The sequence below is a fragment of the Triticum aestivum genome, chromosome 5A (genome assembly GCF_018294505.1).
Source record: "Triticum aestivum cultivar Chinese Spring chromosome 5A, IWGSC CS RefSeq v2.1, whole genome shotgun sequence".
NCBI classification, from domain to species: domain Eukaryota; kingdom Viridiplantae; phylum Streptophyta; class Magnoliopsida; order Poales; family Poaceae; genus Triticum; species Triticum aestivum.
This window is the reverse complement of record NC_057806.1, coordinates 577,696,229-577,767,885: the sequence shown is the minus strand read 5'-3', so window position 1 is coordinate 577,767,885 and position 71,657 is coordinate 577,696,229. Positions and strand designations below refer to the sequence as shown.

General features: G+C 44.9%; 4 protein-coding genes across 12 annotated transcripts in view; 2 read left to right on the top strand and 2 right to left on the bottom strand.

Moving 5' to 3' along the window:
- The window catches only part of LOC123104945 (E3 ubiquitin protein ligase DRIP2), a 5,207-nt gene extending 433 nt beyond the window's left edge, over positions 1-4,774 (bottom strand). The window contains exons 1-8 of one of the 2 annotated variants that reach the window (XM_044526897.1): positions 4,296-4,774; positions 3,317-3,416; positions 1,984-2,311; positions 1,391-1,818; positions 1,228-1,278; positions 890-962; positions 733-770; positions 1-223 (exon numbers count right to left, since the gene is read on the bottom strand). The exon at positions 1-223 is cut by the window's left edge and continues 69 nt beyond it. In XM_044526897.1, coding sequence (XP_044382832.1) covers positions 214-223; positions 733-770; positions 890-962; positions 1,228-1,278; positions 1,391-1,818; positions 1,984-2,311; positions 3,317-3,416; positions 4,296-4,656 — 1,389 coding nt within the window. In that variant the 5' untranslated portion in view covers positions 4,657-4,774 and the 3' untranslated portion in view covers positions 1-213. The remainder of the gene's footprint in view (positions 224-732; positions 771-889; positions 963-1,227; positions 1,279-1,390; positions 1,819-1,983; positions 2,312-3,316; positions 3,417-4,295) is intronic. The other variant, XM_044526896.1, reaches the window with a different exon arrangement.
- Positions 4,775-18,262: 13,488 nt separating this feature from the next.
- LOC123107786 (elongation factor 1-beta) lies at positions 18,263-19,223 on the top strand. Its single transcript, XM_044529705.1, has 4 exons — positions 18,263-18,339; positions 18,554-18,681; positions 18,794-18,955; positions 19,043-19,223. Coding segments are annotated over exons 2-4 (285 nt in total). The 5' UTR covers positions 18,263-18,339; positions 18,554-18,560; the 3' UTR covers positions 19,045-19,223.
- Positions 19,224-24,704: 5,481 nt separating this feature from the next.
- Positions 24,705-31,507, top strand: LOC123104944 (F-box/LRR-repeat protein 17). Of its 7 annotated transcripts, XR_006450609.1 has the most exons (13): positions 24,706-25,304; positions 26,794-26,895; positions 27,374-27,518; positions 27,600-27,784; positions 28,072-28,176; positions 28,310-28,407; positions 28,518-28,753; positions 28,835-28,901; positions 28,979-29,064; positions 29,500-29,590; positions 30,254-30,318; positions 31,005-31,103; positions 31,183-31,507. XR_006450609.1 is itself a non-coding variant. In XM_044526894.1 (11 exons), the coding sequence occupies exons 1-10, from the start codon at positions 24,793-24,795 to the stop codon at positions 31,054-31,056; spliced, it is 1,566 nt and encodes a 521-aa protein (XP_044382829.1). In that variant the 5' UTR covers positions 24,705-24,792; the 3' UTR covers positions 31,057-31,103; positions 31,183-31,507. The 7 variants fall into 7 exon arrangements, 2 of the variants coding, with proteins under 2 accessions (XP_044382829.1, XP_044382828.1); XR_006450612.1 differs by lacking the exon at positions 29,500-29,590 and having other exon boundaries at positions 24,705-25,304; positions 31,027-31,103; XR_006450611.1 differs by lacking the exon at positions 29,500-29,590 and having other exon boundaries at positions 24,705-25,304.
- A 1,257-nt stretch (positions 31,508-32,764) lies between these two features.
- On the bottom strand, positions 32,765-34,776 carry LOC123104942 (auxin-responsive protein IAA30). Of its 2 annotated transcripts, XM_044526892.1 has the most exons (4): positions 34,280-34,770; positions 33,302-33,601; positions 33,144-33,205; positions 32,765-33,061 (listed from the first exon to the last, which is right to left on the bottom strand). In XM_044526892.1, the coding sequence occupies exons 1-4, from the start codon at positions 34,600-34,602 to the stop codon at positions 33,024-33,026; spliced, it is 723 nt and encodes a 240-aa protein (XP_044382827.1). In that variant the 5' UTR covers positions 34,603-34,770; the 3' UTR covers positions 32,765-33,023. The 2 variants fall into 2 exon arrangements, with proteins under 2 accessions (XP_044382827.1, XP_044382826.1); XM_044526891.1 differs by having other exon boundaries at positions 32,765-33,205; positions 34,280-34,776.
- Between the last annotated feature and the right edge of the window lie 36,881 nt (positions 34,777-71,657).

The following is a 71,657-nucleotide window of genomic DNA, read 5'->3' as shown; positions in this document are numbered from 1 at the left end:
AAAGACCCCACCTTTCAAAAGGAAATGGGTTGAATCATTACTGTGCACTCAAAGGTTCCATGGGCTTTGGCCGTCCATAATTTAGCACCATCACAAACTCTTCCGCGGGGGAGCCTACAATGGCCTGTGTTGCCTGTGCTGATCGCCCCCTCAGCCACAACTCTACTAAATTGCGCAGAGGTTGTGTAGGGTTCACTGGCTGCCCGCAGCAATTTATTTCCACCTGTAAATATGAAGATTAAGTACTATTCATATGAGCGAACATGACCAGTTGTGCTTACAGGGGCATGGCTTGTTCAAAAAAATTGGCCTGATATATCCTTGTGCAAAATGTTCTTGAGAGCCAGATGTTACATATATTTCTTATGAAAAAGATATAAGCAGCATGTAGGAGGAACTACATGTTCTTTTAGTAATTAAGCACATGCCGCGAATTCAAACTATTAGGTGGTGGGACTCTACATCCACTAACTGAGCTAGGCTTGGTTTACTATTATGAGAGTGAAAAATATAATATGCAGTGAAACTATTGCATGGTAATGTGTGATGAGCATATGAAAGCCGACAGTTTCAAAAAAAGTTCAAGCAAAGTTTCAAGTTTTATTATTGCTCGGCATATTTCATCAAAACACCTAGACGGCAGACTCAAGCTATATGAATTTTACTCCCCGTTATCAATATAACATGAATTTTGATAAGTGTGCTTTACTGTTCAAATGGCAAGAAGCGAACCATATTGGAGAACAGATAGCAGAAATGAGATCACTCTCCTACATCCAGACAAGAAAAGAATCTTATATTTCAAATCCCAGTCATTTATACAAAAAATATCCAGCTGTGCATAAAACAGTAATTTATGCATCATATATGGCACAGATGTTGCTCTTACCTCGGACTCACTTGGGAGACTGAGTTTCTGCACAAGGTACTTTTGGATAGATGAAGCAGGTATATTTGCATCTCTGATGTAAAACAGTTAGTGCATTAGCCACAGGGAACTCTCACAGGGATATAGTTGAGAAATAACACAAACGCATGCTTATGGTGCTGTTTAAAAGGTTAACATCTGATTTCAATGTGAAGCGATCAACATTTCAAGACATGGCGAAAAAAGGTTACTGAGGTTTGTCTTATTTATCATTTATCTACTGATAACCCAGCTTGTAAATTTAAACAAGACTTGTTAACGTCAGATTTACAAAAAACAGGGTAGAAATACAAGCTTACTTTATTCGCAAATAGTGTGAAGGTATCTGTGGTAGAGGCGAGTCTCCTTTCCTGACAAATATAGTGGCACAGGAAGATAAGATACAAACATGTACGAGTTGTTGCTTCTTCTGAATTTAAACAAAGTGATGCTATGACAGTGTGATAAACTGATTATGCTTACTGTTCGAGTGAGGCAACCAACGAAAACCATATGCAGTTGAATCTCTTTTCGTTCTGCATAAGTGCCCCATCAGGGTCCCCATCGGCTGCAGCTCGAAGTCCACTCCTTCTCCGCCCAGCCCCTTTAAATTTCCTTTTTAGCTTCACTGGTGGAACTGGAGCATCTTTCTTATCATCCTCAGTTTTGGGTCTCTTCGGATGCTCTTTTGGGTTTTTTATACCATTTGTGCTACTGGGAGAACCATTAAGCTGCTCTCTTTTAACACCTGAACCTTGTAAACTCGACCTAAAGGATTTTGTCCTGTTTGCAGCTTCGACCAAACAATTTAAAGGTCTCCAGAGCTCAGCATTATCTGCCATGTCCTTACTATCATCTTCAGTATCTTTATTGCTGGAATAGTTAGATGCCTCCTCCGCATTTGACAATATCTGGACAAAAAAGGTTCAAGTTACTGCAGAGGTGTACAGTCTTCTAGCTAATACCAATTGTTGTTTTGAGAACACGGTGCACATTCCACAGCTAACTCCAATGCAACTATTTTCTAAAAAAACTAACGCAACTAGCATGAAGATGCTAATGTGTCGTTTGTTTACCTGTCTCTTTGTTTTTGGCACTTTGCCCAAATTAGCAGGCAAGCTTGAGCTATGAGCACTCTTGTCACTGTTTTCCTTTTTCACAGGATTGTCAACGGTAGGACCAAGGCTGTGCAAGGCAGCAGCAGCTTTCCTGGTAACTACCTTTGTCCGCCGTCCAGTCGATCCTGTCGGTGTTAATCTAGGTGTATGGACCACTAATGAAGAGATGGATCTCTCTTTCCTTTTATTAGGAGGTGAATCAGGAGATGCAACATCTTCAGCCTTAATCTTCTTTCTTTTGAAGGGGAAGATTTTGGATCTTACATCTTGCAGACTGTGGTCAGCTCTGAATACAGGAAATGTGCAAATACAAGTATAAGGAATACATATATTAGAAGAAAAAAAATACTGTTAGGGTCTTTTTTAGAAACACTAAGTACAATGTAAGCACCCACACGCACACCACCACACACTCCCACAGCGGGTACTGCAGACTGGAATCACGGAACATCAAGATTGGCATACTATTAGGGTCTTTGCAAAACTATTTAGGTGTATATTATGGTAAATATAACAGCTTGTTTTAACAGGAAAACTATGAGTATGACAAACGGACTGTTTTCGCAGGCCATGAATGAACTTGACATCAACCAACACTTTCACAGGCTACCAATAGTCCAATATAGTCAAGTGAGAGGGAGAAAATCGGCATCAAAGCACTGAAAAAGACACCGCAGCAAAACAAGAAACAGAGCACGCTTTCTTTTAGAGTATTATGACAAGTGGGAATCTCTGTTTCAAATTACTTATCCCGAAGGGCCCAAGACCCAATCTTTATTCAGGTTGGAAGAGTTTAGGCACAAAAACCCTAGTCTGTATAAAAGGCAACAAGTGTAGCCAATCAGAAACACAACAGCCTACCGCTGAAATAGGCCCTTATGATTTCAAATTGCAGTATCATCAGCGTAGAAACTAGATAGCATACAACTGAAGCAAACAGTATTGGTGTATTACAGCATTCATATAAAGTTGTGGCTGTGTTGCCGACAATTCTAAGATGTGAGGGGCCTTAAAAATCTATGTGTTCACCGCATTTACGCAGATCGTTACTAAGTTCCAGGGCAGGTTGCAACATTTGTACACTTTATTCCAGTGTGTTACCTCCTATTGTGTTCAAACTTTGGTAGCAAAAAATTGAACTGAGCTAATGAGTTCTACATGTAGTACTAACTACTGCAAAGTTATTTTACGATAACAAAAATATCCAGAAAAGCTAACAATAAGGTGAAAACTGACAGTACCGCGCACAAAGTGGAAACAATGGAGTACATAGTCGTAAGCATAAGCATACCTGAGCTTCTCGACTGGAGTGCAGCCAAGATCAATGTCACATACTGGGCAGGACTCTACCTCCTCGTCATTAAACTTCTTGTATATACACTTTCTACAAACTGCATCAAATACAAAATTAGAGCTCTGAAATAATGAACAGAGTAAGATAAATTCAGTAACAAGTGAAGTAAATAGAGGAAACATAGCTTCCCACTACTGTTGTACACTCAGCTCAACAGTTAATGATAGGGTCAGACACCTATCTGTAGAACATACTCCCTCTGTAAAGAAATATAAGAGCGTTTATATTTCTTTACGGAGGAAGTACCGTGGAATAAACAATGAAAAGAAGCATCACGGTTACCCAGGAAAGAAGAAACAACAGAAATGCTGCAGAAGCAACTCCGAGATCGAGATCGAGATCGTATGGGGTGACAGTGTGATAACTTCCATGCTGAGTAGGCGTCAGTTATTTCTAGTTAGCCCCAGAATAGGCAGAGACGTAAGGTAATGAAACAGAGAGTCTAGATGGACGAATAGCAGAAGCATTTCAGGAGTGTCGACAATAAATAATGGCTAATCAAGTCTTGGTCATGAATGAGGCATCATGGCAAGCACTCAAACTGGGTGAAGGAGTGGCAGCGATCCTGGGCGCGGCAGGTTTAGGATTGGCATAGCATCCATGCAGATCGATGACCGACGAACAGAAGCAGAGGCCACGTAAAACAGAGCGGGCGACGACGACGACTCATGCGACGTGGGGTGGGAGGCAGGCCCTGCAAGCTGTAGTAAATTAAGCGAAATCCCAGCGCGCGCGAGGCGTCAACGCGCCGGAGCGGACGAGCGCCCACGTCCAGGGGCGACGGCCAGATCAGGGACGTACGCGCTGGATGCGCCGTACGCGCTGGCCAGATCAGGGACGTCGGGGAGAATCGTGGCGCGGCGGAGGCAGAGGAGGAGGGAGGGAGGCGGAAGGGGAGGAGAATTTGGTGGCTCACATGTGTGGAGGCACTCGGAGACGGTGGTGGCGTCGCGGAGGAGGCGGTTGCAGAGCGGGCACGTCATGCAGCGGGCGAGCAGCTCCCGCTTCACCATGACGAGGCCCCTGGGCGCGCCGGGCCGCCTCCCTCGCTTCCGCCCCCTGCCCCTCCTCTCCCCCTCCTCCTGCTCGTGCCCGTCCTTGGCCTCCTCCTCCTCCTCCTCCCGGTCCACCGCCTCCTCCACCTCCGCGGGCGCGTCCTTGGCCTCCTCCGCATCCTCCGTGGGCATGGGATCCGGCGGGGGCGGCGGGGTGTCGTCCTCGTCGTCCTGGCGCGGGCGCGGGGGCGGGGGCGGGGCGGGGTCCGGGTGTGGCTGCATGGCTGGCTAGCGGCGCATGGGTCGTCGATGGTCGTTGCGGGATGGTGGAACGGAGGGGAGGAGAGATCGAGGGGGGCTGAGGGAGGCGGAGAAAGGATGCGTGGTGCGGTGCGAGGCCGAGAGCGACCAAGACAGGCAAAAGGGAGGGAGAAAAAGGGAAAAAAGAAAGCGGGGTTCGTTAACGTGTCGTCCCAGCTGGGCTGGCGCGTCGTCTATCGTTCGTGCTGCTCTCCTCGCCTCCGATTGTTCCGTCTTGCTGCTGAAGATTGGTGATAGTATGCGCTTTTTGTGCGGCCGATGTGGATGCGGATGCGATCTCGGTTCATGGTTGGTCTCTTTACGTACGCGCGTGCAAAAAACAGTGGGCAGCAGCGTGGTTTCTGTTCCGGGAAGGCTGAAGAAGGACATGTTTTCCACACCTGACAAGTGCTCTCTGTTCTCTATCGACAGATAATCAGAGCTCTCTTTTTGGTCAGAGATTTGAGATGGGTTTGTTGGCTGGGTTTGGTGCTAATCACGCATGGCCTGGCCCACTGGGCACTGGTAGCGCCCCGCATGTTCGGGCTGCATGTTTTTTTTTTTTTGAGGGTTCGGGCTGCATGTTTAGAGTAGTAGTACTTTGTTCGCTGCTTTGCTTTAAGCCGGCTCTTAACTAGCCCCGAGAATTACATGCCAGATCGGGCAAAGAACCCTGGCTCTACTAGTAGTATCTATACATCCCTGGTTGAGTGGAGTATTTAACAAAAAACTACCACAATTCACGAAACCGTGCCTATAAACTACCACTTTAAAAATTTGTGCGAAAAACTACCACTTTTGTTCTAATCTTTGCCTAAAAACTACCAAGTCAGAAAAGTGGCCGATTCGACTCGTTTAAACGTGATTATGACAGGATTGGCCCACACATAAGCATTAACATGATAATAATAGTCAACCCCGCTAGATTGACCGTTATGACAGATGGGACCCACGTGTTCACTCGGACATTTCTACAAACACTTTGTATGCGTAGTGTCGCCGGGCCGGCTGTGGGCGAGCTGCCGCCCACCGCCGAGCAAGCTAGCCGCCGCGCTAGCTGGACTCCGCGTCGCCGGGCGAGCTCGCCGGCGACCGCCGCGCTCGAAGCTAGTCTCCGCGCGAGCTTCCATTCCGGGCGAGTTGGCCATGGCTGCGTGCTGGCCTCCGCGACCTGGCCATGGCTGCCGCCGCGCGAGCTTCCATTCCAGGCGAGCTGGCCATGGCTGCGCGTTGGCCTCCGCGACTTGGCCATGGCTGCTGCCGCGCTCGAAGCTGGCATTCGCGCCTCCGGCCGAGCTGTCCTGGGTCGTGCCGGCGGATGGGTCCGTGGTCAACACATCTGCATGTTCAGCCACGATTTTACATCAAGGAAACTGGAGCTAGCTAGCAAGTCGATTGGAGTCTGGCTATTAGCTCAATTCGTCTTCCATTGAAAGCCACCGGAGATCTTCATGGGGAATTTTAGAAGAAGATAGGGAATTTTAGAGGAAGAAGGAAGAACTGACGTGTGGGCCTCATATGTTAACGGTCAAAGTAACGGGGTTGACTTTTTCAGCTCCAACGGATGGGCCCAGCATGTTATAATCGCACTTAAACGAGTCGAATCGGCCACTTTTCTGACTTGGTAGTTTTTAGGCAAAGATTAGAACAAAAGTGGTCGTTTTCCTCACAAATTTGTAAAATGGTAGCTTTTAGACACGATTCCATGAATTGTGGTAGTTTTTTGTTAAATACTCGGTTGAGTGGTTGTGGCTGGCGCAGTTCCGTTGCAAAACGTACGTACCCGCCTGTAGAAGATGGTATGGTCTGGCGGTGCCAGGCGCATTGTGCTCTGCTATTCCTGAGAACCTGCTGCTGCTGAATGCTGGTCGCCGAGAGAGAGGGCGAGAGGGCGACGGGGAGGGACGACTAGTCGTGCACTGCAATCTTATCACGAAAGCGTGAGGCGAACCTGCCACCCGGGTGGAACGGAACACGCGTGCCGTACGTATGCTGCCGGCCATGTACACTCGGTCGTGCTTCTGCTTTGTGAGAGTGAGCTACGTGAGCTGGCGCATAAGAGCGTCTATCAAATTCGGCCCTCAAACGTCCACGGAGACCGAAGCGGACAATCCTCGATTTATGTCCTTCGTATTTGTTTATCTCATATCTGATACACTATGTTCATACCAAGCATGCAAAGTGAATAAAAAGTACGTAGATCATCACGCCGACGCCGACGCCGGCCGCATTATGCCCTGCTATTCTGAGAACACACTGCTTGATCCGAGAGAGAGGAGAGGGAGAGGGCGACGGGGAGGGAGGAGCAGGAAATGGTGCAATCTTATCACCAAGGGAAAGCGCAACCTGCTGCCCCACCCCGGGTGGAACGGAACACGCGTGTCGTATGCTGCCGGCCATATACCTACCTAGTAGCACACTCGTGCTTCTGCTCTTTGTCTTTGTGGTGAGTGAGGGACGATTAGCAGAGCAGAGTAGCGGAGGAGGAAGCCGGCGTCGCGCGCGTAGATTGACATGCCGGTGTTTGTTTCCTGGGAGGTCGCGCCTGCGGGCGGGTGTTTGGATGGTCGTGTGGGATGGGACGACGATTCGCGATGTGACCTGCGTTCTTGCGCGGAGAGGCTAAAATTTCGTGTTTTGATCATTTTCTCCAACCTATTTGAGATCTGACTCTAGTTTAAATTTTTTTTTTCGAGATTTGACCTTTTTACTACCGTCAGGGACCATGGCGGTATGGTATAACAGGCTACCGTCAAGGACACTGGCGGTAGGATTATATGCCCTACCGTCAAAAATCTTTTAAGTATTGAACACAGTGCGTGCTCGTGCCTACCGCCAAGCACTTTGGCAGTAGGGTTGTGCAGGCTACCGCCAGCCCGTTTGGCGGTAGCGATGTTTTCAACCGCCAAAGAATTCCAAGAAATTTTCAATTTATTCATTTTCAATCGTGATAGTAAAAAAACAACAAAGGTAATAAAATTTACAACCGTGTCCGTGGAGTACCTAGCGACGACTACAAGCACTGAAGCGAGCCGAAGGTGCGCCGCCGTCATCGTCCCTCTCTTATCGGAGCCAGACAAAATTTGTTATGGTAGATGGTAGGGAATTTATCATGCTAAGCCCCATAGGACCAATGCACCAGAGCAGCAACCATCACAGATGAAGAAAGTCGTAGACCAGAAAGATCAAACTTGTAAACACTCAAACAAAGACGGACGAAAACCGGATCCAAACAGTGTTGGGGTTTCGTAGTAATTTCAAAAAAATTCCTACGCACACGCAAGATCATGGTGATGCATAGCAACGAGAGGGGGAGTATGATCTACATACCTAGTAGATCGACAACGGAAGCGTTTGGTTGATGTAGTCGTATGTCTCCACGGCCCGACCGATCAAGCACGAAACTACGGCACCTCCGAGTTTTAGCACACGTTCAGCTCGATGACGATCCCCGGACTCCGATCCAGCAAAGTGTCGGGGAAGAGTTCCGTCAGCACGACGGCGTGGTGACGATCTTGATGTACTACTGCTGCAGGGCTTCGCCTAAGCACCACTACAATATTATCAAGGACTATGGTGGCTGGGGGCGCCGCACACGGCTAAGGAATAGATCACGTGGATCAACTTGTGTGTCTCTGGGGTGCCCCTGCCTCCGTATATAAAGGACTAAAGGGGGAGGCTGGCCGGCCAAGGAGGGCGCGCCAGGAGAGTCCTACTCCCTCTGGGAGTAGGATTCCCCCCCCTCCCAATCCTAGTTGGAATAAGATTCGCGGAGGGGGAAAAGAGAGAGGGGGGCCGGCCACCTCTCCTTGTCCTAATAGGACTAGGGGAGGGGGGAGGCGCGCGGCCCATCTTGGGCTGCCCCTTCTCTTTTCCACTAAAGCCCACTAAGGCCCATATAGCTCCCGGGGGGGTCCGGTAACCTCCCGGTACTCCGGTAAAATCCCGATTTCACCCGGAACACTTTCGATATTCAAACATATGCTTCCAATATATCAATCTTTATGTCTCGATCATTTCGAGACTCCTCGTCATGTCCGTGATCACATCCGGGACTCCGAACAACCTTCGGTACATCAAAATGCATAAACTCATAATGTAACTGTCATCGTAACCTTAAGCGTGCGGACCCTACGGGTTCGAGAACAATGTAGACATGACCGAGACATGTCTCCGGTCAATAACCAACAGCGGGACCTGGATGCCCATATTGGCTCCTACATATTCACGAAGATCTTTATTGGTCAGACCGCATGACAACATACGTTGTTCCCTTTGTCATCAATATGTTACTTGCCCGAGATTCGATCGTCGGTATTCCAAATACCTAGTTCAATCTCATTACTGGCAAGTCTCTTTACTCGTTCTGTAATACATCATTCCGCAACTAACTCATTAGTTGCAATGCTTGCAAGGCTTAAGTGATGTGCATTACCGAGAGGGCCCAGAGATACCTCTCCGACAATCGGAGTGACAAAACCTAATCTCGAAATACGACAACCCAACATGTACCTTTGGAGACACCTGTAGTACTCCTTTATAATCACCCAGTTACGTTGTGACATTTGGTAGCACCCAAAGTGTTCCTCCGGTAAACGGGAGTTGCATAATCTCATAGTTATAGGAACATGTATAAGTCATGAAGAAAGCAATAGCAACATACTAATCGATCGGGTGCTGAGCTAATGGAATGGGTCATGTCAATCAGATCATTCACTTAATGATGTGATCCCGTTAATCAAATAACAACTCATTGTTCATGGTCAGGAAACATAACCATTTTTGACGAGCTAGTCAAGTAGAGGCATACTAGTGACACTTTGTTTGTCTATGTATTCACACATGTATTATGTTTCCGGTTAATACAATTCTAGCATGAATAATAAACATTTATCATGATATAAGGAAATAAATAATAACTTTATTATTGCCTCTAGGGCATTTTTCCTTCAGTCTCCCACTTGCACTAGAGTCAATAATCTAGATTACACAGTAATGATTCTCACACCCATGGAGCCTTGGTGTTAATCATGTTTTGCTCGTGGAAGAGGCTTAGTCAACGGGTCTGCAACATTCAGATCCGTATGTATCTTGCAAATCTCTATGTCTCCCACCTGGAATAGATCCCGGATAGAATTGAAGCGTCTCTTGATGTGCTTGGTTCTCTTGTGAAATCTGGATTCCTTTGCCAAGACAATTGCACCAGTATTGTCACAAAAGATTTTCATTGGACCCGATGCACTAGGTATGACACCTAGATCGGATATGAACTCCTTCATCCAGACTCCTTCATTTGCTGCTTCCGAAGCAGCTATGTACTCCGCTTCACATGTAGATCCCGCTACAACGCTTTGTTTAGAACTGCGCCAACTTACAACCCCACCGTTTAATGTAAACACGTATCCGGTTTGCGATTTAGAATCGTCCGGATCAGTGTCAAAGCTTGCATCAACGTAACCTTTTACGATGAGCTCTTTGTCACCTCCATATACGAGAAACATATCCTTAGTCCTTTTCAGGTATTTCAGAATGTTCTTGACCGCTGTCCAGTGATCCACTCCTGGATTACTTTGGTACCTCTCTGCTAGACTTATAGCAAGGCACACATCAGGTCTGGTACACAACATTGCATACATGATAGATCCTATGGCTGATGCATAGGGAACATCTTTCATATTCTCTCTATCTTCTGCAGTGGTCAGGCATTGAGTCTTACTCAACTTCACTCCTTGTAATACAGGCAAGAACTCTTTCTTTGCTTGATCCATTTTGAACTTCTTCAAAACTTTGTCAAGGTATGTGGTTTGTGAAAGTCCAATTAAGCGTCTTGATCTATCTCTATAGATCTTAATGCCTAATATGTAAGCAGCTTCACCGAGGTCTTTCATTGAAAAACTTTTATTCAAGTATCCCTTTATGCTATCCAGAAATTCTACATCATTTCCAATTAGTAATATGTCATCCACATATAATATCAGAAATGCTACAGAGCTCCCACTCACTTTTTTGTAAATACAGACTTCTTCAAAAGTCTGTATAAAACCAAATGCTTTGATCACACTATCAAAACGTTTATTCCAACTCCGAGAGGCTTGCACCAGTCCATAAATGGATCGCTGGAGCTTGCACACTTTGTTAGCTCCCTTTGGATCGACAAAACCTTCTGGTTGCATCATATACAACTCTTCTTCCAGAAATCCATTTCGGAATGCAGTTTTGACATCCATCTGCCAAATTTCATAATCATAAAATGCGGCAATTGCTAACATGATTCGGACAGACTTAAGCATCGCTACGGGTGAGAAGGTCTCATCGTAGTCAATCCCTTGAACTTGCCGAAAACCTTTTGCGACAAGTCGAGCTTTGTAGACAGTAATATTACCGTCAGCGTCAGTCTTCTTCTTGAAGATCCATTTATTCTCAATTGCTCGCCGATCATCGGGCAAGTCAACCAAAGTCCATACTTTGTTCTCATACATGGATCCCATCTCAGATTTCATGGCTTCGAGCCACTTTGCGGAATCTGGGCTCACCATCGCTTCTTCATAGTTCATAGGTTCATCATGATCTAGTAGCATGACTTCCAGAACGGGATTACCGTACCACTCTGGTGCGGATCTTACTCCGGTTGATCTACGAGGTTCAGTAGTATCTTGTTCTGAAGTTTCATGATCATCATCATTAGCTTCCTCACTAACTGGTGTAGGTGTCACAGAAACAGTTTTTTGTGATGTACTACTTTCCAATAAGGGAGTAGGTACAGTTACCTCGTCAAGTTCTACTTTCCTCCCACTCACTTCTTTCGAGAGAAACTCCTTCTCTAGAAAGTTTCCGAATTTAGCAACAAAAGTCTTGCCTTCGGATCTGTGATAGAAGGTGTATCCAATAGTCTCCTTTGGATATCCTATGAAGACACAATTCTCCGATTTGGGTTCGAGCTTATCAGGTTGAAGCTTTTTCACATAAGCATCGCAGCCCCAAACTTTCAGAAACGACAACTTTGGTTTCTTGCCAAACCACAGTTCATAAGACGTCGTCTCAACGGATTTTGATGGTGCCCTATTTAACGTGAATGCGGCCGTCTCTAGAGCGTACCCCCAAAATGATAGCGGTAAATCAGTAAGAGACATCATAGATCGCACCATATCTAGTAAAGTACGATTACGACGTTCGGACACACCATTACGCTGTGGTGTTCCGGGTGGCGTGAGTTGCGAAACTATTCCACAATTTTTCAAATGTACACCAAACTCGTAACTCAAATATTCTCCTCCACGATCAGATCATAGAAACTTTATTTTCTTGTTATGATGATTTTCAACTTCACTCTGAAATTCTTTGAACTTTTCAAATGTTTCAGACTTATGTTTCATTAAGTAGATATACCCATATCTGTTCAAATCATCTGTGAAGGTGAGAAAATAACGATATCCGCCATGAGCCTCAATATTCATCGGACCACATATATCTGTATGTATGATTTCCAACAAATCTGTTGCTCTCTCCATAGTACCGGAGAATGGCGTTTTGGTCATCTTGCCCATGAGGCACGGTTCGCAAGTACCAAATGATTCATAATCAAGTGGTTCCAAAAGTCCATCAGTATGGAGTATCTTCATGCGCTTTACACCGATATGACCTAAACGGCAGTGTCACAAATAAGTTGCACTATCATTATCAACTCTGCATCTTTTGGCTTCAACATTATGAATATGTGTGTTACTACTATCGAGATTCAACAAGAATAGACCACTTTTCAAGGGTGCATGACCATAAAAGATATTACTCATATAAATAGAACAACCATTATTCTCTGATTTAAATGAATGACCGTCTCGCATCAAACAAGATCCAGATATAATGTTCATGCTTAACGCTGGCACCAAATAACAATTATTTAGGTCTAATATTAATCCCGAAGGTAGATGTAGAGGTAGCGTGCCGACTGCGATCACATCGATTTTGGAACCGTTTCCCACGCGCATCGTCACCTCATCCTTAGCCAATCTTCGCTTAATCCGTAGTCCCTATTTCGAGTTGCAAATACTAGCAACAGAACCAGTATCAAATACCCAGGTGCTACTGCAAGCATTAGTAAGGTACACATCAATAACATGTATATCACATATACCTTTGTTCACCTTGCCATCCTTCTTATCCGCCAAATACTTGGGGCAGTTCCGCTTCCAGTGACCAGTCTGCTTGCAATAGAAGCACTCAGTTTCAGGCTTAGGTTCAGGTTTGGGTTTCTTCTCTTGAGTAGCAACTTGCTTGCCGTTCTTTTTTAAGTTCCCCTTCTTCTTTCCTTTGCCCTTTTTCTTGAAACTAGTGGTCTTGTTGATCATCAACACTTGATGCTCCTTCTTGATTTCTACCTTCGCAGCTTTCAGCATCGCGAAGAGCTCGGGAATAGTCTTATTCATCCCTTGCATATTATAGTTCATCACGAAGCTCTTGTAGCTTAGTGCCAGTGATTGGAGAATTCTGTTGATGACGCAATCATCTGGAAGATTAACTCCCAATTGAATCAAGTGATTATTATACCCAGACATTTTGAGTATATGCTCACTAACAGAACTGTTCTCCTCCATCTTGCAGCTATAGAACTTATTGGAGACTTCATATCTCTCAATCCGGGCATTTGCTTGAAATATTAACTTCAACTCCTGGAACATCTCATATGCTCCATGACGTTCAAAACGTCGTTGAAGTCCCGATTCTAAGCCGTAAAGCATGGCACACTGAACTATCGAGTAGTCATCATCTTTGCTCTGCCAGACGTTCATAACATCCGGTGTTGCTCCTGTAGCAGGCCTGGCACCCAGCGGTGCTTCCAGGACGTAATTCTTCTGTGCAGCAATGAGGATAATCCTCAAGTTACGGACCCAGTCCGTGTAATTGCTACCATCATCTTTCAACTTTGCTTTCTCAAGGAACGCATTAAAATTCAACGGAACAATAGCACGAGCCATCTATCTACAAACAAGCATAAACAAGCAAGATACTTATCAGGTACTAAGTTTCATGATAAATTTAAGTTCAGTTAATTTACTTAAAGAACTCCCACTTAGACAGACATCCCTCTAATCCTCTAAGTGATTACGTGATCCAAATCAACTAAACCATGTCCGATCATCACGTGAGATGGAGTAGTTTCATTGGTGAACATCACTATGTTGATCATATCTACTATATGATTCACGCTCAACCTTTCGGTCTCCGTGTTCCGAGGCCATATCTGTATATGCTTGGCTCATCAAGTATAACCTGAGTATTCCGCGTGTGCAACTGTTTTGCACCCGTTGTATTTGAACGTAGAGCCTATCACACCCGATCATCACGTGGTGTCTCAGCACGAAGAACTTTCGCAACGGTGCATACTCAGGGAGAACACTTCTTGATAATTAGTGAGAGATCATCTTATAATGCTACCGTCAATCAAAGCAAGATAAGATGCATAAAAGATAAACATCACATGCAATCAATATAAGTGATATGATATGGCCATCATCATCTTGTGCTTGTGATCTCCATCTCCGAAGCACCGTCGTGATCACCATCGTCACCGGCACGACACCTTGATCTCCATCGTAGCATCGTTGTCGTCTCGCCAATCTTATGCTTCCACGACTATCGCTACCGCTTAGTGATAAAGTAAAACATTACAGCGTGATTGAATTGCATACAATAAAGCGACAACCATATGGCTCCTGCCAGTTATCGATAACTCGGTTACAAAACATGATCATCTTATACAATAAAATTTAGCATCATGCCTTGACCATATCACATCACAACATGCCCTGCAAAAACAAGTTAGACGTCATCTACTTTGTTGTTGCAAGTTTTACGTGGCTGGTACGGGCTTAAGTAAGAACCAATCTCACCTACGCATCAAAACCACAACGATAGTTTGTCAATTTGACTCTGTTTTAACCTTCGCAAGGACCGGACGTAGCCACACTCGATTCAACTAAAGTTGGAGAGACTGTCGCCCGCAAGCCACCTATGTGCAAAGCACGTCGGGAGAACCGGTCTCGCGTAAGCGTACGCGTAATGTCAGTCCAGGTCGTCTCGTCCAACAATACCGCCGAACCAAAGTATGACATGCTGGTAGGCAGTATGACTTATATCGCCCACAACTCACTTGTGTTCTACTCGTGCATATAACATCAAACCATAAAACCTAGGCTCTGATGCCACTGTTGGGGTTTCGTAGTAATTTCAAAATTTTCCTACGCAGACGCAAGATCATGGTGATGCATAGCAACGAGAGGGGGAGTATGATCTACATACCTAGTAGATCGACAACGGAAGCGTTTGGTTGATGTAGTCGTACGTCTCCACGGCCCGACCGATCAAGCACCGAAACTACGGCACCTCCGAGTTTTAGCACACGTTCAGCTCGATGACGATCCCCGGACTCCGATCCAGCAAAGTGTCGGGGAAGAGTTCCGTCAGCACGACGGCGTGGTGACGATCTTGATGTACTACTGCTGCAGGGCTTCGCCTAAGCACCACTACAATATTATCGAGGATTATGGTGGCTGGGGGCGCCGCACACGGCTAAGGAATAGATCACGTGGATCAACTTGTGTGTCTCTGGGGTGCCCCTGCCTCCGTATATAAAGGACTAAAGGGGGGAGGCTGGCCGGCCAAGGAGGGCACGCCAGGAGAGTCCTACTCCCTCTGGGAGTAGGATCCCCCCCCCCCCAATCCTAGTTGGAATAGGATTCGCGGAGGGGGAAAAGAGAGAGGGGGGCCGACCACTTCTCCTTGTCCTAATAGGACTAGGGGAGGGGGGAGGCGCGCGGCGCATCTTGGGCTGCCCCTTCTCTTTTCCACTAAAGCCCACTAAGGCCAATATAGCTCCCGGGGGGTTCCGGTAATCTCCCGGTACTCCGTTAAAATCCCGATTTCACCCGGAACACTTCCGATATCCAAACATAGGCTTCCAATATATCAATCTTTATGTATCGACCATTTCGAGACTCATCGTCATGTCTGTGATCACATCCGGGACTCCAAACAACCTTCGGTACATCAAAATGCATAAACTCATAATATAACTGTCATCGTAACCTTAAGCGTGCGGACCCTACGGGTTCGAGAACAATGTAGACATGACCGAGACATGTCTCCGGTCAATAACCAACAGCGGGACCTGGATGCCCATATTGGCTCCTACATATTCTACGAAGATCTTTATCGGTCAGACCGCATAACAACATACGTTGTTCCCTTTGTCATCGGTATGTTACTTGCCCGAGATTCGATCGTCGGTATTCCAAATACCTAGTTCAATCTCGTTACTGGCTAGTCTCTTTACTCGTTCTATAATACATCATTCCGCAACTAACTCATTAGTTGCAATGCTTGCATGGCTTAAGTGATGTGCATTACCGAGAAGGCCCAGAGATACCTCTCCGACAATCGGAGTGACAAACCTAATCTCGAAATACGCCAACCCAACATGTACCTTTGGAGACACCTGCAGTACTCCTTTATAATCACCCAGTTACGTTGTGACGTTTGGTAGCACCCAAAGTGTTCCTCCGGTAAACGGGAGTTGCATAATCTCATAGTTATAGGAACATGTATAAGTCATGAAGAAAGCAATAGCAACATACTAATCGATCGGGTGCTAAGCTAATGGAATGGGTCATGTCAATCAGATCATTCACTTAATGATGTGATCTCGTTAATCAAATAACAACTCATTGTTCATGGTCAGGAAACATAACCATCTTTGATTAATGAGCTAGTCAAGTAGAGGCATACTAGTGACACTTTGTTTGTCTATGTATTCACACATGTATTGTGTTTCCGGTTAATACAATTCTAGCATGAATAATAAACATTTATCATGATATAAGGAAATAAATAATAACTTTCTTATTGCCTCTAGGGCATATTTCCTTCAAACAGATCCACCGAAGACCGAACGAATCCCGCGAGATCCGACAAAGACACACCTCCACGTGTTTGACGATGCTAGATGCACCGTCGAGACAAGAGAACGTGGGAGACATTATTCCTACTAAGGGACATTATCGTCGTCACACAACGTCAACCAAGACACTGCACCTAACAAGAACAAGAACGGGGTCCCTCCCATCTGCGGCCGGGGGGGCGGCGGGGGGGGGGGGGGTGAGACCCTCCACACCTCCATGGCCCGGAGGACACCAGAGATGAGGCGGACTGGCGATGGCGCCGACGAGAGTAGAAGGAGCTTTTCTTGTTGAGGAGTAAAGAGATACGGGTCCTCCCCGACTTTACATTCTTCTTGACACAATCTTAACTAATCTTAGGCGTACGTGTGAATCCCTCTAGTTTTCCTCCCATGATCCTTGGCCGCTACGACAAACTCTCCCCTGCAGACTTCATCGACAGGTCCGTGGATTCGCCGCCCTTTTGCCTGCCGCTTTGACGGCCGGCGGCAAGGAGGATAAATCTGATGCGTCCGCTCCGGTGAGTAGTTTAAGTTAGGATTTTTTTTAGACTTTGGAGGTGCAGTACTCGGACAGATGACAGTGTTTCTTCTTCAACTTTGTCTTCTGGGCTCCGGTCCTTCTCGAGTTCGTCCGTCTAGACGTAGTCGACGGAGCTCCAGCGCAGATTTTTGTTGTCTCCTTCGGGCGGTGAGGTAAGGATTTATCGTCATGTGGTGAAATTTTGTGCCAGGTGTTTCAGATCTATGCAAGGGTTCAACAACGACGACTACAGCTCCAGGGCGCTCGTCCTTAGGGACACCTGCACAAAGACTTCTCAGTTGTCATCGACTAGGTCAAACCGGCTTAGGTAGGGGAACGGCGACAACATCGCGTTGGCGGCTCGTTCTGGCGGCAACAGTGGTCGTCCGGTGGTCTCGGAATCTGGACGTGATTTTCATTATGTTTGAGATGATTTGTACTTTCAGTGAACTTTTAGAATAATACTCCTCCGTCCTGTAATATAAAAGCATTTTGACACTAATCTCAGTCCTCTAAAAAAAACTCTGAACTAAGCTCAAAGGTTTTCGTTTTGTTTTGAAAGGAACTAGTCTCTGAGGTTTGAAAAGCGAGGACACGTCGCTGGCAAGGCAAGCCGTTGACTCGTTCCATCTTCACCGGGCTGTACCAAGCAGAAGACCGTGATGACATCCACACGCACACAAAAAAAGATAGACCGTGACGACGATGTGATCAAATGGGAGCAACCAAAACACCGCTACTTTCCGGACATCGTCAGCAAAGACCACGCTAGGATGGAAATATACGGAACGTTTGAATCGTCGAAAGTTGGTTTGGTATTTTCACAGAACGTTTTGACTCCCGAGAGCAATTTTCATTGTTTTTTAGTTTGGAGGATTGCGTGCCGAACGTGGAAGTTGCCTTGCATCAACCTCGACGCGGCCGTACGCCTTTCCGTCCAACCCGGGCGTGCAGTGCAGTGCACGCACCGTGGATCGATCGTCCACGAGGCGGGACCTGTCCGGATTCGAGTTAGGCACGCCCGATCGACGCACGCACGGAGCCCTCCCGAGCCGTGACGCCGTCGGCCTTCTCGATCGGTTGCATGCCTATTTAATTTGATCACGTCACGTACGCCAAACGCTCCAAACCCTAGCCGGAACCGAGCTCCGTCGCCTTCGTCGTAGTCGGTCGATTCGCGGCGGCTCCACCGGTGAGTCTCCTCCCCTGGAGTAGTCTTCCAAGAAGTCTCCATCCGTAGCGTACTAGCGTTTGCTTTGCGTCACGTCGCCTTTACCTTGTCGACACCCAAGTCCACCACCAAACCGCCGCCATCGCCTGCCCACGTATTTTTGGAGATAAACAATGTCGCCGTTGTAGTTTGCTTTATTTTCTGACACTTGTGTAACCCTACTCACTATCTACAGAGAATCGATGGCGGGCGCGAAGTCGTCGGTTCTGCTCGACGTGAAGCCGTGGGACGACGAGACCGACATGGCCAAGCTCGAGGAAGCCGTACGGAGCGTCGCCATGGAAGGACTGACATGGGGTGCATGTATGTTTGACTTCCTTCTTTCTTTCGAAGCTATGTTTGACTTCCTTGCTACCTCTTAATCAACAACTTGATTTTGGTTAAGTATCTGAACTATGCCACCTTGTTCTCGCAGCCAAGCTTGTTCCGGTTGGGTACGGGATGAGCAAGATGCAGATCATGCTGACGATCGTCGACGATCTCGTGTCCGTCGACGACCTCATCGAGGACCGTCTCTGCGCCGAGCCAGTCGACGAGTTCGTGCAGAGCTGCGACATTGCCAGCTTCAACAAAATATGTGCGTGCCTAATCCGGTCGTTCAGAATATTTTAGCTAGCTGCATCTTTCTGCTTTCCCTTCGACTAAACCTGTCTTATTGTCGCAGGAAATTACTCGTCGGATGCGAAGAAGCAGAATGTGATTTCGCAGCACAAGATTTACTAGCTAGTTGATTTTCTGGTTACCGAGTTATTCTTAGTTAGAGTAATACTTTGTTATTGTTTCGTCAGTCGTCATGTGCTTCCTTGTATTCGTTGTTTCGAGGAAGCCCTCTTTCCTCTGTGCAAGACTCTGTTTTTTTTTTTTGCTTCTATGAAAGGTATTTAATGTGGATGGTCAACTCGTTCCTGAGCACGATGAGAATATACGGCATGTCATTGTCAAACATACGAATCCGCGGCTGCGAGATGGCTTGACGAGAGTCAAATAATCAGCATCGAAGTGCCAAAAGGTCACCAGCTTACATTTGCGCGTTCATCAGTTTGTTTTTCTCGCCAAAGGGAAAACAAAGTTTGTCTACGACACCGCGGAGGGGGGATGCTTTGCGGCTGTCCACTCAAATCCCCACTTTTCTTTCATTTCATCTTTGTGTCCTTCCTTACTTTTCATTCATACCCTCCTCGTCCAATGTCCTCGACATCGTAGGATGTTTGCGGCCCGCAAATGCGCCTCCACTCCTTGGACTATAACGCCGTCACAACCATCCCTCCGTAGGCAGGTACCCCCCCCCCCCTCCTCCTACCAACGACGTCATGGCCGACACCACAATCGATCAATTGACATTGAGCTTTTTCTTTAACTTATCGTTGTTTTCTGGAGTACATGGCGGGGTACTTGATGATCGAGGATGAGTTGATGTGCGAAGCGTGGTTGGTCATAGATGCGGAGTTTATACGGCATCCATCAACGCAATGTGAAGTCGATATCGCATCAATGATATGCCATCTGCAACTCGGTCATGAAGTTTCACACTTGTCAAGGAGGAGTCCAAACACAAGAGTACGGCTACACAACCCACCAGGGAAGTTGAAGCGGAAACGAAAGAAAGGTGAAGAAGATAAGGTTGTCCATTCACCGAGGGTGGGCATTTGGACCAAATCCGGATATTCGGGCTAAGGCCTGACAAAAGGGCTCCCTGCATAGCTTTCTAGACCTGCTTTTTCGGATCTAGCTTGGGCATCTGGACTTCGGTCCGGACATCCGGCACCTGGAGCACCTGTGGAGCCCGAGCCATGGAGCATCTATGGTCTTTTGTATAACTCCATCATTGTTTTCATTGAAATTCGGGGAGCTTTATTAAAACTAGAAGACATTAGAGCATCTACAAGTGCGGTCACTAAATTCGGCCCCTCAAACGCTCACGGACATAGGAGGGCGCGTCCACGGGCACTTCAAATCTTGTCGTCCACATTCGTGTATCTCATATTCGTTACCCTGTACCCATACTAAATCATGCAACGTAGATCATCAAATGGACATAAAATTGGACATGGAAATGCACATTTCGATCACTAAAGGATCACCAGGATCTCCAAAATATCGCCAAAGTTCACACAATCCATTTAAACGACGGGCAAGTATAAACTAGATTAATACAAATTTTAAAGTAAAGACGAAGACGTGAGGAGCTTCACCACTTCCTCACCAGCCCTTTGCCCTTCCGGCCGCCGTCGCTGTTGTAGGCGTCCGTGACAAGAGGCGGGTCATCGGAGTTGATGTCGTCGTCGGAAGAAGAGGAGATGATGATGCAACCCTTCAAACGTCGGACAACCTGCTCCTGCTTGTGCTTGAGCTTGGCCATCCTCGCCACCTCTGCCTCCGCCGCTCCCGCTCGGACTGCTCAATGGCTAGCCGGGGTGCCTTGGCGTTCTTCCTTTGGAGCCGGCGAGGTTCCGTCTCCGCGGTCGTAAGTGACCGGCAGTAGACTCGCGCGAGAAGCCGCTTCTTCTTATCGGGCACCGCCGGCAACCCGCAGCGGCAGCGAATAGGTTGTTCGACCGCCTCCCTCTCCCTTGCCCATTGCCTCTCGCGGCGGGTGGCGCACACCTTCGATTCCAACATGCGCGCTCGCGGCGTCGGCGGAGCGGGCACAAGAACGCACTGCTGCCCTTGCGGAGCAACAACTGGCGGGGGTGGGGCCAGCTCCGACAGGCGAGCTGTGATGAAGCAGATCCGGAACAGCCCCCCTGTGTGCACTCGGGACTGCTCCATGGTAGTGCAGAGGGCCAGCTCGTCCGCGTCATCGACGGAGCCGTCCGAGCGGCTGCCAGGGTTCAACATGTTCGCCAGCTTGCTGGAGATGGGCTTGGGTGATCAAATCGGATAAGGGGAGAAGACGTGACGGAGCGGAGCAGACTGAAGTGAGTGTAGGTTTTCCGGATTGGGATTTTTGGTGGGGACTTTTTTTGGTCGACAGTTGGTTGTGCTAACGTGGCGGGCGCGTCCGGCCGCCCCGTATCCGCCCTACATTTGGGCTGGATATGAAGGGGACAACCCGGACTTTTGAGGCCGGATCTTTTTTTTGACGCGTCAGTGACCGGTCCGCTCGTCCGGGTGTTTGAGACCGGTTTGAGACGCCCGGCTATAGATGCTCTTACAATCACAAAATTATTGAAATACCGTCCCACTCACATGCTGAAATTATTGGAATACCATCCCACTCACATGTTGAGTCAGATGAAACTGCTGGCTCTCTTCCCTTTTTCTTAAGATTAGGCGTGACAATTGAACGAGATTAATCGCGATGACCAAAGATTAAAGGTCTCTAAACAATCCCTTTTCTTAACGACATGAGAGTATTACAAGAGAACTGAGCAAAAGATTGAAAATTCACAAACAACCAGCAGCTCAGCCAAAGAGAATCCCCGACTCAGGCCAAAGGCTTCATGCCGTCTAAATATGCTAGATGATACCTAGCATCTCCACCACTAACCAATGACGATTCACTTACATAGTGTCATTGCTTGGTGTAGCACCCGCGCTTGTAAGGGCGTTTTTAACGCCGGCTCTCAAAACAGTCACACTGTAGACTGGTCCGTACCAGCCCATGAAATCAAATACGGAAGCCGGCCATCCAACCCTGCCCTCTGATTGTTTTTTTCTTAGGTCCACAACACTCAAAAAAATAGCAAGTGAGGGAAGAGACGAAGACGCAGGCTTTGGGTGGGGTTTTGGATGGTCCGGGGGTGTCAGAGTCCTGCATGGGGGAGGGTCGGATGCCCGCAAAGCTCCCACAACTTTGCTTCCGGTTTGCGAGATTTCGGACAGTCGGATGATTCCATGGACGTCTGCGGGCTGTTTGAGAGTTCGCATTAGAGATGCCCTAACGATACAACTATTTTGTGCCAAAAAAGCTCAAGTCTTGCTTTTGAAAAAAACCATAACTCAAGTTTTGCTTTTGAAAATCCTTTCTACTAGTAGTTTCAATTTGAGTATTCTATCTCCACCAAGGTGACATTGCCAACATAAAAGAGAACTATCACCTTTTGTTAAGTTGTGCCCCTGTGTGCAACATGATCACATCCACTTATGTCTTTGCTATCTCTCAACCCAAAAAATTGTGGCAGTGTCCTTTATAAAAAATATGACAGTGTCCTTTATAAAAATTGTGGCAGTGTCCTTTATAAATTGTGGCAGTGTCCTTTATAAAAAATATGACAGTGTCGCAACCGTGTGATCTAATCTCTGGCCTATTGACATTCACTAGTCGAGGATCAACTTGTGCCTTTTTCAAACCGCGGTGAACATCCTCGATGTTAACCCTCGATTCCAACTGAGGTCTCCTCAGTGGGCTCTACCTTCGTTGCTGCTTGTAGTGGTTCTGTCTTGGGACCCTGACTACTCTAGTGCGATCTCCCTTGTCTCCTCCATCACATTGGTGTGTCGATGACCACCGTGGCTCGCGCCAACCATGTACCCACCCCCATTTTTACTTGGACCATTGACAATGGCTACACTGCATCGAGACATACATATCAGTCTGTATATAATGTTTTTAGTTATGTCGATTGAGACTTAGTTAATTTCCTTTTTATCATTGTCATTTGAGTATTTAACCAAAAACTACCACATTTCACGGAAACGTGACAAAAAACTATCACTTTTATGATTTTATGCGGAAAACTACCACTTTTGTCCTAATTCGTGGCAAAAAACTATCAAGTCTCGAAGCCGGTCGCTTCGCCCGCGCTAAGCACCAAACTGACCAACCGGTCCCACGTTTCAGGTGCCACGGTGGCCAACCGACGCCCGCCGCGTGTTAACGGCGCGTCCGCGGTCGGAAACGGCGGTTGTCTGTTTGCGTTCAATGCACCAAAACGTGGGACCGGCCATTTGATGTTGATCCTCTGACGACGTCGTTTTCGACTGCGGACGCGCCGTTAACGTGCGGCGGGCATCGGTTGGCCACCGTGGCGCCTGAAACGTAAGACCGGCTGGTTAGTTTGGTGTTTAGCGCGGGTGAAGCGTCCAGTTTCGAGACTTGGTAGTTTTTTGCCACTGATTAGGATAAAAGTGGTAGTTTTCCGCACAAAATCGTAAAGTGGTAGTTTTCTATCACGTTTTTTCGTGAAGTGTGATAGATTTTGGTTAAATACTCTTCTCATCTAGACTCTTGGTGGATATCAATGTTTTCCTTTGAAACGGTTGAAAGGACATTGCAACTTGGATGTATGATTTTATTTTTTTTGAATAATTTCATTTTTAGAAGATGCCAAACCCACATAACACCAATAGCAAGTAGATGAAAACTCCATGTCATCAGCAATATCCAAGCACGGTGCATTTATTCACATAAAGCCAAAGCTTGCGTGCATTGAACCATGGCACAAAGCCATTCACCACCAATGCTACAAAACACAAATGCTATACAACTCTGGATATTTCAATGTTAGTTTTCGAAGTTCCCTGGCATTTATTTTTCCACATCGACATACTCCTAGTAGCAAGTTTCCAAGCAACCCCTTTCAATTTTGGATGAGGATGGTCATACCAAGCATATGCTCCCTGTTTTCTAAAACCAACCGATGATGAACGAACATGGTTCCAAGACATTTTTTCTTTCACATGACCAAATGGCTTGATGGACCAAAAAATACTTGTCGTGATCCCATCTCTGCACAAACACCAAACAACTTGTTTATTGTACCACCAATTGACACCATCTGTAAGATTTTAAAACGGATTGGTTCCATTGCTTACGGTAGATTATGCTTCCCCCTCCCAATAAAATCTTGATCCTCGATATGGAAAGGCGAAGGATAAGAAGACAAAGGCGGTGGTCAACAAAGGTGCAACCTACAGTAGATTATATAAGAAAAAAGAGGCCGCAACGAGAAAATGAAGAGAGAAAATGCGCGAGGCATGTTCCTTTTGCTTGCTAGCTCGAGTGTTGCTACATGCAATACATTTCCAAATTTCGAAAACGCCGATTTTGCCCGGTCAACCGATTCAAGGAAGTAGGGCCGAAACAGGCGCAACCGCACCGAACCCGAACTTGTCTCTCAACCAAACCAAAAGAGGGAAGAAAAAAGCCGCACCAGTTCCCGTCGGAAAGCACGTGCCGTTTTTTGCATCATCCTCGGTCGTTCGTTCAACTAACAAAACAAAAGAAAAGAAAAAGAAAATCAATCTCGAGCGAGCCAGCCAGCCGTGGGTTGCAGGTTGCACCGCACGTCGACGTGGGCGGGCGCTCGCGGCGGGGCTGGGCTCATCTCCGCCACACCCTCCCATCCGGGTCTCCTCCTGCGGTGCCCCAAAAAATGGCGCCAATCCCTCCCCAATCTCCCGCCCCACCCCTCCCCCGCTATTCCCCCTCCGCGCCCCAGCCCTAGCCGCGGCGGGGCAAACCCTAACCCCATGTCCTCCTCCTCCTCGCTGCCCGCCAAGCCGCCCCCGCCGCCGCGCCCCAAGACGCGGGGCAGCTACAACTGCGGCCGATGCGGCCAGCCCAAGAAGGGCCACGTCTGCAACCTCCCCTCCCCGGCCGCCGCCGACGGCGCCGCGCCCCCCTCCCCGTCGCCCTCCTCCTCCGCCGGGGACACCCGCCTCCGCCGCGCCCTCTCCTTCGACGACACCCCCGCGCCCTCCTCCCCCGAGAAGAAGCCCAGGCCCGACCATGACTTTGCCGGCCGCACCATGGAGCTGGGCGGCCGGGCCGTGCCGGTCGACCTCGTCGTCGAGGTCCTGCGCCGGCTCGGCCCCAGGGGGGTACTGGACGCCGCCGCCGTCAGCCGCGCCTGGCGCGACTGCGCCGACCGGGTCTGGCGCGTCGCCGAGGAGCTCCGCCTCCGCCCGGCCGCCGCCGGCCTCCTCGGCGCGCTGCTCCCCCGGTGCGCCGCGCTCTCGCGCCTAGTCCTCCACATGGAAAGGTGAGGGGACCCGGACGAATCTGAACAAATATTGTCCCATGCGATGCGAATTTGACGCGATCTGGCCAGATCGATGCTGGATCTTCGATCGGCGCCTGCTCCGGACACGAGCTGTTATGCACAGCTTTTTTTTATGGCTAATAAGGCTACGACACAGATGACCACTGGAGTAGTAGTATATATGTTCCTAATAAAATCTTAATATAAACAAATTCAATAATAACAAGTAGTATATCGAGAACCTGGGATTTCTGAACGACTTCCAAGGTGAACGGACGTCGGATCTGATACTCGCTCCAGAATGTTTATTTCTGGATTGCTATGCTAAGTGGTAGGTTATATTTATGTTTGTGCACAGGAACTTGTCAAAGTAGAGGGTATCATGGAAAATGCTGACAGTCTGTGCCTTTTTAACTTCGCTTATGGAAGATCACGCATGTCTTTGTGGATATTGAATTTGACATGCTCTTGGATGAGTTGGTGGCCAGCTGAAACTCATGTAGGGTAATGAGTTTGGAGATTTCAGTGTTTTGGACAATATTCTGTTGGTGCTGCAAGATTGATTTGCAGATTTTTTACCCGTACTTTAGTTTTAAAGCCTCTACCAGGCCTTGGTTGAATTGTAGAAAGCGCATAATGAATGGAGTTGGTCTACAGTGATGCAAAATGCTCAATTACTGCGAGAACAGTATGCTATTTCCGAACATAAAAATTATTGTTGCTTATCCCTTGTGAGCCTGTGAGGATACAACCATAAACTAATAATTAAAGCACTAGAAACTGGTTAGTGCAATCAGTTATTTGATAATGTTTCTTGTTGCATTTGTCTGCATAGAAGGAATATCCATATATTTGTAGTGCAAACAAAAGGAGCCTTTTCAGGTCTTCTTTGTTGTGACTGATCAAATTTATATTTGACAAGTTGGCTTATACTGACATAGTGACATGCTGTAGTTGCTAGACCCATTATTCTATATACATGATCAATAGATCATCCCAGGTTGATCATCGATTATCATCCATAATATTCTGGTATAAGATTATACATGCCACTTCTGGTTTTAGAATCTGTGTGCGCAATTGTTGTGTGCAGTCAGGGCCTTGTTAATGACAAGACAAGACTGCTTGTCTTCTGTGTCTCTTAAAACTTTTCACATCCAGCTGTTGGTTATGTATGGTGAAATAATCATATGCACGTAAGTTGAACCTAAAGTGAAGTAAATGCTTTGTGATATTCCAAATATGGTCAAAGCAACATCGTTAAAATCTAGCTTTGGTGCTTCAGTATATGTTTCTCTGTCATGCTTATTTACAATGAAATTACTGTATGCACCCAAGTTGATGCGAGTGGATTAGTAAAAGCCATGCATTGTTTTGGATGTAGCAAAAGCGACAATTAATATAGTTCCAGTCCTCCCGTGTTTGTTTCCTATGCCGATAAAAGGTGTTCACTGGGGACATGTATCTTATTTGTATATGTTTGATTCAGTGCTGTTGATGCCACCATGCTGTCATGTCTTGCATTTTCCTGTTCAAGTTTGGAAACTCTGGAGATCACCATGGCCGACAAGGCAATCAACAATATGACTGGGTATGTTGTAACTCTAACATTACTCGTACATCCTAAACGCAATGTTGGCATCTATACATCTTTTTTGAAATTTAGTTATTTAGTTTACACTATTTTATATCAAATACACTTGCTTTGTTATAATTTGAATCACTAGTTTTAAAGGTGTCTTCTCTTCTCAACTAATAGTTGCCTACCTTGCAAGGTCAGATACAGTTAAGGTGTGATTTTAGTTTTACCTTGTAAATGAGGATTTGTACTTTTTTTTCATATGTAATGCAATTGCAGGTTGATTATTTTTGGATCTTTTGTTGGTTGATTTGTCACACCATGTTATGTTATGCTTGCATGAAACTAGTCTATGTTCCATTTTCTTGCCATGCAAGTTGTGTTGAATATGTGTTGATTTTGAAATAGCAATGTCATGCAAATGGATAGAAGGTTCACACAATCTCCGTGTTCAGCTCCTATATTAACTTAAGTTGGTCTATTCTAACAGAGAGGAGCTAAGTCGACTTGTTTCAGAGAAGCGTTCTCTCTCAGTTCTCAAAATCGGTGGTTGCTCTAATCTTGGTTTTCTTAATCTAAGCTCGTCAAGTCTTAGTGTCCTTTGGCTATCAGATCTTTGCTCCCTTTCGGAATCGGTAATATTGTGTGCTATTAGTATTTACAGTTATATCAACTTTATTGTGGGCATGAATTCATTGGACACAAATTTGTTGTAGGTCATAAGCTGCCCTAATATGAGCGAGCTCTCCCTGTGTTTCACACAACAAAGTACTGAATGTACTGACCTGGTTAGTTTGATGGATGGCCTGGGCCGATCGTGCCCTAACTTAAGAAATTTGCACATATCATCAATTCAACTATCTAATGAAGCCGTGTCCGCTCTAGAGGGTGCCAACCTCAGGTATATTTCTACCCCACCATGCTCTTAGCACAATTTTGTTGTATTTGAACTCTAGCGTTATAGTTCTTTTTATTTTATTTGAAGAGAAGGGGTTCCCCCTGCCCCATTTTTATTAGAAACGAGACAAAACAGAAAACAAACTGTTCCCAGCCCTCAGGCTGACCCAAAGTAGCCGAGCCAGAATCTTGTTGTATCTGAGCTATAGCATTATAGTTCTCTTCTCACTATAATTCCAGTTTCATAATATTTCAACCTCTAAATCTCAAATCTCATTATTGCTTCATCAGGGGCTTGTGCATGCTATCCTTGATTCTCGGTTCAAAAATGACAGATGCAGCTGTTGCATCTATCGTCAGATCTTGTGCAAGCTTGGAATTGCTTGATTTAAGTGGGTAAGCTCCAATATATCCTTTTGGATATAAAACTAAAGTTAATGGAATTAACATAAAGGTGATGATTATTTTCATATGGCGTGATACTTCAAATTAGCTTATGCAGTTACTTGTTTTTTTTATTATACCTCAGATCTAGCATCAGTGATAGTGGTGTTGGTATGATCTGCAAGGCGTTCCCTCATACTTTATCGAGGCTGCTCCTTGCTCTCTGCCCAAATATTACTACATGTAAGCTTTATATGAATTTCATGGTTTTTTATTTCTGCTCCACCGAAAATGAATTCGCCAGTCAACCATTACATGTTCCAGTGTTAAGAATCTCTCTATGTGTTTTCTAGGTGGGATCCAGGCCGCAACAGCACAATTGCCACTACTTCAGCTCATGGACTGTGGAATGAGCTTACGTTCCAACTTGCAGAATGAAAAACAGGGGGCTTATTTTGGTGAGATCAATGGAAGGATTAGATTGTGCCCAAAATTACCCACCTTAAAAAAGCAACCTATGCGCCAAAAGCTAATCATAAAGCATGATAATTTGAAGAAGCTCAGTCTATGGGGCTGTTCAGCAATAGATGTAAGCCTTCAAATTTTGCCAGCAGAGATTCACTCACGTCCTTTATGGATATAGTCTTGTTACTAATTTCACATATGGCAGGCTTTGTATGTGAAATGCCCAGAGTTGATTGATCTGAACCTCAACACTTGTACAAATCTACACCCAGGTATTGTGTCACTTTTTCATGAGGCTGTAAAGTTGGTAGCCGCTTTTATTATTATAAACAATTTAAATATTTTGCAGAGCGGCTGCTACTTCAGTGCCCAAATCTGAAGAATGTACATGCATTTGGATGCCAAGATATGTTGATTGGTGCAATAAAAAACCAGGTATTACTTTGTTAAAACATTTCCTCACCCCCGAAGTGAACTTTCATTTCAGCTTGAGCTTTCTTCCAAAACCCCTTTCTTTATGTGCGCTGGCCAGTAGTTTCAAGGTTATTGGATGAACATGTTTGAAGTGCTAAGCAGTAACTGTTTGCAATCAGAAAGTGGGAACTATAATCTCAAAAAAGAAGTGAGAAATATGCTATCTCAGTATTAGCTTTATATTGTTTAAGAATTTTGCTCACCAGTGTTTTTGGTCCACCCAATATGTGCAAGCGTGTGCATAATTAGACTGAACCAAACAAACCAGAACTGAACTAAAAAGTTTACTCCTGTCTGAACTGCATTTCAGTTAGAGAAAATAGCGACGTTTTCCTATTTGGTGGAAAAAATAATTTAATTTGGCTCTTGGTTTTTGGCTTGCCTTTTTCCCTTCAGAAACTGATAAACAGAAAGAATCTAATGAAGCAATGTGTATCAACTGGAGTCTAGCAAGGAGTAAGCTGTGAAGCTGAAGGTGTATCAGGCTGTAAGCTTCTTTAGCTTAGGAATCATACTATTGGAAGCAGTGCACCTACTTTATTACAGTCTGCCCTATGTAGCGTGTAACTATGTTGTAGCCTAAGGTGTTGTAACAAACCCCTTATCTCTTATGCACCGCAAAGCAGTTGTTGCAGCCTACCTAAAAAAGTATATAGTAGCATACTAACCAACTGCGGATTTTCTGCTGCCAGTTAACAATTCAAAAACATCACTTCAAAGTTGTATCAGTCATAAAAACAATTGTATATACACATTGTACGATGAATTATGAGCCTGAAAATTTCGGATAAAAAATCTGACCATTTGTATGGTATGCAAATAAAACAAGTTAGGAGTGTATACTAATTGTAAATCTACAGAGTATTTGTTACAGAGCACATACATGATCATAAATTTTTGCCTAAAATTGGCAGTTTCAGATATCAACCAAAATAGAACTGAATTTTTGGCCTGGGCTTATATGGACCATGATTTTTCTCCCAAAGTGTCTCCAAAATTATGAACATGATTTTTGTCTGATTGTTTCCAACACTTAGAAGTGAGTTTTTGGCCTGGGCTCATATGGACCTGAATCATTTGAGATGTTCTGTTTTCCTTTAAAAAGGATATAGCAGGCTTAGGTGACATCCTGGGCCCTCCAACTTTGTAGGTCTACAGGCCCAAACAGCACACATGAAGGATACTACTAAAGCCCACCTGTATACGAAAACCTAGGTACTCCCGTCAATCTCCTGATGGTTTTGATTTCTTGCTCCTATCAGGTTGGCACTTGATCTACCATCCATAGTATCGTCACCTTGTATCATTTTTGTCATAATACTAGGCATTACTGGCACCAATCTGGCTATATGTGGATGTTAGATATATCACGGTAGTAGTGATGGCCGTGACTCCGCATTCTATCCATGTGTCAGGCAACATTTGATGGTGTATCAGGTTACCATATAATTTGTTTAAGTTAAAAATGACGAAGTTAGTTGCTTTTGATACTGTTGGCATTTCAGAGTGTAGTGGAGAAACATTCTGGTGGTAAACTATGAAATGAAGCCATAATATAATGCTGTTAGCCAACGTTTTTCGCCATATATCATAATTTACCGGTAGTTGGCAATTGGTTCAAGCCTCACACATGGTTACTGCATAGTTAACACAAACATGAACCAGAATAAAATTTAGTTTGGACTTTTGAAACGGAAACAAACTGAAAGAGCTAAATTGAGTTGTAATAATTTATTAATTCAAGCACAGCAGCACACTTACAAAAATATAGTGGCACCCAACAAATTAACCGGTACAAGAAAGAAAACCCGCCAACTTACCTTTACAGTTTTGAGTCAACAAAGGTGAAAGAGCATTGCCCCTGTCTTCGTTTTCCAATGTATTGCCACAAATTTTGCCAGGTTCTGAATGAGTTCGCTGCAGCTGAACCACATCTTCCATGCAAGCGGCTAGCAGACGGTTCAAAACGGGTTCAGCTGTCACAGTTCCCACAAGAGCAGGCAAGCATCATTTCACGCATCGCGTGATATCTCCTAAGCATCCTACCGATGCATGCGCTGACTCTCTTGTTTGTTTCAGCTACCCGAGGACAAAATATGGATTGGATTCAAGCGGTCGGAGTGCATTGTTCATCTTGATTCTTGATTAATAATAACAAGCTAGAGAACCGCTCATTGTGCGCACTCTGATTTGTGAAATTAGACAATTGGTGAGTATTTATTTATTTGTTTTGTGCACCTCCAAACCCATAATATATGTAATGTGCCTGTTGTATAAGCTGCTACATGGAAGTGAAACTTGCATCAACTGGTTTTTGGGTTCCCACTGGTGTGCTCCGCTTGGCCTAATTAATATGTAACCATATTATTTTTTGGTGCAATAAAGTTGTGAATCATTTAAACTATTCCGCCAGGCATGTTCAGCTGCATTGCTTAGTACAGACACATATAAAGTCAATCTTTCCTGTTAGACCAGATGCTTGTTGAAATGCCATTCCTTCAGTTGTGAGGGAGAAAGTCTTTATGCCGGCAATCTTTGCTGTCATGCCACTTGATTGGACTTGCGAGACGGAGGAAAATAATGTAAGATTCTTTTGCTTGCTCTAGTTGGAGCAATAGAAAATCACCGCACTTCTTGAAGCTTGTCATCATCGCTAGGGGACACAAGATCCTCCAAGGAAACATGTCATGCGTAATATAACGTAGTACCTTCAACTCCAAACGCCTATTGGATACTACTTTTTGATGTGATAACATCTTATACAGTATTATGGGACGGATGGACTTGTGGCATGAAAGGAGCCAACCAAAGTTGCTGCACCCTTTTAATTGCTTAACCAGGGAGCAATAAATCGCACCCTTGCCATAGAATACAGCTATGCGGCAGTGTATGACGCCACTGAAATTTGTATGAGAACTCGGCTCAAAAAAAGAAGAAAATAAATTTGTATAAGAACATGATCCCCCTATCCGGCCCTACGCACATGGCCTTGTCCCCTGCTTTAGGTGGCTCAGAGATGTAGTACTCCCTCCTTTTCAGTTTATAGGGCTTATCTCAAAATTTTAGTTTTTCCATTTTATAAGACTTAATTTGGTAGTTCCCCATCACATGTTCAGACTTCAAGGTGCATTAAATCATTGCATGCAAGTATTAAGAGAAAACTGACCAATGCATGCATTTTATGTATGCATGCGTTGTAATTAATGCATCCGTAAACACAATTTTTTGAGGAAAACAAGAGCATTAATTGGATGCTTTTGCAAACTACAAAAAATATTTCACCACTCATCATCTACCTTGGTTGATGAGATTTTTGAATTGAGCCTTATAAACCGGAAAGGAGGGAGTATATGGAGATGGGCGTTTTGAGTGTGCATCACACCGCCAGCGCATGAAACATTGGCAATGTTTCTTGTGTACACACACGTCTAATTAACACAGAGGAATGAACCTGGACGCCACGGAGCAGCTTCATAATCATAATTAAACAAGGCTGCCGGGCGATTATTTGTCCAACGGCAGCGTGATAATTGAGCGCTGCTGTTGGACAAACTGCAAGATCCCTGCAGTGGAAACTGGTGGTGGTAGGGTACCCACCATCTGACTTCTTTTCTTCTGGATAAAAAATAATGGAAGGGCATCTTCTGCCTTTTCTGTGCGCTAAACGGAAATGACAAGGCATATATTGACTACTGTAGTGCGTAAACAGTGACATGCCGATGACATCTTTCTCACGTATACATACTATACTACATTGTATAAATGACAACAAGTTGGAACATACGTACTTATACAGATAGTAGTGAACTAATCGAGGCGATAACGGAACTTTGACCGGATCGTAGCGAAGTAGCAGTAGTATATTATGGTACAGAGTGGGGGCAAGCAGAGTCGTAATCTTGGAATGGACACTACGTCGATCAGCTCCTGCTCTTGCATTTCTCCATTGCCCTTGGCGCTGAAAAACCGTAAGACAAAGGGAGTTAGCAAACGGCCATCGAGCATGCAAACGTAAATCTGAAAATTAAGAGGGCACCGACCGAGGCCGATGGCTTCTGATCCTTTCATTATCCGGAGGCGCTTGCACGACGCGACGAACATCCTGCCAGAGCGAGAAGAAGAAGAGATTATTAGTAAGTGAGTAGCACCAACATGAGAAGAGAAAACATGCATGCATGGGCTTTAACTAATTACTTACTCCCAGGGGACGTCGCCGACGAGCATCCAGTCGCCGTCCTTGTCCTGGTAGGTGGGCACGTAGTCGGAGCCGCTGAGCAGGTCCACCAGCTTGCTCTCGTTCATGCCCGTCATCCCCTGAGTCGGAGTGTTGCCGATGGTGAAGGAGCTGAACATCCTCTCCAGCTCCTGGTAGCTCTTGTAGGTGCCCATGTCCACCTTGCGCAGGTAGGGCGCGCCGTCCATGCTCACCTTCACCAGCGCCGCCGCCAGCATGTTCCTCCGGAACGACCGCACCGGCGGCCACCCCACCGCCTGCGCCCTGCTCCACGTGCCAAACATGAATCAATCAATTAATCAATACTAACTGTTTACTTAGAGAAGTTGTGGGTGGCGGTGATGATGATGATGGCGACGAGCGAGGACATGCAGTGCTAGTGCAGACACAGTTTGCAGGGGGAAATAGTAGGTTCCTTTTCCTTTTTATCGTGTCGGCAGGGCCGGCACTGGCTGCGCTTCTCCCCGTGCCATTGTTGCGCCCACCCCACCACATGCGTCGCTGCATTCATCACTGTACGTACCCTCGTTCCCCCGGAAACGCCGGTGCAGAAGTGCCTTTTCCTCTTTTCCCCCCTCACACAAGCGTGCATGCCACTAAAATTTGTGTGCTAGAGTGAAGCATGCACGCATGATGTTGTAATTATAAAAGCTTAGTTTCCTTTTCCTAGGCTAGTTCCAAAACATACTGTACTACTCCTTCCGTTTCATAATATAAGAACGTGTTTGACACTAGTCGTATCAAAAACGTTATATTATGGGACGGAGGGAATACATTTTTCTTCCGAAAATTAAAGCACATTCATCCTAAGAACTATGAATGATCCTCTTCTTTGAGGGCACGGGAGGGCCTTGAGATTTTTCTGGAGCGAGCTAGTACGTAACAGGGAATCACATTTGCATGCAAAAAAAGTAACGAGGGACGAGGAGGAGGAGGACGTACTTGGGCGCGCGCGGCTTCTCGGGGTCCGCGTCTGGCTGCGCGGTGGTGACCACGCTGCTCTGGCTCGGCGACCGCTTCAACTGCCCGTCGACAGCAGCCGGAGACGGCGGCTGCGCCTCCGCGACACCGTCGGCCACTTCCTCGTCGTCCCCAGACGGCGGCGCGGCCGCCGACGCAGGCTCCAGCTTCAGCACGAGGTCGATGGTCTCGGCGTAGCCCCTCTTGCCGGAGCTCCTCACCGCGGCGGCCGCCTCCTCGGCCTCGTTGCCGCCGCCTGGCAGGCCGAGCCGGAGCTCCGTCTCCTCGAACCCGAGGCCCGCCATTGGTCTCCTGCTCCAATGCACCAGACGCTCCTAGCTGGGTTTCTTCTTCGCTCCTTGTGAGTTTGCTTTCGCGTGTCTGCTGCTGCTTGGGCTTGGCTTGTGAGCAGAGCACAAATAGACGGGAGGATGGCTACAAAAGAGTATGGCTCCCTCTTGCCGGAAGCGGCGTGGTATATAATTGAGATCCCTATATGATATCGGAATGAACAGGATACGTATGCAATTTGGCCATGTCCATGCCAAAGCAGGTTAAATGGTACGTACACGCTCCATTCCTTCCAATGGAGTGCTACCGATGGTTGTGTCAGTGCAACGTCCAACGTATCGTACCGTCAACCCGCACACGCAAACACAAGTATGGCAGTAGTATTATGTGGTACATGCTGGCAGCGAACCATCTCAACATTCTTTTTTGGACTTGCCATATATAGATTCCATAGTATACTTGTTAGTAGTAGCCAATATCTATACTACCCCCTTCCGTTCTTATTAATGGAAGCTTTCATTTGTTCCTGGTCAAAAAACATGTCAACATCTACTATACATCAAACTAGCTTCATTAGACTTATCATAAATACTCTCCCCGTTCCTAAATATAAATCTTTGTAGAGATTCCACCGCACACTACATATTTTTCTAAAAAAATTTGCGGGGGACCATAGACTACATATGAAGCAAAATTAGTGAATCTATACTGTAAAATACATCTATATACTACAATGGTATGTTATTTATAGTGGAATCTCCATAAAGACTTATATTTAGAAACAGAGGGAGTATATGGATATGGGAGTACATATTTAAAATTCCCCGATAGAGCTGGTTCACTCGACCCGGTGCGTGCACGGGAGCTCTCAGCCGACTGTTCTTTGGGTCCCTGACCCGATCGTACCGTACGGATCGGAGTGCCCACACGGCACGCGTACGTTTCACGTACACTTGCGGCTCCCTGCATGCACGTGCCGCTGTTTTTGGTCCCTAGCCCGACCCCGACGTACAGGTAGCGAGCAGTAGCGGATGAATGGGGCTACGAGCTCGTGACTTTTTGCTGCACATCGTGTACGGCCCCGGCCGACGACGCACGCGTGCGCGACTGTGCCGTCCGTTCCATTCCAGTGTGCCGTTGTTGCTTCACGTGTGCGCGCCTTGCGTATTCCTGTGGGACTGGCACGCACGCACGCACACAGTTTGTTTCCCTTTGCAGAGCATTTTCACGTGCATGGATATCCGATCACGTGGGGGCCATCCGCAGCCCGCTTGGCATTCTCATCTCTCCTGTCTGTAGGTGTGTAATCTTTTTCGAATCTACTGTACTTACGAGACAACTATGATCGGTCATTCGTTCTTGTATAGAACCGTTATTCGGCTGGCTATGCGGTGGCTGTACATACAAGATAGAAATTGATTCTACATAGGGTATGTACAATGGTTGATAAGATAGTCTTATTTTAAGTTTTACATTTAAATTAGAGATGACAAAAAAACATGTCTACAACGAGTCATCTCTTTGTCTTATCTTCAATAATTAGTTGTTCCTAAAAACATGGTGAGACAAATTGTGCTAATAGATCATCTCTTGTCTTTTTTTAAATAAGATAAGACAAGCCTTCTCTTATGATTTCTCTCTCCTCTACCTCATCATTTATCCTACGTGACACTCTTAAGATAGAACCATTATACATGCCCAAAATAGGACCAGACTTTCCGCTGTTTGGGGAACAGTCACCGTGCACCCGAGTGCCGCAACTCTTGGTGTCCACTCAGTTCGTTGGCACGCCTTGTTATGCCGTCCGTGCCCTGCCTTGGCATTGAGCATCGTCAAGCTTCAACTTCTTGTGAAAGTCCGATGAAGTCCGCACTTCCCTCCGTGGCGCTTTGTCGTGGATCTTGGGCATATGTCGTCTTTGGTATCGCTTGCTCGCAACCCCGTCTGAAGTGGAGTTCCAGTTCGCTCTGGTAGATCTGTCCGAGAAGCCGCGAGGCTTGCTGGTGCAGGTTGGGAGCTTTCTGGAGCAGGCGGAGGTTACCTTGAGCATGTTCTTTCTCGTGCCGACTATGTTGCCGACTGCTTCGACGTCGTGTCCTTCTCATGTGTCTGGTGTTGGTTTCGTAGAAAACAAGGGGACATAGCTCTACGGCTGTTTCTCCGCTCGTGCCAAGGTCAGATCATCGTCATTGTCTGCCTTGCCTCCTATGTCGTCTACCGCCGTAGGCGAGGCCATCGCCGTGGTCGTTGCTCCCGTGCTGCAGATCATACTCGAGCCTCAACAACAATGTGTGGGACCTGTTTCGCCTCTCTCCATGGAGCATATGGAGGCCGCCTTTGTCATGTGAGCAACTGGAGGCAACTGAGTCCATCGTGCCTTCTTCAGTGAGGGCCTAAACCTGTCTAAACTCTTGTGCGTACTCTTATTTTCACATAAAAAATGGCAAGGAAAACCGTCCGAAAGGTTTCCGGACAGTCTCCGGTTGGGTTTGTATACCAGTGGACGTCAACATACAGCGTATATGATTCGCAAAACAATCAAACGCACAGTGCGTGTATATTTGCTGACCCTACAGACCCACGCTAGTCATGGTGTAGCTGTGACTACATATCAGGCCTGATAAGCTAAACCAAGTGATGATTAGGGAGAAAACTACACAGTACTTCCAAAAGCAACTACAGTTATTAATGTCCATCATGTACGAGGGCATTGCAACACATGGCATCTTTTCAGACAAGCCGAACAGGAATATGTGCACCGATCGTGGGAAACCCAGCCGAGGTGACATAATTTATCACCATCGCACCGTCTCGCATCAACACGTACGTACCAGCAGCTAGTCGGTGCACTTGTCAGGAGGATCGTCTCACATGTGATATGTGCGTGCACCCCGGCCCATACCAGAATCCAAGGGGTACGCTCTCTGTGGGCGACATCAACAGTAACGCTCAACAACAATATTCCAATCAAGGACCGTTGAAACACGCACAAACAGCCTAGTTTACTCGCAAACTGGAGAATCTAAACAGCAAGCATATGTCATTAGTTTACCACCCACAAACCGAAGAATCTAAACAGGAAGCATATGTCAGCCTGTGTGTGCAGGAGGTTGCAGGAACAGATGGTATCTCGTTCTGGAATAGTCAAATTGCTCCTGCATTGATGCAGCCAATCATGCATGCATGTAGTGTGCTAGTACTACTAGACCAATGTGACAGACAGACTGACAGACAGGGAATCTGTTCGTAGCGCGTTAATTGGGTAGACGAACAAGTTCATCACGCAGCTAGATCGGTTGGTCGTTGGCTACCACCGATCGCGAAAATTAAACGGGCAGCTTAGATTCATTGGTTTGGATTAGATTGGATTGGATTGATGCTGACAAAGTGATAACAGGAAGGTACTGAGCACATACAACTGGCTCCGGCTGTGAAAACAATTAGTTAAAGCAAATCCTCTCATGATGCAGTACGATGTGTCAGATGTTCGCAGGGGCAACCCGAGTACGCTGGGCTTAAAGAAATGGAGGAAGTTTTGGGTGGGTATGTAGAGAGTAGAGTGTAACACCCCTGATGCGACTATATCTTCCACGTGTCGAGGCATGACTTAGAGGCATAATCGCATTGAAGACATATGTCGCAAGTAAGGTAATCTTCACAACATCCCATGTAATATAAATAATAAAGGGGAGATAACATAGTTGGCTTACACTTGCCACGTCAATCAAGGTACATAAATAACATTACATCATCCAAACACTCATGGCCCGACTACGGCGCCAAAATAAAAGATAACTCAACATGCGACACGGTCCAGATCAACCCCAACTGGGCACCACTACTGATCATCAGGAAAGGAAATATAGTATCGTTGAGAGTCCTCGTCAAACTCCCACTTGAGCTCGAGCGCGTCACCTGGAGCGGAATCATCAGGCCCTGCATCTGGTGTAATAGTAATCTGTGAGCCACAGGGACTCAGCAATCTCGCACCCTCGCGATCAAGACTATTTAAGCTTATAGGTAAGGCAAGGTAAATATAAGTGGAGCTGCAGCAAGCGACTAGCATATATGGTGGCTATCCTGTTCGCAAAAGAGAGCGAGAAGAGGAGGCAAAGCGCGAGCCAGAAGCTAGAGAACAACCTGCGCAAGCATTACTCCAACACCGTGTCCACTCCCCAGACTCCGCCGAGAAGAGGCCATCACGGCAACACACTCAGTTGATTCATTTTAAATTAAGTTAAGGTTCAAGTTATCTACAACCGGACATTAACAAATTCCCATCTGCCCATAACCGCGGGCACGGCTTTCGAAAGTTTAAATCCCTGCAGGGGAGTCCCAACTTAGCCCATGACAAGCTCTCAGGGTCAACGAAGGAATATACCTCCTCCCAAGACGTTTCGATCAGACTCGGTATCTCGGTTCTTCAAGACACTTCGACAGGTTAAAACAAGACCATCAACACCGCCCGAATGTGCCGACAAATCCCGATAGGAGCTGCACATATCTCGTTCTCAGGGCACACTCGGATTGTCCAAACTTCCGTTAGGCCGGCCCAGAGTTGCCCCTGGTGGCCACCGGCGGCTGACGAGGTGGACCAACACTCAGAGGAGCACTGGCCTCCCGGGGGGGGGGGGGGTTTAAATAAGATGACCCTCGGGCTCTGAAAACCCAAGGGAAAAAGAGGCTAGGTGGCAAATGGTAAAACCAAGATTGGGCATTGCTGGAAAAGCTTTAATCAAGGCGAACTATCAAGGGGTTCCCATTATAACCCAATCGCGTAAGGAACGCAAAATCCGGGAACATAACACCGATATGACGGAAACTAGGGCGGCAAGAATGGAACAAAACACTAGGCGAGATGCCGAGCCTTCCACCCTTTACCAAGTATATAGATACATTAAGATAACATGGCAATATAATGATATCCCAACAAGTAAATAAATGTTCCAACAAGGAACGGCCTCCAATCTTCACCTACAACTAGCAACGCTATAAGAGGGGCTGAGCAAAGCGGTAACATAGCCAATCAACGGTTTGCTAGGACATGGTGGGTTAGAGGTTTGACATGGCAATTTGGGAGGCTTGAAAGCAAGTGGTAGGCATCGAAGCATTGGCATAGCAAAAGAGCGAGCAATCTAGCATAGCAAAGATAGTAGTGATTTCGAGGGTATGATCATCTTGCCTGCAAAGTTGTCAGAGTTGACTGGATCCTCGAAAGCAAACTCAACGGGCTCCTCGTTAGCGAACTTGTCTCCTGGCTCTACCCAAACAAGACAAACAAGCAAACGGAACACAATCAACCACGTGCACAACTCAAACAACATGATGCAAATATGGTATGCTATGCGGGATGCGATGGGAGATGCATATGCAAGATTTGACAAGGAATGCATGAACCTGGCCTCAACTTGGAAATCCAAGTGTGCCACTGGAAAGATGAGATGAAATCGCTTGAAAACGATATAAAGAATGCCGGAATCGGAGTTACGGTTTGGAAATGGCAAGCAAGACAAATATGACACCGGTCTGCGATTTACAACAAGTAGCCATCTAAATGCAATGAGATGAACAAGCTACAACATCCAAATATGACAACAAAATATATGGCAAGGATGTATTCATGATGCTTAACAAAAGTCTAGCACTGAGCTACGGCCAATTCATCCATTAACAGGTTCAAACAAGCATGGCAAAAATGCATATGGCAGACAGATCTCAGACTTAGTGAAATTAACACTTGTCTGGAATTTCAGATCAGGTAGCACTCTTCGGAGCAACAAAACTACATGCTATAGGACCTGAACATGGCAAAGTAAAGCATGGCATGGAGCTACTCAAAGAGCTTAACAAAAGTCCCTTAGTGACCTTGAGCCAAAAGGGATCAGAAAATACAATTGCAAGCATGTGAACATGGCAAAAACACAATCAGTTCCAGACTTAGTGAAAACCGGAGCATGCTGAAAACAGATATCAAGTAGGCATGTATACAAGCTCGATGCACTCACTACGGAGCAAGTCATGACAAGCTAAGCATACACCCATCAAGAATACACAAAATGCAAGCTAGACATGGCAAGAACAATAGCATAGCATGCACGGATCAACTACAACATCATCGGCAAAATCGCTAACAAGTAGACAATCTGCCCAGATTCACGAAGTAGCAAAAGTAGAGCTCGATTGACTCAAGCTAGGGTGCTCCATAATTGCAAATAAAGACATGAATGGATAGAGCACTACAATATTAACAAAACATCTTTGCTGATCATCCTCAAAAGAGGCACGAATCACTAGGAAACAACATGAACATATGGCCATATGAAATAAACAGGTCAAGGACTTAGTGGAAATGCTAAATCCCTGAAATCAGCATTACCAAGTGCCTCACTTTGCAAGCTTGTGCTAGTCACCATACACATCACAAAAATACATGGGTTACACCTCTGGAAAGATGGCACAACCTTTAACAAAACATATGTAGAGCTCATGGTCATAACATGCACACAATAATCATGGCAAAAATGACAAATATCTAAATGGAGTAGCAGATCTGACAATTATCTCAAATAGCCCTCTTCTAACAGCATTTCGGGCATCAAGATGAACTCAAATGAAAATGATGCAATGGAATGAAATGATGTACTCTCTGAGATGAACATTTTGATATGCTATATGCCAAAAACGGAGTTACGGAGGCAAAGTTATAGTATGATGAAGATGGGCACATGAACTAGGGTTTCGGGCAAAAAGTCAACCGAGATATTTTCAAATCCGAGATCTGCGCGGATTACGAGGTCCATCGGAATCACTGTTCACCGCCGGAAGTCGAGGTCGCCGGAGATGCGTTGGAGCTTCGAGGGACCGAAGGAGAGGCCGGGGTGGCCGGATCCGGCGACGCTCGCCGGGGACTTGGCCGGTGCGGGGCGGCACGATGGAGGCGGCGACCGGCACCGGGGCGCGGGCGGCGGGGCGAAGCGGGCGACGGCGGCCGGCGGCGAAGGCGCAGGGCGGCGCGGGCTGCCGGAGTTGGAGGCGAGGGCGGCGGGGCGTCGCGTGGGGCGGCGCGGCGGAACCGGGCCGCGGGGGCCGGTCGCGGGCCGCGCGGGCCGGAGGTGGGAGCGAGGCGGCGATGTGGGGCGCCCGCCACGTGGCGCAGCGGGAGTGGGCGGCGGCGATGTCCGGCGCGCGGGCGGACGTGTCCGGCGCGCGGATGAGCGGGGAGCTAGGGTTAGGGTGCGAATGACCCGGGATTTTCGGGGAAGATACCTTTTTATAGGTAGGAGGAGCTAGGAAGCTCCAAATGAGGTGCGGTTTTCGGCCACGCGATCGTGATCGAACGATCTAGATGATGGAGAGGGTTTTGGTGGGTTTTTGGGCCAAATTGGAGGGGTGTTGGGCTGCAACACACACAAGGCCTTTTCGGTCCCTCGGTTAACCGTTGGAGTATCAAACGAAGTCCAAATGGGACGAAACTTGACAAGCGGTCTACCGGTAGTAAACCAAGGCCGCTTGGCAAGTCTCGGTCCAATTCGGAAATGATTAATCCCCACACACGAAAGAAAGGTAGAAATGACCACCGGAGGAGAACGAAGCGCCGGAATGCAAAACGGACAACGGGGAAAATGGTCGAATGCATGAGACGAACACGTATGCAAATGCAATGCACATGATGACATGATATGAGATGCATGACAACGATAACAACACACGAAGACGAAAACCCGAACCCGAGAAAATAAAATAACTTAACGCCGGAAACGGCAAGAGTTGGAGTACAAATTGGGAAAGTCATATCCGGGGTGTTACATAGAGAGACTGCTAGGCGACGACCTATAGCTTTGATTAGTGCCATGCATTGCCAGGGGGTCTTGTCCTCTGATTAGTGATTCTACCGAATCTCCCTAGATGTTTGGTTCTTTTGTTACTGTATGGCTTGCGATCTTGGCGAAATTGTTTGCGTAGGGGCAGGATATCTGATACTCCCACCGCTCACAAATATAAGGTGCTTTGAATATTTCAATATGAACTACATGCATACTGAAATGAATGAATAAACATACTAAAACATTTCTATCTACATCCATTCACAAGAAAGTTAGAACATCTTTTTATATTTGCCGATTGCTGTTTTAATCGCTTGGTTTTTCTTCTTCTTCACTTAGGCATAATTTTGATATTATATGACTTTGCTCTTTACCGGCGTGTTTATTTGTGTGTGTTGACTGGTTGTGTGTATCTTAACTGTCCAGTGACCGGGTGTATGCTTATTGTGTTTCTATCCACTTGATGCTTTATTTTGAGTCCATAAAATCCACCATTTTCCAAGAAAATACTTGTGAATGGAGGGAGTACTTATAATTGATTTTATTATATCTGATAATGAAACATTTTAAATTTGAGTTATGCTGGTTTTTTAGAGACGATCTAGATATAGTGGTTACTTATGTTTTCGTGTGATGTTTACTGTGGTAGGAGTGTACAGGATATGATCAGTGGCAAAATAGAGCTAGAATTCTTAGGAAAAGAAACTTAAGGGTTGGAACCTGATTTATGTGTGGTTTTAGAAAAAAAGCAGACATTTTTCTTTGTGCAGGCTATTGATGATGTAGATAAAGAAAGTGAATTAGCAGGCTGAGTAGAGATAACTATCTAGCTAAGAAAAAATAGAAGAAGATTTATAGAAAATTCATAAACAGGGGAAATTAAATGATTGCAAAGGTTTAAGGAGAAATGCTCTAACTTCTTATTTCATGTCTAAAGCTCGTAGTAGGGAAAAAATTATGTATCTTAACAAAAAAACAAAAAAATGGAACTACCTATGAGCAACCATAATGATTTGATGCTCACTGCCATTGGATCATGCTATTTGACGACCCCAATCTCCTTGATTATCCCAGAGCGTCAATGGGCATTTTGGTTGCGCTATGGCCGAGTCCTGCTTAGGCCACCGTAAATGGGCCACTGCTCCGGAAACCAATCTAGGACGTCTTGTAATGAGGTGATGCATGGAGATAGAGATCTATTCTTATTTGCCACTACATTTTATAAGGATGTATTTGGACCTGCTGATATGCTGAATACTTCACTTGATGTTGACTAGGTATGTGCCCGTGCGTTGCCACGGGGACCAAATATTTTTTAACAAAATAAGATGATCGTATGGGGTAAATTTTGATGCACAACAAGTAGACAAAATAAAATAATGTTTTGGTTATATAAAGTGTAAATTTTCAATCTTGTCTTAAACTGTCAAAATAGGTATGTGCCTGTGATTGATCTGCTTTATTGGATTACCAAAGGTAAGATATTGATTAATATTTGTTTGTTTACATATCGGATTTTTTGCTGTTTATTGAGTTACCAAAGATTAGGGATGGAAAACCAGGAAAATCGGTGGTGGGTCGGATGTTGGACGAAGGGATGGTGGGAAGAAAGTGAAATATGAAACCATACATTCTTTTTAAGTAATATAGATATAGAGATAGAGATGTGCCTGTTTTATTGGATGATCTAGATAGTACACTTTAGATAGAGAAGTTACTTTAGAACAGATTAGGATTGTAGTTTTTTTATATGAAACATAAGATGGTCTTTGGCCTTCATGGTTTGACAATAGAGTTTTAGCATAAATGTTGGCATATCATGCGAAGTGATTTTCTTGCTTTGTTTAGTGATTTATATAATGAAAAATAGATTTGAATAGATTTAATTATGGCTTGCTTATATGACTGCCTAAATCTGGAACTAGTACTTTGCAGCAATATAGACCCATTTGCCTGCTCAATGTTATTTTCAAGGTTTTTACTAAGGTCATTAATAACAGAGCTATCATGGGAGCTAATAAATAGCTGCTCTAGTACACGCTGCATCCATAAAAGGTGGACATATACTTGGTCGTGTCACTGATTTAAATGAAGTGTTGCATGAAATTCATAGAAAATAGATGATGCAATTTTCTTTATAATATATTTTGATAAGGCATATCACAAAATTAACTAGAAATTTCTAAAACTTGGTATGGAGAAAAATATATTTCTACTAAGCACATTAATTAGGTCATGCAAGCTGCAGAGAGGTAAAGTAGATGTGATGGTAAATGACTAGACTAAACCTTTGTTAGAAACAAAAAAAGGTTTGAGATGGGTGGGCTCCCTTTCTCCTATTATGTTTAATATTGCAATAGATACATTACACCTACTTATGTAAAAGGCACACAAACATGGTTTAATTTAGAATTTAGGTCAAGATTAATTCCCATGGTGTTAACATGTTGGAATATCCAAATGACCCTGCTTTTATGTTTAATGAATGATGATGATTTGAAAAGTGCTAAGAATGTAAAGTTAATTATTATTTTATTTGAACTTCTCTCGGGATTGGAAGTGAATTTCAACAAGAGTGTTGTTTTATCCTGGTAAAGCTAGCAAGAAACAAGATAGTTATGCTGCTATTTTTACCTATCCTGGTTAACCGACATGTGTTGCATTCTATGGCATCCAGTGCTTTTGGCCATATGAAATTTCTTTCAATTCACATATATACTCTCTCAGAACATCCGATGAAATATTCATATTATACATACATAGTCCAAGTGACGGTGTTGTCCTTTCCCTTGGCGAAGTTGTGGAGCCAGGGTTGATGTACACCTTGAAAGGATCAAATAGGTCGACCGGAGGGGGGTGAATATGAGACTACAAAATTTTAGCTTCACTTGTCAATTTTATGGTAGGTGCGAATAAAGTAAGTTCACCATATATGCACTCTACGGTGAGAACAACCTATATGGAAAGCACGCTAACTCACCAGGAAGCAAGAGAAACAAGTTAGCTAGCAAGAAAGCACAAGCAAAGGCGCAAGCACAGAACAACCATAGAAGTCGGAGACGCAGATGTATCCCGAAGTTCACACTTTTGGGGAATGCTAATCTCCATTTGAGAAGTGTGAAAGCTAAAGCTCCCGAACGCCACCAACTATCTCACACTAGTGTCCCTCTAAGTCACCCCCAACGAATCATCCTCACTCATGGTTGGTCCTGAAGGCGACACTAAACCATTACAAACTTCCTGTAGTGCACCACTACTGTCTACTATGCAACTTTATTCTTGTTGTAGGGGAACGTAGCATGCAATTTCAAAAAATTCCGACGATCACACAAGATCTATCTAGAGGATGCATAGCAACGAGAGGGGGAGAGTGTGTCCACGTACCCTCGTAGACTGAAAGCGGAAGCATTAGGTTAACGCGGTTGATGTAGTCGAACGTCTTTGTGATCCAACCGATCAAGTACCGAACGTATGGCACCTCCGAGTTCAGCACACATTCAACTCGATGACGTCCCTCGAACTCTTGATCCAGCAGATGGTTGAGGGAGAGTTTCATCAAAACGACGGTGTGGTGATGGTGATAGTGATGTGATCCACGCAGGGCTTCGCCTAAGCACTACGACGCTATGACCGGATGAGTAAACTGTGGAGGGGGGCACCACCCACAGCTAAGAGAACAATTGATGTGCTATGGGGTGCCCCCTGCCCCCGTATATAAAGGAGGAGAGGAGGAGGAGCCCGGCCAGGAGGGGTGCGCCATGGGGGGAGTCCTACTAGGACTCCACTCCTAGTAGGATTCGCCCCCCTTTTCCTTTCTCACTGGAGGGGGAAAAGGAAGGAGAGGGAAAGGGAAGGGGAAAGGGGGGGGGGGGCTCCCCTAGTCCAATTCGGACTCCCATGGGGGGGGGAGGCCACCCCTTGTGGGCTGTCCCCTCTCTCTCTCCCATGGCCCATGAGGCCCATTACTTCCCCCGGGGGGGTCCGGTTACCCCTCGGTACTTCGGTAAAATACCCGAACCACTCGAAACCATTCCAATGTCCGAATACTACCTTCCAATATATGAATCTGACCATTTCAAGACTCCTCGCCGTGTCCGTGATCTCATCCGGGACTCCGAACAAACTTTGGTCACCAAAACACATAACTCATAATACAAATCGTCATCAAACATTAAGCGTCCGGACCCTACGGGTTCGAGAACTATGTAGACATGACCGAGACACATCTCCGGTCAATAACCAATAGCGGAAACTGGATGCTCATATTGGTTCCTACATATTCTACGAAGATCTTTATCGGTCAAACCGCAATAACAACATACATTATTCCCTTTGTCATCGGTATGTTACTTGCCCGAGATTCGATCGTTGGTATCATCATACCTAGTTCAATCTAGTTACCGGCAAGTATCTTTACTCGTTCCATAATGCATCATCCTGTAAGTAACTCATTGGTCACATTGCTTGCAAGGCTTATAGTGATGTGCATTACCGAGAGGGCCCAGAGATACCTCTCCGATACCCGGAGTGACAAATCCTAATCTTGATCTATGCCAACCCAACAAACACCTTCTGAGACACCTGTAGAGCATCTTTATAACCACCCAGTTACGTTGTGACGTTTGATAGCACACAAGGTGTTCCTCCGGTATTTGGGAGTTGCATAATCTCATAGTCAGAGGAATATGTATAAGTCATGAAGAAAGCAATATCAATAGAACTTAACGATCATTATGCGAAGCTAAAGTGTGGGTCTTGTCCATCACATCATTCTCTAATGATGTGATCTCGTTCATCAAATGACAACACATGTCTATGGTCCGGAAACTTAACCATCTTTGATTAACGAGCTAGTCAAGTAGAGGCATACTAGAGACACTCTGTTTTTTCTATGTATTCACACATGTACTAAGTTTCCGGCTAATACAATTCTAGCATGAATAATAAACATTTATCACGATATAAGGAAATATAAATAACAACTTTATTATTGCCTCTAGGGCATATTTCCTTCAGTTTCCCACTTGCACTAGAGTCAATAATCTAGATTACATAGTAATGATTCTAACACCCATGGAGTCTTGGTGCTGATCATATTTTGCTCGTGGAAGAGGCTTAGTCAACGGGTCTGCAACATTCATATTCGTATGTATTTTGCAAATCTCTATGTCTCCCTCCTTGACTTGATCGCGGATAGAATTGAAGCGTCTCTTGATGTGTTTGGTTCTCTTGTGAAATTTGGATTTCATCGCTAAGGCAATTGCTCCAGTATTGTCACAAAAGGATTTCATTGGACCCGATGCACTAGGTATTACACCTAGATCAGATATGAACTCCTTCATCCATACTCCTTCATTTGCTGGTTCCGAAGTAGCTATGTACTCCTATTCACACGTTGATCCTGCCATGACGCTCTGCTTGGAACTGCACCAACTTACAACTCCACCATTCAATATAAATATGTATCCGGTTTGCGACTTTGAGTCATCTGGATCAGTGTCAAAGCTTGCATCGACGTAACCATTTACGATAAGCTCTTTGTCACCTCCATAAACGAGAAACATATCCTTAGTCCTTTTCAGGTATTTCAGGATGTTCTTGACCGCTGTCTAGTGATCCACTCCTGGATTACTTTGGTACCTCCCTGCTAAACTTATAGCAAGGCACACATCAGGTTTGGTACACAACATTGCATACATGATAGAACCTATGGCTGAAGCATAGGGAATGACTTTCATTTTCTCTCTATCTTCTGTAGTGGTCGGGAATTGAGTCTGATTTCAACTTCACACCTTTTAACACAGGCAAGAAACCTTTCTTTGACTGATCTATTTTGAACTTCTTCAAAACTTTATCAAGGTATGTGCTTTGTGAAAGTCCAATTAAGTGTATTGATCTATCTCTATAGATCTTGATGCCCAATATATAAGCAACTTCACCGATGTCTTTCATTGAAAAATTCTTATTCAAGTATCCTTTTATGGTATCTAGAAATTATGTATTATTTCCAATCAACAATATGTCATCCACATATAATATTAGAAATGCTACAGAGCTCCCACTCACTTTCTTGTAAATACATGCTTCTCCAAAATTATGTATAAAACTATATGCTTTGATCACACTATCAAAACGTATATTCTAACTCGAGATGCTTGCACCAGTCCATAAATGGATCGTTGGAGCTTGCACACTTTGTTAGAACCTTTAGTATCGACAAAACCTTCTGTTTGCATCATATACAACTCTTCTTTAAGAAATCCATTAAGGAATGCGGTTTTGACATCCATTTGCCAAATTTCATAATCATAATATGCGACAATCGCTAACATGATTCGGACAGACTTAAGCATCGCTACGGGTGAGAAAGTCTTATCGTAGTCAGCTCCTTGAACTTGTCGAAAACCTTTTGCAACAAGTCGAGCTTTGTAGACAATAACATTACCGTCAGCGTCAGTCTTCTTCTTGAAGATCCATTTATTCTCTATGGCTTGCCGATCATCAGGCAAGTCAACCAAAGTCCACATTTTGTTCTCATACATGAATCCTATCTCAGATTTCATGGCCTCAAGCCATTTTACAGAATTTCGGCTCATCATCGCTTCCTCATAGTTCATAGGTTCGTCATGGTCTAGTAACATGACTTCTAGAACAGGGTTACCGTACCACTCTGGTGCGGAACGTACTCTGGTTGACCTACGAGGTTCGGTAGTAACTTGATCTGAAGTTTCATGATCATCATTATTAACTTCCTCACTAACTTGATCTGGAACTGATTTCTGTGATGAACTACTTTCCAATTCGGGAGAAGGTACAATTACCTCATCAAGTTCTACTTTCCTTTCACTCACTTCTTTCGAGAGAAACTTGTTCTCTAGAAAGGATCCATTCTTAGAAACGGATATCTTGCCTTCGGATCTGTGATAGAAGGTGTACCCAACAGTTTCCTTTGGGTATCCTATGAAGACGCATTTATCCGATTTGGGTTTGAGCTTATCAGGTTGAAGATTTTTCACATAAGAAATGACAGCTTAGGCTTCTTGCCAAACCATATTTCATACGGTGTAGTGTCAACGAATTTCAATGGTGCCCTATTTAAAGTGAATGCAGCTCTCTCTAATGCATAACCCCAAAATGATAGTGGTAAATCGGTAAGAAACACCATAGATCGCACCATATCCAATAAAGTACGGGTACGACGTTCAGACACACCATTTCACTATGGTGTTCCAGGTGGCGTGAGTTGTGAAACTATTCCAAATTGTTTTAAATGAAGGCCAAACTCGTAACTCAAATATTCGCCTCCGCGATCAGATCGTAGAAACTTTATTTTCTTGTTACGATGATTCTCCACTTCATTATGAAATTCTTTGAACTTTTCAAATGTTTCAGACTTGTGTTTCATTAAGTAGATATACCCATATCTGCTCAAATCATCTGCGAAGGTTAGAAAATAATGATACCCGCCGCAAGCCCCAACACTCATCGAACCGCATACATCGGTATGTATTATTTCCAATAAGTTAGTGGCTCGCTCCATTGTTCCGGAGAACGGAGTCTAAGTCATCTTGCCTATGAGGCATGATTCGCAAGCATCAAGTGATTCATAATCAAATGATTCCAAAAGCCCATCTGCATGGAGTTTCTTCATGCGCTTTACACCAATATGACCTAAATGGCAGTGCCACAAATAAGTTGCACTATCATTATTAACTTTGCATCTTTTGGCATCAATATTATGAATATGTGTATCACCACGACGAGATTCAACAAGAATAGACCACTCATCAAGGGTGCATGACCATAAAATATATTACTCACATAAATAGAACAACCATTATTCTGTGATTTAAATGAATAACCATCTCGCATCAAACAAGATCCGGATATAATGTTCATACTCAACGCCGGCACCAAATAACAATTATTCAGGTATAAAACTAATCCGAAGGTAGATGTAGAGGTAGCATGCCGATGGCGATCACATCGACCTTGGAACCATTTCCGACGCGCATCGTCACCTCGTCCTTAGCCAATCTTTGTTTAATCCGTAGCTCCTGTTTCGAGTTGCAAATATGAGCAACCGAACGAGTATCAAATACACAGGCGCTACTACGAGCATTAGTAAGGTACACATCAATAACATGTATATCAAATATAGCTTTCACTTTGCCATCCTTCTTATCCGCCAAATACTTGGGACAGTTCCGCTTCCAGTGACCAGTCCCTTTGCAGTAGAAGCACTCAGTTTCAGGCTTAGGTCCAGACTTGGGCTTCTTCCCGGGAGCAGCAATGTGCTTGCTATTCTTCTTGAAGTTCCCCTTCTTCCCTTTGCCCTTTTTCTTGAAAGTAGTGGTCTTGTTAACCATCAACACTTGATGCTCCTTCTTGATTTCTACCTCCTCAACCTTTAGCATTGCGAAGAGCTCGGGAATCGTCTTGTTCATCCCTTGCATATTATAGTTCATCATGAAGCCTTTAGGTGGCAGTGATTGAAGAACTCTATCAATGACACTATCATCAGGAAGATTAACTCCCAGCTGAGTCAAGTGGTTATGGTACCCAGACATTCTGAGTATGTGTTCACTGACAGAACTGTTCTCCTCCATCTTGCATCTATAGAACTTGTTGGAGACTTCATATCGCTCAACTCGGGCATTTGCTTGAAATATTAACTTCAACTCTTGGAACATCTCATATGCTCCATGATGTTCAAAATGTCTTTGAAGTCCCGATTCTAAGCCGTAAAGCATGGCACACTGAACTATCGAGTAGTCATCAGCTTTAGTCTGCCAGACGTTCATAACGTACGGAGTTGCTCCTGCAGCGGGTCTTGCACCTAGCGGTGCTTCTAGGACGTAATTCTTCTGTGCAGCAATGAGGATAATCCTCAAGTTACGGACCCAGTCCGTGTAGTTGCTACCATCATCTTTGTACTTATCTTTCTCTAGGAACGCATTAAAATTCAAGGGAACGGCAGCACGGGCCATTGATCTACAACAACATAGATATGCAAAAACTATCAGGACTAAGTTCATGATTAATTTAAGTTCAATTAATCATATTACTTAAGAACTCCCACTTAGATAGACATCCCTCTAGCCATCTAAATGATCATGTGATCCATATCAACTAAACCATGTCCGATCATCACATGAGATGCAGTAGTTTTCAATGGTGAACATCTCTATGTTGATCATATCTACTATATGATTCAAGTTCGACCTTTCGGTCTCAGTGTTCTGAGGCCATATCTGCATATGCTAGGCTCGTCAAGTTTAACCCGAATATCCTACACGTGCAAAACTATCTTACACCCGTTGTATGTGAACGTAGAGCTCACACACCCAATCATCACGTGGTGTCTCGGCATGACGAACTGTAGCAACATGATCATCTCATACCCGATAACTTTTACAAAACATGATCATCTCATACAATAACTTATATCACATCATGTCTTGACCATATCACATCACAATATTGTTGGGGAACGTTGCAGAAAATTAAAATTTTTCCTACGGTTTCACCAAGATCCATCTATGAGTTCATCTAAGCAACGAGTCTAGGGAGAGAGTTTGCATCTACATACCACTTGTAGATCGCGTGCGAAAGCTTGCAAGGTGATGATGTAGTCGTACTCGACGTGATCCAAATCACCGATGACCTGCGCCGAACGGACGGCACCTCCGCGTTCAACACACGTACGGAACAGCCACGTCTCCTCCTTCTTGATCCAGCAAGGAAGGGAGGAGAGGTTGAGGGAGATGGCACCAGCAGCAGCACGACGGCGTGGTGTTGGTGGAGCTGCAGTACTCCGGCAGAGCTTCGCTAAGCACTATGGAGGTGGAGGAGGTGTTGGGGAGGGAGAAGGAGGCAACCAAAGGCCAGGGCGTTCAGGTATCAAGTCCCTCCTCTCCCCCCACTATATATAGGGGTGCCAAGGGGGGGTGCCGGCCCTAGGAGATCAAATCTCCTAGGGGGTGCGGCGGCCAAGGGGGGTTTTCCCTCCCCCCAAGGCACCTAGGAGGTGCCTTACCCTCCTAGGACTCTTGCCCCCCTTGAACCCTAGGCGCATGGGCCTATGTGGGGCTGGTGCCCTTGGCCCATTAGGCCAAGGCGCACCCCCACACAGCCCATGTGCCCCCCCGGGACAGGTGGACCCACCCGGTGGACCCCCGGGACCCTTCCGGTGGTCCCGGTACAATACCGATAACCCCGAAACTTGTCCCGATGCCCGAAACAGGACTTCCCATATATAAATCTTTACCTCCGGACCATTCCGGAACTCCTCGTGACGTCCGGATCTCATCCGGGACTCCGAACAACATTCGGGTTACTGCATATACATATCCCTATAACCCTAGCGTAACTGAACCTTAAGTGTGTAGACCCTACGGGTTCGGGAGACATGCAGACATGACCGAGACTCTCTCAGTCAATAACCATCAGCGGGATCTGGATACCCATGATGGCTCCCACATGCTCCTCGATGTTGTCATCGGATGAACCACTATGTCGAGGATTCGATCAAACCCTGTATGCAATTCCCTTTGTCAATCGGTACGTTACTTGCCCGAGACTCCATCTTCGGTATCCCAATACCTTGTTCAGTCTCGTTTCCGGCAAGTCACTTTACTCGTACCGTAATGCATGATCCCGTGTCCAACACCTTGGTCACATTGAGCTCAATATGATGATGCATTACCGAGTGGGCCCAGAGATACCTCTCCGTCATACGGAGTGACAAATCCCAGTCTCGATCCGTGTCAACCCAACAGCTACTTTCGGAGATACCTGTAATGCACCTTTATAGTCACCCAGTTACGTTGTGACGTTTGGTATACCCAAGGCACTCTTACGGTATCCGGGAGTTGCACGATCTCATGGTCGAAGGAAGAGATACTTGACACTTGCAAAGCTCTAGCAAAACGAACTACACGATCTTTTATGCTATGCTTAGGATTGGGTCTTGTCCATCACATCATTCTCCTAATGATGTGATCCCGTTATCAACGACATCCAATGTCCATAGTCAGGAAACCATGACTATCTGTTGATCACAACGAGCTGGTCAACTAGAGGCTTACCAGGGACATTGTGTGGTCTAAGTATTCACACGTGTATTACGATTTCCGGATAATACAGTTATAGCATGAATAAAAGACAATTATCATGAACAATGAAATATAATAATACTTTTATTATTGCCTCTAGGGCATATTTCCAACAGTCTCCCACTTGCACTAGAGTCACTAATCTAGTTACATTGTGATGAATCGAACACCCATAGAGTTCTGGTGTTGATCATGTTTTGCACGCGAGAGAGGTTTAGTCAGCGGATCTGCGACATTCAGATCCGTGTGCACTTTGCAAATCTCTATGTCTCCATCTTGAACATTTTCACGGATGGAGTTGAAACGACGCTTGATGTGCCTGGTCTTCTTGTGAAACCTGGGCTCCTTTGCGAGGGCAATAGCTCCAGTGTTGTCACAGAAGAGTTTGATCGGCCCCGACGCATTGGGTATGACTCCTAGGTCGGTGATGAACTCCTTCACCCAAATCGCTTCATGTGCTGCCTCCGAGGCTGCCATGTACTCCGCTTCACACGTAGATCCCGCCACGACGCTCTGCTTGCAGCTGCACCAGCTTACTGCTCCACCATTCAACATATACACGTATCCGGTTTGTGACTTAGAGTCATCCGGATCTGAGTCGAAGCTAGCGTCGACGTAACCCTTTACGACGAGCTCTTCGTCTCCTCCATAAACGAGAAACATGTCCTTTGTCCTTTTCAGGCACTTCAGGATATTCTTGACCGCTGTCCAGTGTTCCTTGCCGGGATTACTTTGGTATCTTGCTACCAAACTTACGGCAAGGTTTACATCGGGTCTGGTACACAGCATGGCATACATAATAGATCCTATGGCTGAAGCATAGGGGATGACACTCATCTCTTCTTTATCTTTTGCCGTGGTCGGTGACTGAGCTGAGCTCAGTCTCATACCTTGTAACATAGGCAAGAACCCCTTCTTGGACTGATCCATTCTGAATCTCTTCAAAATCTTATCAAGGTATGTACTTTGTGAAAGACCTATGAGGCGTCTCGATCTATCTCTATAGATCTTGATGCCTAATATATAAGCAGCTTCTCCAAGGTCCTTCATTGAAAAACACTTATTCAAGTAGGCCTTAATGCTGTCCAGAAATTCTATATTATTTCCCATCAGGAGTATGTCATCTACATATAATATGAGAAATGCTACAGAGCTCCCACTCACTTTCTTGTAAACGCAGGCTTCTCCATAAGTCTGCATAAACCCAAACGCTTTGATCATCTCATCAAAGCGAATGTTCCAACTCCGAGATGCTTGCACCAGTCCATAAATGGACCGCTGGAGCTTGCATATTTTGTTAGCGTTCTGAGGATCGACAAACCTTCCGGCTGCATCATATACAGTTCTTCCTTAAGATGCCCGTTAAGGAATGCTGTTTTGACGTCCATCTGCCATATCTCATAATCATAGTATGCGGCAATTGCTAACATGATTCGGACGGACTTTAGCTTCGCTACGGGAGAGAATGTTTCGTCGTAGTCAATCCCTTGAACCTGTCAATAACCCTTAGCGACAAGTCGAGCTTTATAGATGGTAACATTACCATCCGCGTCCGTCTTCTTCTTAAAGATCCATTTGTTTTCTATTGCTCGCCGATCATCGGGCAAGTCTGTCAAAGTCCATACTTTGTTTTCATACATGGATTCTATCTCGGATTTCATGGCTTCAAGCCATTTGTTGGAATCCGGGCCCGTCATTGCTTCTTCATAGTTCGAAGGTTCATTGTTGTCTAACAACATGATTTCCAGGACAGGGTTGCCGTACCATTCTGGTGCGGAACGTGTCCTTGTGGACCTACGAAGTTCAGCAGTAACTTGATCCGAAGTACTTTGATCATTATCATGGTTTTCCTCTTCAGTTGGTGTGGGCATCACAGGAACGGTTTCCTGTGCTGCGTCACTATCCCGCTCAAGAGGTAGTACTTCATCGAGTTCTACTTTCCTCCCACTTACTTCTTTCGAGAGAAACTCTTTTTCCAGAAAGCATCCGTTCTTGGCAACAAAGATCTTGCCTTCGGATCTTAAGTAGAAGGTATACCCTATAGTTTCCTTAGGGTATCCTATGAATACGCATTTTTCCGACTTGGGTTCGAGCTTTTCAGGTTGAAGTTTCTTGACATAAGCTTCGCATCCCCAAACTTTTAGAAACGACAGCTTAGGTTTCTTTCCAAACCATAATTCATACGGTGTCGTCTCAACGGATTTAGACGGTGCCCTATTTAAAGTGAATGTAGCTGTCTCTAGAGCGTATCCCCAAAATGATAGCGGTAAATCGGTAAGAGACATCATAGACCGCACCATATCCAATAGAGTGCGATTACGACGTTCGGACACACCGTTTCGCTGAGGTGTTCCAGGCGGCGTGAGCTGTGAAACGATTCCACATTTCTTTAAGTGTGTACCAAATTCGTGACTTAAGTATTCTCCTCCACGATCTGATCGTAAGAATTTTATCTTTCGGTCACGTTGATTCTCCACCTCATTCTGAAATTCCTTGAACTTTTCAAAGGTCTCAGACTTGTGTTTCATTAAGTAGACATACCCATATCTACTCAAGTCATCTGTGAGGGTGAGAACATAACGATATCCTCCGCGAGCCTCAACGCTCATTGGACCGCACACATCGGTATGTATGATTTCCAACAAGTTGGTTGCTCGCTCCATTGTTCCGGAGAACGGAGTCTTGGTCATTTTGCCTAAGAGGCATGGTTCGCACGTGTCAAACGATTCATAATCAAGAGACTCTAAAAGTCCATCGGCATGGAGCTTCTTCATGCGCTTGACACCAATGTGACCAAGGCGGCAGTGCCACAAGTATGTGGGACTATCGTTATCAACTTTAAATCTTTTGGCATCTACACTATGAACATGTGTAATATTACGCTCGAGATTCATTAAGAATAAACCATTGACCATCGGAGCATGACCATAAAACATATCTCTCATATAAATCGAACAACCATTATTCTCAGACTTAAATGAGTAGCCATCTCGTATTAAACGAGATCCAGATACAATGTTCATGCTCAAACTTGGCACTAAATAACAATTATTAAGGTTCAAAACTAATCCCGTAGGTAAATGTAGAGGCAGCGTGCCGACGGCGATCACATCGACTCTGGAACCATTCCCGACGCGCATTGTCACCTCGTCCTTCGCCAGTCTCCGTTTATTCCGCAGCTCCTGCTGTGAGTTACAAATATGAGCAACGGCACCGGTATCAAATACCCAGGAGTTACTACGAGTACTGGTAAGGTACACATCAATCACATGTATATCAAATATACCTTTGGTGTTGCCGGCCTTCTTATCCGCTAAGTATTTGGGGCAGTTCCGCTTCCAGTGACCCTTCCCCTTGCAATAAAAGCACTCAGTCTCAGGCTTGGGTCCATTCTTTGACTTCTTCCCGGTAACTGGCTTACCAGGCGCGGCAACATCTTTGCCGTCCTTCTTGAAGTTCTTCTTACCCTTGCCCTTCTTGAACTTAGTGGTCTTATTGACCATCAACACTTGATGTTCTTTCTTGATTTCAGCCTCTGCTGACTTCAGCATCGAGAACACTTCAGGAATGGTCTTTTCCATTCCCTGCATGTTGTAGTTCATCACAAAGCTCTTGTAGCTTGGTGGGAGCGACTGGAGGATTCTGTCAATGACCGCCTCATCTGGGAGGTTAATGTTCAGCTGGGTCATACGGTTGTGCAACCCAGACATCTTCAGGATGTGCTCACTGACAGAACTGTTTTCCTCCATCTTACAACTGTAGAACTTGTCGGAGACATCATATCTCTCGACCCGGGCATGAGCTTGGAAAACTAGTTTCAGCTCTTCGAACATCTCATATGCTCCGTGATGCTCAAAACGCTTTTGGAGCCCCGGTTCTAAGCTGTAAAGCATGCCGCACTGAACGAGGGAGTAATCATCAGCGCGAGACTGCCAAGCATTCATAATGTCTTGGTTCTCTGGGACGGGAGCGTCACCTAGCGGTCCTTCTAGGACATATTGTTTCCTGGCAGCTATGAGGATGATCCTCAGGTTCCGGACCCAGTCCGTATAGTTGCTGCCATCATCTTTCAGCTTGGTTTTCTCTAGGAACGCGTTGAAGTTCATGTTGACATTAGCGTTGGCCATTGATCTACAAGACATATTTGCAAAGGTTTTAGACTAAGTTCATGATAATAAAGTTCTAATCAAATTATGAACTCCCACTTAGATTAGACATCCCTTTAGTCATCTAAGTGTTACACGATCCGAGTCGACTAGCCCGTGTCCGATCATCACGTGAGACGGACTAGTCATCGTCGGTGAACATTTTCATGTTGATCGTATCTTCCATACGACTCGTGTTCGACCTTTCGGTCTCCGTGTTCCGAGGCCATGTCTGCACATGCTAGGCTCGTCAAGTTAACCCTAAGTGTTTTCGCTGTGTAAAACTGTCTTACACCCGTTGTATGTGAACGTAAGAATCCATCACACCCGATCATCACGTGGTGCTTAGAAACGACGAACTGTAGCAACGGTGCACAGTTAGGGGAGAACACTTCTTGAAATTTTATAAGGGATCATCTTATTTACTACCGTCGTCCTAAGTAAACAAGATGCATAATACATAATAAACATCACATGCAATTATATAGTTGTGACATGATATGGCCAATATCATATAGCTCCATTGATCTTCATCTTCGGGGCTCCATGATCATCTTGTCACCGGCTTGACACCATGATCTCCATCATCATGATCTCCATCATCGTGTCTTCATGAAGTTGTCACGCCAACGACTACTTCTACTTCTATGACTAACGTTTAGCAATAAAGTAAAGTAGTTTACATGACGTTATTCAATGACACGCAGGTCATACAAAAAATAATGACAACTCCTATGGCTCCTGCCGGTTGTCATACTCATCGACATGCAAGTCGTGAATCCTATTACAAAGAACATGATCTCATACATCACAATTCATCATTCATCACAACTTCTGGCCATATCACATCACATGATCAATCGCTGCAAAAACAAGTTAGACGTCCTCTAATTGTTGTTGCATCTTTTACGTGGCTGCAATTGGGTTCTAGCAAGAACGTTTTCTTACCTACGAATCACCACAACGTGATTTTGTCAACTTCTATTTACCCTTCATAAGGGCCCTGTTCATCGATTCCGCTCCAACTAAGGTGGGAGAGACAGACACCCGCCAGCCACCTTATGCAACTTGTGCATGTCAGTCGGTGGAACCGGTCTCACGTAAGTGTACGTGTAAGGTTGGTCCGGGCCGCTTCATCCCACAATACCGTTGAGCAAGAAAAGACTAGTAGAGGCAAGTAAGATGACAAAATCCACGCCCACAACAAAGTTGTGTTCTACTCGTGCAAAGAGAACTACGCATAGACCTAGCTCATGATGCCACTGTTGGGGAACGTTGCAGAAAATTAAAATTTTTCCTACGGTTTCACCAAGATCCATCTATGAGTTCATCTAAGCAACGAGTCTAGGGAGAGAGTTTGCATCTACATACCACTTGTAGATCGCGTGCGGAAGCTTGCAAGGTGATGATGTAGTCGTACTCGACGTGATCCAAATCACCGATGACCTGCGCCGAACGGACGGCACCTCCGCGTTCAACACACGTACGGAACAGCCACGTCTCCTCCTTCTTGATCCAGCAAGGAAGGGAGGAGAGGTTGAGGGAGATGGCACCAGCAGCAGCACGACGGCGTGGTGTTGGTGGAGCTGCAGTACTCCGGCAGAGCTTCGCTAAGCACTATGGAGGTGGAGGAGGTGTTGGGGAGGGAGAAGGAGGCAACCAAAGGCCAGGGCGTTCAGGTATGAAGTCCCTCCTCTCCCCCCACTATATATAGGGGTGCCAAGGGGGGGTGGCCGGCCCTAGGAGATCAAATCTCCTAGGGGGTGCGGCGGCCAAGGGGGGTTTTCCCTCCCCCCAAGGCACCTAGGAGGTGCCTTACCCTCCTAGGACTCTTGCCCCCCTTGAACCCTAGGCGCATGGGCCTATGTGGGGCTGGTGCCCTTGGCCCATTAGGCCAAGGCGCACCCCCACACAGCCCATGTGGCCCCCCGGGACAGGTGGACCCACCCGGTGGACCCCCGGGACCCTTCCGGTGGTCCCGGTACAATACCGATAACCCCGAAACTTGTCCCGATGCCCGAAACAGGACTTCCCATATATAAATCTTTACCTCCGGACCATTCCGGAACTCCTCGTGACGTCCGGGATCTCATCCGGGACTCCGAACAACATTCGGGTTACTGCATATACATATCCCTATAACCCTAGCGTAACTGAACCTTAAGTGTGTAGACCCTACGGGTTCGGGAGACATGCAGACATGACCGAGACTCTCTCAGTCAATAACCATCAGCGGGATCTGGATACCCATGATGGCTCCCACATGCTCCTCGATGTTGTCATCGGATGAACCACTATGTCGAGGATTCGATCAAACCCTGTATGCAATTCCCTTTGTCAATCGGTACGTTACTTGCCCGAGACTCGATCGTCGGTATCCCAATACCTTGTTCAGTCTCGTTTCCGGCAAGTCACTTTACTCGTACCGTAATGCATGATCCCGTGTCCAACACCTTGGTCACATTGAGCTCAATATGATGATGCATTACCGAGTGGGCCCAGAGATACCTCTCCGTCATACGGAGTGACAAATCCCAGTCTCGATCCGTGTCAACCCAACAGCTACTTTCGGAGATACCTGTAATGCACCTTTATAGTCACCCAGTTACGTTGTGACGTTTGGTATACCCAAGGCACTCTTACGGTATCCGGGAGTTGCACGATCTCATGGTCGAAGGAAGAGATACTTGACACTTGCAAAGCTCTAGCAAAACGAACTACACGATCTTTTATGCTATGCTTAGGATTGGGTCTTGTCCATCACATCATTCTCCTAATGATGTGATCCCGTTATCAACGACATCCAATGTCCATAGTCAGGAAACCATGACTATCTGTTGATCACAACGAGCTGGTCAACTAGAGGCTTACCAGGGACATTGTGTGGTCTAAGTATTCACACGTGTATTACGATTTCCGGATAATACAGTTATAGCATGAATAAAAGACAATTATCATGAACAATGAAATATAATAATACTTTTATTATTGCCTCTAGGGCATATTTCCAACAAATATGCCCTGCAAAAACAAGTTAGACGTCCTCTACTTTGTTGTTGCAAGTTTTACGTGGCTGCTACGGGCTTCTAGCAAGAACCGTTCTTACCTACGCATCAAAACCACAACGATTTTTTGTCAAGTGTGATGTTTTAACCTTCAACAAGGACCGCCATAGTCAAATTCAATTCAACTAAAGTTGGGGAAAAAAACACCAGCCAGCCACCTTTATGCAAAACAAGTTGCATGTTTGTCGGTGGAACCGGTCTCATGAACGTGGTCATGTAAGGTTAGTCCGGGCCGCTTCATCCAACAATACCGCCGAATCAAAATAAGACGTTGGTGGTAAGCAGCATGACTATTATCGCCCACAACTCTTTGTGTTCTACTCGTGCATATCAGCTACGCATATACCTGGCTCGAATGCCACTGTAGGGGAACATAGCATGCAATTTCAAAAAAATTCCTACGATCACACAAGATCTATCTAGGAGATGCATAGCAACAAGAGGGGGAGAGTGTGTCCACATACCCTAGTAGACTGAAAGCAAAAGCGTTAGGTTAACGCGGTTGATGTAGTCGAACGTCTTCGTGATCCAACCAATCAAGTACCGAACGTACGGCACCTCCGAGTTTGGCACACGTTCAGCTCGATGACGTCCCTCGAACTCTTGATGCAGCAAAGGGTCGAGGGAGAGTTTCGTCAACACGACATCGTGGTGACGGTGATGGTGATGTGATCCGCGCAGGGCTTCGCCTAAGCACTACGACGCTATGACTGAAGGAGTAAACTATGGAGGGGGGCATCACACACGGCTAAGAGAACAATTGATGTGTTATGGGGTGCCCCTGCCCCCGTATATAAATGGGGAGAGGAGGAGGCGGCCGGCCAGGAGGGGCATGCCATGGGGGGAGTCCTACTAGGACTCCACTCCTAGTAGGATTCGCCCCCCTTTTTTCTTTCTCACCGGAGGGGGAAAAGGAAGGAGAGGGAGAGGGAGATGGAAAAGGGGAAAGGGGGGCGCCGCCCCCTCCCCTAGTCCAATTCGGACTCGCATGGGGGGGCACAGCCACCCCTTGTGGGTTGTCCTCTCTCTCTCCCATGGCCCATGAGGCCCATCACTTCCCCCGGGGGGTTCCGGTAACCCCTCGGTACAAATCGTCATCAAACGTTAAGCATGCGGACCCTTGATGTCTACTACACAACTTTCTTCTGGTAGACGTTGTTGGGCCTCCAAGTGCAGAGGTTTGTAGGACAGTAGCAAATTTCCCTCAAGTGGATGACCTAAGGTTTATCAATCCGTAGGAGGCATAGGATGAAGATGGTCTCTCTGAAGCAACCCTGCAACCAAATAACAAAGAGTCTCTTGTGTCCCCAACACACCCAATAAAATGGTAAATTGTATAGGTGCACTAGTTCGGCGAAGAGATGGTGATACAAGTGGTATATGGATGGTAGATAATGGTTTTTATAATCTGAAAATATAAAAACATCAAGGTAACTAATGGTAAAAATGAGCGTAAACGGTATTGCAATGCATTTAAACACGCCCTAGGGTTCATACTTTCGCTAGTGCAAGTTCCCTCAACAATAATAACATAATTGGATCACATAACTATCCCTTAACATGCAACAAAGAGTCACTCCAAAGTCACTAATAGCGGAGAACAAACGAAGAGATTATGGTAGGGTACGAAACCACCTCAAAGTTATTTTTTCCAATCAATCTGTTGGGCTATTCCTATAAGTGTCACAAACAGCCCTAGAGTTTAGAATAACACCTTAAGACACAAATCAACCAAAACCCTAATGTCACCTAGATACTCCTATGTCACCTCAAGTATCTGTGGGTATGATTATACGATATGCATCACATAATCTCAGATTCATCTATTCAACCAACACAAAGAACTTCAAAGAGTACCCCAAAGTTTCTACCGGAGAGTCAAGACGAAAACGTGTGCCAACCCCTATGCATAGGTTCATGGGCGGAACCGGCAAGTTGATCACCAAAACATACATCAAGTGGATCAATAGAATACCCCATTGTCACCACGGGTATCCCACGCAAGACATACATCAAGTGTTCTCAAATCCTTAAAGACTCAATCCGATAAGATAACTTCAAAGGGAAAACTCAATCCATTAGAAGAGAGTGGAGGGAGAGAAACATCATAAGATCCAACTATAATAGCAAAGCTCGCGATACATCAAGATCGTACACCTCAAGAACACGAGAGAGAGAGAGAGAGAGAGATCAAACACATAGCTACTGGTGCATACCCTCAGCCCCGAGGGAGAACTACTCCCTTCTCGTCATGGAGAGCACCAGGATGATGAAGATGGCCACCGGAGAGGGATTTCCCCCTCTGGTAGGGTGCCGGAACGGGTCTAGATTGGTTTTCGATGGCTACGGAGGCTTCTGGCGGCGGAACTCCCGATCTATTGTGCTCCCCGAAGTTTTTAGGGTATATGGGTATATATGGGAGGAAGAAGTACGTCGGTGGACCTCCGGGCTGTCCACCAGGCAGGGGGCGCGCCCCCACCCTCGTGGGAAGCCCGGGACTCTCCTGGTACAACTCCGATACTCCGTGGGCTTCTTCTGGTCCAAAAATAAGTTCCGTGAAGTTTCAGGTCAATTGGACTCCGTTTGATTTTCCTTTTCTGCGATACTCTAAAACAAGGAAAAAACAAAAATTGGCACTGGGCTCTAGGTTAATAGGTTAGTCCCAAAAATCATATAAAATAGCATATAAATGCATATAAAACGTCCAAGGTTGATAATATAATAGCATGGAACAATAAAAAATAATAGATACGTTGGAGACGTATCAACCCTACGGGTTCGAGAACTATGTAGACATGACCGAGACACATCTCCAGTCAATAACCAATTGCGGAACCTGGATGCTCATAATGGTTCCTACATATTCTACGAAGTTCTTTATCGGTCAAACCACAATAACAACATACGTTATTCCCTTTGTCATCGGTATGTTACTTTCTCGAGATTCGATCGTCGGTATCACCATACCTAGTTCAATCTCATTATCGGCAAGTCTCTTTACTCGTTTCGTAATGCATCATCCCGTAACTAAATCATTAGTCACATTGCTTGCAAGGCTTATAGTGATGTGCATTACCGAGAGGGCCCAGAGATACCTCTACGATACTCGGAGTGACAAATCCTAATCTTGATCTATGCCAACCCAACAAACACCTTCGGAGACACCTGTAAAGCATCTTTATAATCACCCAGTTACGTTGTGACATTTTATAGCACACAAGGTGTTCCTCTGGTATTCAAGAGTTGCATGATCTCATAGTTAGTGGAATATGTATAAGTCATGAAGAAAGCAATAGCAATAAAACTTAAGGATCATTATGCTAAGCTAACGGATGGGTCTTGTCCATCACATCATTCTGTAATGATGTGATCTTGTTCATCAAATGATAACACATGTCTATGGTTAGGAAACTTAACCATCTTTGATTAACGAGCTAGTCAAGTAGAGGCATACTAGGGACACTTTGTTTTGTCTATGTATTAACTCATGTGCTAAGTTTCTGGTTAATACAATTCTAGCATGGATAATAAACATTTATCCTGATATAAGGAAATATAAATAACAACATTATTATTGCCTCTAGGGCATATTTCCTTCACTTGTAGACTTTGTTGAGCCCCTCCAAGCACGGAGTTTCGTAGGACACAACAAATTTCGTATTACAACAGCAAGTGGATGACTGATACGTCTCCGTCGTATATACTTTTCCAAACACTTTTGCCCTTGTTTTGGACTCTAACTTGTATGATTTGAATGGAACTAACCCGGATTGGCCCTGTTTTCTGCAGAATTGCCATGGTGTTGTTTTATGTGCAGAAAACAAATATTCTCGGAATGACCTGAAACTCCACGGAACATCTTAGAAAAAATAATAAAAAATCCTCGCCAAAGATGAATACCAGGGGGCCCACACCCTACTCACGAGGGTGGGGGCGCCCCCCCTAGGGCGCGCCCCCTACCTCGTGGGCCCCCTGGATGCCCTCCGATGCCAACTCCAACTCTATATATTTGCTTTCGGAGAGAAAAAGAACGGAGAGAAGAAATCATCATGTTTTACGATACGGAGCCGCCGCCAAGCCCTAAAACCTCTCGGGAGGGCTGATCTGGAGTCCGTTCGGGGCTCCGGAAAGGGGGGTTCGTCGCTGTCGTCATCATCAACCATCCTCCATCACCAATTTCATGATGCTCACCGCCGTGCGTGAGTAATTCCATCGTAGGCTTGCTGGACGGTGATGGGTTGGTTGAGATTTATCATGTAATCGAGTTAGTTTTGTTAGGGTTTGATCCCTAGTATCCACTATGTTCTGAGATTGATGTTGCTATGACTTTGCTATGCTTAATGCTTGTCACTAGGGCCCGAGTGCCATGATTTCAGATCTGAACCTATTATGTTTTCATGAATATATGTGAGTTCTTGATCCTATCTTGCAAGTCTATAGTCACCTACTATGTGTTATGATCCAGCAACCCCGAAGTGACAATAATCGGGACCACTCCCGGTGATGACCATAGTTTGAGGAGTTCATGTATTCACTATGTGCTAATGCTTTGTTCCGGTTCTCTATTAAAAGGAGGCCTTAATATCCCTTAGTTTCCAATAGGACCCCGCTGCCACGGGAGGGTAGGACAAAAGATGTCATGCAAGTTCTTTTCCATAAGCACGTATGACTATACGGAATACATGCCTACATTACATTGATGAATTGGAGCTAGTTCTGTGTCACCCTATGTTATGACTGTTACATGATGAACCGCATCCGGCATAATTATCCATCACTGATCCGGTGCCTACAAGTTTTCCATATACTGGTTTACGCTTATTTACTTTCCCGCTGCTACTGTTACAATCACTACAAAATACCAAAAACATTACTTTTGATGTCTTTACTTTTGTTGCTGCTACCACCACTATCATATTACTTTGCTACTAAACACTTTGCTGCAGATACTAAGTTTCCAGGTGTGATTGAATTGACAACTCAGCTGCTAATACTTGAGAATATTCTTTGGCTCCCCTTGTGTCGAATCAATAAATTTGGGTTGAATACTCTACCCTCGAAAGCTGTTGCGATCCCCTATACTTGTGGGTTATCAAGACTAATTTCTGGCGCCGTTGCCGGGGAGCATAGCTCTATTCTTTGAGTCACTTGGGATTTATATCTGCTAGACACTATGAAGAACTTGAGAGATCCAAAAACTAAGATCTATCCCTCAACTACGAGGGGAGGTAAGGAACTGCCATCTAGCTCTTCTGTTATGAGTAAGTTTGTGACACCTACACCTGCTTCTGCTATTCGTTCTGATATGTCGCATGTTATTGATGATGCCACTGCTGCTATGCATGATACTCATGATGAAACTGTTTCTATGCCTGATACTACTGTGCCCCTTGGTGAATTTCTTGTGGGTTATATGCCTGATACTACTCATAACTCAATTATTGAATCTGAATACGATGATGATAGTGATGATGAAAATATGCCTGTTATTCTTGAGGGTTATCTTTTTGATATGGAATCTTCTGCCACTATTTTAGCTTGCAAAGATAGATATGAGCTTAAGAGGTTATTAGTTAAATGGAACAAAGAATCACTTAGAGATAAAATGAAACCCGACCCTGCTTTTGCTACTTCACCTATCTGTGTTCCTGATAAGGATTATGAATTCTCTGTTGATCCTGATATAATTACTTTGGCGGAATCTGATCCGTTTTATGGCTATGAATCTGAAACTGTTGTGGCACTTCTTACTAAGTTAAATGATATAGGTGCCCTGTTCACTAATGATGAGAGATCGTGTTACTTCTATATACTCAAAATATTTCCGTTCTCATTAAAGGGTGATGCTAAGATATGGTTTAATTCTCTTGATCCTGGTTGTGTGCGTAGTCCCCAGGATATGATTTATTACTTCTCTGCTAAATATTTCCCTGCTCATAAGAAACAAGCTGCTTTGAGGGAAATATACAACTTCGTGCAAATTAAAGAAGAGAGTCTCCCACAAGCTTGGGGGAGGCTTCTCAAGTTACTTAATGCTTTGCCTGATCATCCTCTTAAGAAACCTGAAATACTTGATATCTTTTATAATGGACTAACCGATGCTTCCAGAGATTACCTGGATAGTTGTGCTGGTTCTCTTTTCAGGGAAAGAACACCGGATGAAGCTGAAATTCTATTGAATAATATGTTGACAAATGAAAATAATTGGGCACCTCCTGAGCCAGCTCCTGCTCCAATTACTGAGTCTATTCCTAAACCAACTCCGAAGAAGAGAGGTGTTCTATTCCTCAGTCCCGAAGATATGCAAGAGGCAAAGAAATCTATGAAAGAAAAGGTATTAAAGCTGAAGATGTTAAGAATTTACCTCCTATTGAAGAAATACATGGTCTTAATATACCGCCTGTTGAAGAAACATATGATCTCAATTCTTTATTTATTGAAGAACCTCCTGATCCCGATATCCCGACACAGGTAGTAAAGGTAAATTCTCTCTATAGATATGATAAAGCTGAAGTTCCTCCTACTAAAATTGCTAGTCAGTGCTTGGATGAGTTTGATAACTTTATGTTTAAGCAAGACGACTTCAATGCTTATTTTGGTAGACAATTAAAAGAAAATGCTTATATGATTAGACGCTTGGGTGATTATATGGCTAATATTAAAGGTGAACTTAAACTTGTTAGCAAACATGCTTCTATGGTTACCACTCAAGTAGAACAAGTACTTAAGGCTCAAAAAGAAGTGCTTGATGAAATGAATAGTAAGAAAAATGATTATGCTGTTAGAGTGGCTACTAGAACTGGTAGAATGACTCAGGAACCTTTGTATCCTGAAGGCCACCCTAAGAGAATCGAGCAAGATTCTCAAAGAAATAATATTGATGTTCCTAGTTCTTCTAAAAAGAAGAAGAAGAAAAATGATAGAACTGTGCAAACTTCTAGTGAACCTATTGCTGAACCACCTGATAATCCAAATGATATTTCTATGTCTGATGCTGAAACACAATCTGGTAATGAACATGAACCTAATGAAAATATTAATGATGATGTTCATGATGATGCTCAACCTAGTAATGATAATGATGTAGAAATTGAACCTGCTGTTGATCTTGATAACCCACAATCAAAGAATCAACGTTATGATAAAAGAGACTTTGTTGCTAGGAAACATGGTAAAGAAAGGGAACCTTGGGTTCAGAAACCCATGCCTTTTCCTCCAAAACCATCCAAGAAAAAGGATGATGAGGATTTTGAGCGCTTTGCTGAAATGATTAGGCCTATCTTTTTGCGTATGCGATTAACTGATGTGCTCAAAACAAATCCTTATGCTAAATATATGAAGGATATCATTACTAATAAAAGAAAGATACCGGAAGCTGAGATTTCCACCATGCTTGCTAATTATACTTTTAAGGGTGGAATACCAAAGAAACTTGGAGATCCCGGAGTACCTACTATACCTTGCTCCATTAAAAGAAATTATATTAAAACTGCTTTATGTGATCTTGGAGCCGGTGTTAGTGTTATGCCTCTCTCTTTATATCGTAGACTTGACTTGAATAAGTTGACACCTACTGAAATATCTTTGCAAATGGCTGATAAATCAACTGCTATACCTGTCGGTATTTGTGAGGATGTGCCTGTTGTGGTTGCAAACGTTACTATTTTAACGGACTTTGTTATACTTGATATTCCCGAGGATGATAGTATGTCTATTATTCTTGGAAGACCTTTTCTTAATACTGCAGGGGCTGTTATTGATTGCAACAAAGGCAATGTCACTTTTCATGTTAATGGTAATGAGCATACGGTACACTTTCCGAGGAAACAACCTCAAGTTCATAGTATCAACTCCATTGGAAAAATTCCATCGATTATAATTGGAGGTTTTGAATTTCCTCTTCCTACTGTCAAAAAGAAATATGATATACTTATTATTGGGGATGTGCATATCCCCGTTGAGGTAACTTAGTGTTATTCGAAATTTCTCCGGTTTCATGATTATCGGAATGAGTTTGTTAACAAGACTTGATCAACCTTGTTAGTGGATTCTTTTTGATGAGCATGAGATGGATGAAACTAGAAGCACAAACTTCTGTACCCTCTCTATATTTTCTGTTAATTAGTAGAAATAAAGTAAAATAGTATTTTTTCTGTCTGTTTCCTGACTTATCCGTGCAATATAAAAATATCCCGAAAATAAAAGTCCTCAGAATGACATGCCAATTTAATATGATTTTTTCGGGAATATTTGAGGATTTACTGTGCAAAAATTACCGCGGGAGGAGCTGCCACCTGGCCACGAGGGTGGTGGGCGCCCCCCCTCTAGGGCGCGCCCCCTGCCTCGTGGGCCCACGGTGGCCCTCCTCCACTTATCCCAGCACCCATCTTCTTCCTCTGTCTCACACAAACCCGAAAAACCAACTCAAGCACGAGTTCCAGCCACTTTTGCTGTGATTTTCGATCTCCTTGCTCAAAGCACCTCTCGCAAAACTGCTTGGGGAGATTGTTCCTTGGTATGTGACTCCTCCATTGGTCCAATTAGTTTTTGTTCTAGTGCTTTATTCTTTGCAAATTTGTGCTGCATAGGTGACCATGTTCTTGAGCTTGCATGTCAAATTTATATGGTTCCAAGTAGTTCTAATGCTTGATATAGGCTCTAGGCACTTGTAGGAGTAGTTGCTATCAGTTTTATTGAAGTTGGTTTACTTTTGTTTGAAGTTACTAAAAATTTCAGAATTTTTCAGAGAAAAACAATATGCTTAGGAAGATGTTCCAAGGTGGTTCTTCTAAGAAGCAAGGACCCAGGATTGCTATGCCCGATGCTGACGAGGATCCACCATGAGACGCTCCAGTACGGCCTTGCGAATGGCCGTCGGAAAACTTTATGGACCGTGCGGGAATTAAAGAAGAATTCAAAGCATATTTGCGCAATGCCGGTCTTGAGGATTTTGAGGCTAACAAATGCCCCCAGTATCATGATCTCACAAGTTCATTTGTGAGGAGGTTTGAGTATTCATCTTCGCGTAATTCTCCTTCAGTCATGTTTGATCTCTATGACAAATCTTATACCATGGACTTAGAGGATTTCACTCTTGCATGCAAACTTCCATCATGGGGCAGTATTAGGGATCCCCCTAAATCTGAATTTAGAAACTTTCTTGCTAGTATAACTGTAGGGGAATCTAGAGATATAACGCAGGCTACCATAGGGAGCATTCACTTTCCTGCTATACATTATTTTGCTCTCTTCATCGGTAGATGCATAAATGCTAAGGATGAAGCATGTCACATGTGTGTCCCTGATCTTAGCATTCTTAGGAGTGCTGTGTTAGGAGACCAATCTTATCATATGGGAGCCATTGTAGCTCGTAGGTTGCATCATAATAGACATAATGGAGATTTCTTTGGAGGAATTTATGCAACCCGCTTAGCTCATTTTCTTGAGATAGACATTCGTGAGGGTGATACGGAGTTGCCTCCTGCATATTTAGATTATGACTCTATGGCTTCGCACCAGTTTGTCGAGAGGCCTGAATCACCTCTCTTATATCGTTTAATTTTTGATAAACGACGTGTTTTCCGTATTACTCTCCCTGCTCCTGCCTTCTTTGATTCACAGACAAAAAGAAGATATGTTATTACCAGAGAGGAGGCAGAAGAGTACGAGAGGAGAGCGGAGGCAGCTCGACTCCACGCTGCAGCTCAGCAGGCGATAACCGCTGCACATCAGTATGATCCCAACTATTCTTCCTCATCACAGTACGACCCCAACAACTATTATTATGGATATCCGCCAGGCCAGCCGTGGCCATAGACCAACTTAGGCCAAAAGCCTAAGCTTGGGGGAGTACGTATTTCTCACCGACATTACATTTATGTTCACACACACTCATTGCTAGATGTCGGTGCTCATACTTTTTCACTGTAATATCCATGCTAGTTTATTTTCTTTTTCCTGCTTTCTTCTTGTGTGTTTGTTAAACCTTAAGAAAAACCAAAAAAATTAGTAGTAGTTTATTTTTCTGCTGTAGTAGTAATAATTAAAAAGAAAACCCAAAAATATTTCCCGTTCTTCTTTTGCTTGTTGGGAGCTTTCCCGTGTAAATAGTTTTATTTCTTTTCTTTTCTTTGGGGGTCAGTAGGAGAAGACCATAATTAAATTGTTGAAGTGGCTCTTATATGCATTATTGTTGATTTAACCAAGAGCCCATATTGCCTTGTCTTCTCCTGTTTATTGAATGCTCGCAGATTCCAGCTTAGTCCAATGCACGTACACTCTTATTATTATTCACACCGTTCGGTCGTGCAAGTGAAAGGCAATTATGATGATATATGATGGACTGACTGAGATGAGAAAAGCTGGTATGAACTCGACCTCTTTTGTTTTTGTAAATATGATGAGTCCCTCGTTCTTGATTCAGCTTATTATGAATAAACATGTTTGCAATGACAATTAGAGATCATAGTTGCTTGTGCCATGCTTGATTAGCTATGAGTTATAATGATTTACCTTGTGTGCCAACATGCTATTGAGATGATTATGATGTGGTATGATGGGGTGGTATCCTCCTTTGAATGATTTAAGTGACTTGACTTGGCACATGTTCACGCATGTAGTTGAAACAAAATCAACATAGCCTTCACGATATTTATGTTCATGGTGGATTATATCCTACTCATGCTTGCATCCAATGTTTATTAATTTTAATGCATGTACATGGCTGTTGTCGCTCTCTAGTTGGTCGCTTCCCAGTCTTTTGCTAGCCTTCACTTGTACTAAGCGGGAATACTGCTTGTGCATCCAATCCCTTAAACCCCAAAGTTATTCCAGATGAGTCCACTATACCTTCCTATATGCGGTATCTACCTGCCGTTCCAAGTAAATTTGTATGTGCCAAACTCTAAACCTTCAAATAA

Bases quoted from the DNA above. Each gene is read 5' to 3' on its own strand.
- LOC123107786 (XM_044529705.1), top strand. From the start codon at position 18,561: ATGGCGGGCGCGAAGTCGTCGGTTCTGCTCGACGTGAAGCCGTGGGAC. The intron at 18,682-18,793 runs GTATGTTTGACT...TTGTTCTCGCAG, and splicing joins AGGACTGACATGGGGTGCAT to CCAAGCTTGTTCCGGTTGGG.
- LOC123104944 (XM_044526893.1), top strand. From the start codon at position 24,793: ATGTCCTCCTCCTCCTCGCTGCCCGCCAAGCCGCCCCCGCCGCCGCGC. The intron at 25,305-26,793 runs GTGAGGGGACCC...TGTTTGATTCAG, and splicing joins CTAGTCCTCCACATGGAAAG to TGCTGTTGATGCCACCATGC. The intron at 29,065-31,004 runs GTATTACTTTGT...AAATTTTGCCAG, and splicing joins TTGGTGCAATAAAAAACCAG to GTTCTGAATGAGTTCGCTGC.
- LOC123104942 (XM_044526891.1), bottom strand. From the start codon at position 34,602: ATGGCGGGCCTCGGGTTCGAGGAGACGGAGCTCCGGCTCGGCCTGCCA. The intron at 33,602-34,279 runs GTACGTCCTCCT...CACGTGGAGCAG, and splicing joins GAGAAGCCGCGCGCGCCCAA to GGCGCAGGCGGTGGGGTGGC. The intron at 33,206-33,301 runs GTAAGTAATTAG...TCGCTCTGGCAG, and splicing joins GTCGGCGACGTCCCCTGGGA to GATGTTCGTCGCGTCGTGCA.